Source organism: Labrus bergylta, chromosome 5, assembly GCF_963930695.1.
Source record: "Labrus bergylta chromosome 5, fLabBer1.1, whole genome shotgun sequence".
NCBI classification, from domain to species: domain Eukaryota; kingdom Metazoa; phylum Chordata; class Actinopteri; order Labriformes; family Labridae; genus Labrus; species Labrus bergylta.
Genome location: NC_089199.1, coordinates 27429563 through 27490510, shown reverse-complemented (window position 1 = coordinate 27490510; position 60948 = coordinate 27429563). Strand labels below are relative to the sequence as shown.

Below are 60948 nucleotides of genomic sequence, written 5' to 3'. Positions count from 1 at the left end.
ACCATTTTAGCATTTGGTTTGCCATTTCAGTGCTTCAAAATACTGACATAAACCCTACAAATGCAAAAACCAGCCCAACCCCATCAGTGGCTGGTTCAAGGATTGCTCAGATGAGCCGGAGTCACATTGAATCTTGTACCACCTTATTCTGACACATTCAGATTGATCAAAGACACAGATCTCAGAGGTCACCTAAATGTTAAGTCAAAGTCTTGCAATTAACCCTGACAAAGAGACACCTTCAAGACAAATTCTCATTAATTTTGAGGGCAGGAAAAGCCCTTTGATCTCGAGTCATTTAAAATTTTTAATGAAATTACCTTTGTAGAAGAGACTCCGTTATATGAAGTCTTGGCCGTAACAATCGCTTCTCAGATCAGGAGTTGATACTATAATCGGTTCTATGTTTTCTCTAAAGATCAGATTTATATATGACAGGTATCAAAACAATGAGAAAGACGGCCAACAGTATTGCATATATCCGGATGATGGATGGCATAAACAACCCTACTCTTCATTAAATACATTTCACATTCAGCTCTGGAACTGAATCATATCCAGACCTCACATTATGCTAAGTCTGCCAATAACTGCTGACTTAGTTTAAACACCTGGGCACATTAATATATGATCATCGAATTTCCATATAGCTTACATTGCACCTCCATTCAGCAGGCTTGGACCGTTTATTCTCAAAGCAAAGCTGAGAGCTCACAGTGTCACTTGTTGCTCAGTAATGGACTTTTTAACAATGTTATTAGGGATCTTTAGGCTGTGTTTGTTGGGAGGGAATATTTGGCCCCCAGAACTCATAACCAGAAGAACTCTAGAATATATTAAGTTATAAATAAAACAAGGTAAACACGGAATGCATCAAGACTACAAGTATCCTCTGAAGATCTGTTGTCCGATTGGGTTACAAGGATGGATCATAGACTGCTGTGAACAAAAAAGAAAACTTCAGCTAAGTTGCTCTGTCTAAAATTCCCCGACTCCACTTCTTTCATTGTGGCCATCCAATCTTAAAAGAGCAATTTAGCCTTTCACCTGCACGATGCTGGGGGGACTAATAGGATGCGGACTGAAGCATGACGAATGACAGCCTTACTCCAAATGATTTTTCAAGCGATTTCACTCTCCCAGATACATTTTGAATGTCAGAATCAAAAAATTTAACGTCTTGGCAAACTCCTGAACTTTCATCTTACTATGTCAGATGGTTTTAAACGTCAGTTAGAGCTGTGTTAATGGTGTCAGTTACTTGAGGTAATATTGCCATAAAACCTTTTCACTATTGTCATAATGGCTTTGCTTTCAGTTTGCTCATTTCAACATTGGTCGGTGTTCTCACCCTTGCACTAAAGATGAAGCAGCAAACCAAAGAAGATGGTTTCAATGGAGGGGACTTGAGATAGTTGGAAGTTGCTCGCTGTTAGGACTGCTGAAATCAAGCAGTGAGAGGTGTTTGTAGGGCTTGACGTGAACCTTTTTGCTCAGCAGCCTCTGTCCATAGTGGTTTTCCAAAGTTACTAACCATTCAGCATTTTTATTAGCCACAAATGTGTCCATTATGCATTTATTACCATTACTACGTTCACACATTTTAATTAGTAATGGCTGCCGTGTTAATCGTCTGCTTGTCTGTCTGAAGAGACTGCAAAAATGTATTTTGGGTGATCATGTTATGGCACACTTATTCATATTAGCACCTGTGATCATATAAAGAAACGCACAGTGTCATGAATCAACTTTCTTCTCATTACTTCGGGGTCTATCTTCTTACCCTCACTGCTGTTTTGGAACCATCAGAAGAGACCGAGTTGATTTGTTCCTGCAAGGATATTAATGCTCTGACATTTCTCCTGATGTCATGGAGTGCATAGAGAGTGAGAGTCAGGCCAGATAGAGCGAGAGTGAGTGAGAGAGAGAGATTGAATCAAGCAGAGCTGAGGGAGAGGAAATAGGAAGATAATCGGGAGATATTAGCAATCAGGAGTACAGTGGGAGAAAGGGTTCAAATTAGGGACTCCCACTCAAACTGCAAGAGTTTGCAGGCCTGCAGATGCCTTTTAGAAATCCAGCCCAAACCAAAAACTTTTAGAATTCAGGTTTTAAGTTGTTTAAATGACAGAAATCTGTTCAGATGAGATCTTAATGAGTGCAAAACGAAAGCATGTATTAGCCAATAAAAGAAAACAGTGTTTTTATTAGGAGTCGAGTGTATCTGTACACTTGGCTGTGGATCTCTGTGGATCTGTGTCTCTACATGTGTTGTTGTGCCTGCTACTGAGCGTATCTGCACACCGGCTGTCTTGTTAGCCTCAAGGGGGGTGGGGCGGATCCTGACCCCGAAACGGACTGTGGGCCGAGTCAGGCCCGGGCTTGATCAGAGAATCTAACCTTTGAATCCTTTTGAGATTAATACAATTAAAAATATAAATATAAAATTTTACCCGAACAAAAGTGGCCAGTGGAAGTGACCTACACGGCACTGCTGAAATCCACCTGCCAAATGTCCAGCCCTGTTTGTAGGGAGGAGGAAAACTGTGCTAGTGGTCTTGTAGTTACTAAGACTAATAGGCTCCAGCAGCCACTAGCTGTGTTGTAGTCATGGAAATAGTAACAGTGCAAGATAAAACAACCTGAATGTTTTTAACATGTTTTTCATTCAATACCAAATTCCTGTCTTCTAAAAGGTTTCCACATTTCTTTTTTTATTCTTCTCATGTTTTTTTCGCCATGAGAGACAAAAACCCTTGTTCATCCCAGTGTTTACCTACCCTAAACCTGCCTGGTTGAAGTGTGATGCTAATTCTGGGCGCTTTATATTTCACTTTGGTGGGTTCGTCTGGAGAGGTGAAAACATGTCAATCGAAGCCGGCCAGACAGAAAAACACTCGACAGTCTCGGCCTCTGTCCAGCTGAGCCCTGAAGCGGTTCATTTGAGGTAAGACCGCAGCGAGGAGCCAGGCACACAGCCAGGGAATCATGTTTAATGAAGCTTAGTGCAAGGTTTCTTTGTCTCCCCAGCACAAAATGATGTTGTCATGATTTGAGTTTTCTTAATCTGTCTGTCTGTCCGTGGGTGGACACAATCTGTAAAAAAAATACAAGTATTTCTACTTTATTCTTCCATCATGGAGGTTGTATTACATCCCAGGGCTCCTATTAATAACGTCTAGGAAACACTTTAATACAGAACATGTGTTGTAATAAAACATGCACTAATACATATAATCTGTTATTAATGACTTCATCAGTATAAATTGTTCTCTGGCATATATCTGGGTGATTACCGAAGAGCGAAAGTCGACTAAAGTCATTCCTGGTTTAAGCTTCTAACCCAGTTTATTACATGTGTTCAAAAGCATCTTTTCAACTAAGCCTCATGTGTTCGGTTGATGAGATGATCTACTAAACTTACAGCGACGCATGTCTTTCATTCGAAACTAAGAATTTAGATTTCAGTCAGGTTTTTTTAAATCTGGCTTGGTCCTCTTGTTCCATGTCAGACGATTTTTCAACTTTATTACCTTTTCAATTAGCATTTGGAGAGCTTCTAAAAGATTCACCCAAGTTTTAGTAGTATTCTGCACTTCACTATGCTCGTGGAAAAAACATAATTGACACAGAAAGCTGGCATTAAACAGTCAGAATTCAAAGTTTTCAAATGGTAAATGGACTGTACTTATGTAGAGCTTTTCTAGTCTGATCACTCAAAGTGCTTTTAGATTAATGTCATGTTTACCCATTCAATTACAACTGGCAGAGAATGCTATGTTAATTATCAATCATTAACTCATCCCATTCACACCCATTCAAACCTGCTGGATATACCATTTAGGACGATTTGGGGTTCAGTGTCTTGCCCACTGACAATGTGAGATTGGATCTCAGACCTCAAAAACCAAACGAAATTGGGGCCGTCTCAAGACAAAGGTAGGCAGAGTGCTGCCTTTCACCCTGAATGTTCTGAATGTAGCCCCTCAGATGATGTTAAATAAATAAAGTATACTGCCACATTGTCAACATCCCTGCTCTGCCCCGCTCACAAATACTACTCCCTCTCTCCCCCACTCTCTCACTCCGCTTTGCCCGACCCTGATAACACCAGGTGAGGTGACGGAGCGCTCAGGTCGGCTACAGGGGGAGCTCTAACTATGGATAAAAAGGAGGGTCAGAAAGACTCCTCATTAAAAGTTGTTTATAACAGGACGTAGCCTACATTTCTCTTCACCAAGATCGTTGCTTCCACTGTTTAATTAACGTGCAAATACCCGTGTGATGACTTCATTCCTATATGTTATACAGACAGACAGGAACAAAGTGTGTGATGGAGGAAAATCACTCACAGGAGAGTGGTCAATTGGTATCTGGTATATTCATTCATTTTATTTACTCACCCTTTTCCTTTTGTTTTGTTTTGTCTGTTTGTTTTTGTCTAAATCTAAAAAAAATTGTTCCCCTCTTGTTTGTATCTCTTTTTTTTTTATTGTGTGAGTGTGTGTATTCACATTTTGGTGAATAAAAGTAAAAAAATATATATATAAAAAAAATTGGTATGTGGTAAAATATTTCATCATGTCTGTTACTAATGTGGATTGGGTTTAAGAGAGGCCGCATGAACTTCATTAAAAGGTTTAAATATGTTTTGATTTTTTAGGGGTAGCATCCTGGCAAAAATGGTTCTTTTGATGGAAAAGGTTGCCAAACCCCATTCCAGGCAAACAGATAGTTAAAACTGTAACAGCTATATGGGACAATGAGCTGTCAAAGGAAACGTGAAGCTGAATTACAAAGCAGTAAAAATAGTCATCAATGAGGGTTTTCCAAAAGGTATTGTAGTTTTTGTACGGAGAAGCAGAAGCAATTCAAAGATGTATCAATAAAAAAGACAAACAGTCCTTTTGGTTGTTAATGATTTATTCAAAATCATCATGAAAACATAGAAGTAGTTCTCAATATTAGTATAACAAAACAAAGTACAGTACAGCTGTGCAGGCTTCAGGATTATTTTGGCACACAACATTCAATCAGCTACATGTGAGTATAACGCTGGCTGACACAGAAATGGGGCTGATGAGCTGCGATCTCATCACTATGAAGTAGAGACTGTCTCACAATAAGTGGTAAACTCTAAGTCCTAATTAAAGGTAGGCTGCGCCAAACCTTCAGCCGTGTTTAAAAGCAGCCAGATCGAAAAAGCTTGAGCTAATTAAGGCTGCCATTATTAATATGGCCCCGCGTTTCACAGTTTCATTAAGAGTGCGTCCAAACAGCTTCCTGGATGAGCCCCAGAACACGGCGTTTCATGTTGTTCAAAGATCCCTTTAACACATCATGAGTCTGTACTCACCTCCTCACTCATCCACTTCTTTTTCCTGAAGAATGAAGCCAGAGCAGTGGGATATAATGAGCGTGAAAAAGTAGTTTTTTTTTTTAAAACATTACAAAGTCAAAGCAGCAGCACCTGCCAGCTGCCACTTCAGGTCCACTCAGCCGCAGAACATGTATAACGCAATGGCTGACACCAGAGTCCACAGAGGATGTGGTTGTATAATTAAAAGTTCTCTTTAGCCACATTCACAGCAACATTAACTTCTCTTTTCATTTGGTCAACAGCTTTGCTGTGTCTTAACTTTTTCTCCCTGAGCTTTCTTAACACTTCACCACACACTAGAGGATGCACACTATCACATCTGTCACGTCCACATTCCACAATGGATTTCACAACGGAGCTAATGAGCTTTTAGGAATCAGAATTTTCTAAAGCTCATCCACTCATCCACTTCAGCAGTGTTTGAATTTGTGTGTTGCCACAGGTTGGATCTACATATTTCAGTTTGGCCATCATTTCTACCTTAAGGCATATTCACCATTATCATTGCTGAATCCTAGAAACATGGTCAAGTCAGAAGTTTAAGTTTAAATTGAAAAGGATGTTTGCAACCCATAAACTGCATCCTAAATTATTTGCACATGTATTTGTCCTTTAAATGAAATTTGGCATCCCTGTTTTTTTTCATCCAGCTTGATAATAAGACTTGATTCATAGTTTTCAGTCACGTGACTGACGCCGAGGCCTGTGGGGCAAAGACAGCTTCAGAAAGTGGCGGAAAACATTGAAGACTCTGCTGAGCTGCAGCATGGGCTTGTATCTTTTCCATCTCTTCTAAAAAAAAAATGCATGTTTACATCACCTGACAACCCCAAAAGGTAAGATAAACTGCAAGTTTTGTGCTCTTGCTATAATCAACAAGAACTTCACTCCGGTGTTGTTCATATATAACTAGTGTTGAGAATGAGCGCCAGAATGAAAGCCAATGAAAGTCAACCGAGATCAAACTGGCAAAAAAACATCAGACGCTGAGCGCTGAATGGCATTGGTTTTGTACTAGGATTGACGCTGCCTGTGCAAAAAACAGACTGTTTTCCTTCTCAGATGGAAATCTGTGGAAGTTAAACCAGGGCTGGTCTTCTCGTCATTTAAAACATCCAATTAAACAACTGTCGTCCCTTTAAAAAAATGCTGCATGCATCATGAAGCAGGAGGACGAATCCCTCGCCTGCCAGGTGGGCGGTGCAGTAAGTGTGTGACGTCACATGAAAAGTATGAATTGTTCGTTTGTGTCATTCACTCAGCCTGTAATCTGACTGCAGCAGGGATTCAGAGAACTTCTTTATGACCATGGTAGCATGTTAGTGGGTCTCAGCAAAGTTCTTGGTTTCACAGTTGAGTAAAGAATACAAAGCCAGAAGCTGTAAATGATCTTAAAGTTGTGCCTTGAACATTCAGAGTAAACTTTTGAACTTTACATGGCTTAAAGGGGCAGAAGAACCCGAACACAGACATCAACACGCCCAGTGAATGTGTCAGTGATTTTTGGAAGTTGCTGCATGAATCACATTGATCCAAAATATCTAATTTGTCTGCACTAATAAAACCACTGAGAATGTAAACCTCATTAAGGAGGTCTCTATAGTACACGACTGCAAACCTCTCAGAACTAAAAAACCCAGGAAAAGCACCTCTCTCACATTTAAACAGTTTACATTAATGAAGGTTTGATCTACAGACCACAGACAAACTACGACAAGAACATTGATTTTTAGGAGACTGGGAGTGTTAACGTACTATCACAATACACCAGTAAAAGTGCAAATTTGTTCACAATTAGGCTGGTTTCACATTCGGGACCCGGGCCCAGATCTGAGCACACTTGACCCCAAAGTTCTTTCGTCGAGCATGGTATAAAATAATCGTGCCTTATGTGAAAACGCCCTCAAAAAGCCATTTTTAGTACCAACAATAAAACCATACAAGTGGTCATGTAAACGTGAACTGCACAGATACAGTCAATTAGAAGGGTAAGTATTAATCCCAATGGCACATTTTGATCAATGGAACACAATTAACTGTTCAATTATTAAAAATATATTCAAGTGCAAACATCAGAATTAAACTCATAAACTAAATGTTAACAAGTAATAAAGAAGACTTCTCATGTTTAAGAAGGTTAAACATCACCGTTAGATTATGTTCCGCTTTCATGTGGAGTTATCTTGTGTTTCATCTCCAGAACCATTTAATAGAGGGTTATTCATTTACTGTTAGAATATCAAACCTCTTAACTCATTCATGAACTACTAATACATCAAATCGCCCACAAATGACATAATTACATTTCCTGAGATGAAAGAATACCTCTCTAAAACGCCGCCCGAAATAATGCATTAAACATAAAAACCATTATTCTCCATCGAATGAATATTTAAACAAATCCATTTGTAGTTTCTGAAAGCTTCTGAAATTGACTGCAGTCAGGAGAATTTGATTGTTTCAGGACTCTTTTTTTTGTTTCTCCTTCAGATATTCCGTCTACATCTAAAATGAAAAATCTAAAAAAAATAAAAATAAAAAAAAAAGCTTATTTTTTGTTGCTTATGTGCAAACTAGCATCGGTCAACCACCTGTTTCCTTCATATTAAAGAAGCACATTTCAGCAGTAACCTTGGAGTTTCATGGTCAGTGTGCAATAAAAAGTTACTGTAGTGCCTTTAAACACCTCTCAAGTGGATGACACACCTGCAGGTGAGAACTCCTCCAGGACTCTCGTGCCTCACACAGCCGTGAATCTGGAGCCCACAGATCCAGAGCTGCACATCATGCTGGTCACCAGTGATGACGATCCCTCTGCCTCCAGAGCCTCTGCTCCTATCAGGCCCTGCTGGTGCAAGTTCAGTATGGAGTCGGCGATGATGCGCGCTGTTTTCTTCTGGTATCCCCCGGATGTCACCATAAGTATCGGGATGCCTCGTCGCCTCGCGGCCCTGAACACGATCTCATCTCTCTTTACAATTCCCTGGGAGGGCGAGAGGAGAGAAAAGCGTGAGTTTATCCAAAGCCCATAATGGTTGTAATGTCTCTGAATTCTGTCGAGCTACAGGCTAACATTCCTATCTACGCTCCCTTCCTCCCCCCTGAGAATGATGGAGGTCTTAAGGCGGCCATATCTCACGACTCCACTGTGCAGCACCAGGTCCTTTGGGGTGACACACATGGGAGAAGAGACACACACACACGCACGCACGCACGCACGCACGCAGGCAGGCACGCACGCACGCACGCACGCACGCACGCACGCACACGCACAACTGTTTGCCTTGGGATCAGGAGGGGGGAACAGCTTGCGTAAAAACTCTAATTTATTATGGAGCAATTTGTAACACAAGGACTGGTTTTAATCTTTATTAGCCATGACAGGAACACATGTTCCAACAGAACTTTAAATAACAATAATTAAAGCTGGACTAACTGAGCATTTCTTTGCTTTTGGGTTTAAATTCAATTAAACTCCACTCAAAACTATCTCTGCACCAAATCAGTGCACAGTCCTCACTAACAGATTCACCTTATTTGCAGTAATCACTTTCAGGGATTTGTCGGATCACTGGCAGGACTTCTCTGCACACAGGAAGTCATAAATCCTAGTTTGGCTCATCAGATCAGCTCTCAGTAGGATTCCAAATCTCCTGACAAATACGTTTCATGTAGTTTTCAGATGAACCCAGCTTTGTCATCCTACTTTGCCACTTCTAGCTTTTTACATATTAAAAGAGTAAAGGAGGATGTAAAGTTATCAGTATATTGTAACACTCACGCTGCTTCAGGTCGGGGTCTGTTGTATCGCCGTGCCAGCTGTGAGCCAGACGTTCAACCTTTTTCAGCTGAATACTCTCTTACTATTTAATGCTCATAAGACTCACACTTCAGATCTCAGATTGAGCTGGGACGCCCTGAATCTGCCAGGATCAGTGGAGAGAAGCTAATTTTCAGCCAAGTGAGACTGCTATATTTAGTTTTTTAACAAGTAAAAGTTATCTTCATTTTAAGTTTTATCAGCCTTATAATGTGAGATACACTTTAGTGTGAAATGTTGACCTGCAGCAGCAGAGGGCACCTTGCTTGAACTTTTATCATCAAATAATAATAATTATGTTTGCAATAAAAAATAGTTAATTCTGTCTTGTAAAGAACATGATCATTTCTAAGTATGTGACTTCTGGGGCTTCTGGTGCCAGCCTCAAGCAGACCCATGATGAACTGCAGGACTTTGCTCTTCTGCATTGGCTTTATTTTTCAGCACTGGATGTTGCCGCTTGGCCTAGACTCTATTTTGCCTTGAAGAAGATCCTGTGTGGTCAAAACCTGTCAGGGTTTTTTCTTGTTAGTTAATGTTTTTACCTTGATTTATTAAAGGCATTTGAACTACATCCTTTGCTCTAGTGAGAGTTAAAGATTGCCCTGTGGCTTCCCACCTACTTTAGATAACATCGACAGTATAAGAAAGTCTGACGCAGCAGGTACAGCACCTGTGGAGATATGGAGAGTCCTCCAAGCGGGTCCCCATCCAAGATGTCTGTCCCAGCGTTGTAGACGATGATGTCAGGTCGTACCTCATTCAGCGCTCCCTCTGAGTGAAGTTCCACTTTCTGAAGGTACTCGGAGTCTTCAGTGCCCCAGTCCAGCTCCACCTTCCTCTTTATGGCTCCTGAAGAAAAGGAAAGAACAGAGACAGGAGGGATGCATCATGGACGGACCGAAACACAAAGCTCAAGAATGTTGCCATCAATAAAACAACCAGTACATAATAGTAGAGTATAAATAGTATTACAGCAAATGGGGGGCTGAATTCAGGGAACAGATATATACTGTATGCAGGTTAGTACTTACTACAATGAATGAATTCCAATCAATGTTCAGGAATGTAACAAAGTGCTTCTCTTTAGAATACTCTGACGTGTATATCAACTGCAGTGCTTAATTAATTAGCATGTACATTTCCAATAATTAATGCAAATGATGAAAAAAGGTTAATTTGGAGGCCATTCATGTTAAAAAATTCAAAGAGAATGAAGCTACAGAAGCGAGAAAGAACAGGTTGTCAACTGCTGCTGGTTTTTTCAAGTCTTGTTTGGCTTCTTTCTAAAGACTTGATAGCAAAAAAAAAAGTGTCCAAATATGGGATTTTTTTTTGTCTTTGAAGGTACAATAAAATAAAGGTGTCTTGGAGGAAAAACATGAGGTAGAAGTGGACTGTTTTATCTAAAACAAGCCAGAATGTGCGTTTACTTCATGTTCTTAAGGCCGGATGATTACAAAATGTTTTCAGTTCAATTAATTGCAGTAAAGAAGACGACAACCAAAGGATAGAGATAATTTTAAAGGTCACATATTATCCTCCTTTTAAACAGGTTTAAATAAGTCTCAGAGGTCCCCTAATCATGTCTGTGAAGTTTCTTGTTATAAATCCTCTCTGACCCTGTATTTGATAATGCCTATAACCCCCTCTATTTCAGCCCTGCTCAGAACAGGCTGTTTCTGTGTCTGTACCTTTAAATGCAAATGAGCTGTGTCTGACCACGCCCCCTCTCTGGAAGGACTTGGGTGTCTTGGGCACCATGCCTCATTGTTTTCAGTAAGAAGGCAGACTCAGAGGGCAGAACAAACACCTAGCTGTGGGAGTGTCACCCACCTGTGGGAGGGGTTACTGCCCTTTGTATGTCACAAAGGGAAAATCTCCAAACATCCTGTTTGAACACACGTTTTCTGAAAAGTGGAGCAGGCAAACAACAGAGAGGATGGACTTTTCTCATAATTGAGGCTTTACAGACAGCCTAGGGACACATATTAGTGTTGGAAAAACAGGTTTTATGCCTGATATGTGACCTTTAAAGACAGGACTGTAACATTTCAACTCCAGAGGGAAGGTTAGAAGTGGGGTTACAACGTGTGTGGTTGCTGTCAGATGAGCGTTAACGTATTGGCATATTCATTTGTGTAAAAGCTTTGATTATTGCGTTGCATAGATTGCTGCATGACGGATCTCCTGCTGAATGCCAACAGAGTGAGTGGTCGTGGATTGGTGGAGCAGCGGGACGAACAGCAGAATCAAAAGGCAATGTCATCAACCGAGCCCGACCTCCAGCCGAGCATCAGGAGCAGGAGTTTACCATCGATACTGCTTTCCACTCACTTTTGGCAAACGTGTCCCCGGGATAAATGTATCGGTTATACATATCCATGATGAACACTCTCTTGTCCTCCAAGAAGTCTCGCTCATGTCCATTTCCCTACAACAGAGCAGATTTATTACAAACGTTATAAGCAAGCCCTTTGGCGCCGTCTCTGCTTCTTAAAAAGTAATCCAACTATGACAAACTGGATTAAGGAATTGGTTTTTCACCCTTCATGTATCCTCATTTATGTGTTATACAAAAGCAGTTCATAACTCACAGCAGTTTGACACTCGACTACATATTACATGACAGAGCCAAGGCCGCACAAGTGTCACTCAGACACACTTGTTCACCTGAGATACACTAACATGAGTGACAGCAGCAGGTCAGGGATAAACAGTCTTGTCGCCTTCATGCATTTAATGGTGAAAACACTTCTAAAGAGTCATTGCTACGCCATCATTTTTCATTTTCCTGCCCTCCTTTTGTCACCCGAAGAGTCGGGCTGCTGTCAGGAGGAGATTAGGCTCCGTGCCAAGTTTAGTATTACTTGATGAAAAGGACGATCTATGGACATGTAGAACGATTTGGTGTCGGCTGTACATCATCCCCCCTGAGACTGTGTAAATCCATTGTTAAAGCACATAGTTTCTAATGTGCTGCTTCTCTTACAAACCTAAGTACAGATCAAGTTGCTAAGCTGTGCATCTTTATAAAATGAGATACAAAAAACTTTTGGGACCTTTAGGCATCCGTGTCCAACAAGCGTTTTTTTTTTCCAGGGCAAAAAAAAAAAAGCGCTGGCTGTGCGCTCGGGAGCGCTAGCAGGAAGCATTTGTGAGCTGAGAAGAATAGTGCTCCACGCCGTCCTGTCAAGGGCCGCAGTATGACAGACACCGTTACTTTTTACAGTATTTTTTTTGACTTAAGATCATTTATTCTTGATCAGACACGGAGCAAAGAGGGTGTGGGTCCAAGACATGTTTCGTCAACAGCGTCTTTCTGAAAAGTTGAAAGATTTTCAACTTCAACGCTCGGAGCGGCTGCACCAACAAGGTGGATCGCTGGGCGCTGAGCTTTCCTCTAGACGTTTTCTGCAAAGCTATCTCCTCATTGGAAACATGGGAACTTAAATCTACCTGAGCTCAACAAAGCAGACTTTCATTAATACCACATAGCAAAATCTGACTTGAAAAATGCACAAGGTCAAATATTGAATTCTGGCATCATTGGTCATTTATAATTGGATGAGCCTGAAATGCATTAGTCTAATAAAGTTGATCTACATACTACAAGTGTTGCTGCAGCTTTCTGACCTCTTAAAGCCTTCTTGCACTCTCCATGCACCTGGTAGTTGGTGAAGTTGTACCAGAAAATCCCAATCTGCTTCTTCAATGGCATAATTTGTAAAGAATAATCTGAAAAGAAGGATGCTGATTTTTTTACAAATCCCATCCTGTCTGAAGGTCCTATTTTTATTGTGCTGGCATAAAAAGAAATAGGGCTTGTCACCAAGCACACCTGAGAGCTGGGTGAAGGGGGTTAAGTGGAGTACAAGTCAAAGGTCTCACAGGTCTCATTTTGATTAAAACAGACGAGCCAATCACAGTGACACATGACGACAACAGATTAACAAATGGAAGGAGGCTTCTCCAGGAAATCACATTGTTATCTGGATGGAGGAGAGGAATATCATGAGGACACAGAGCACCAGAGGGGATTTCCTTCAGTAATTAGTGAGTAAAATAACAACATAAATAAATAACTTGACAGAATCATTTAAAGGTCTGCTTTTTCTGGTTTTATATGCCCTTTAGTGTGTTTTCCAAGTGTCCTGTGCATGTTTAGGAACATCTATGTGCAAAAATTCAAGCATTAGCCGCATGTAACGCTCGGTTCTAGCCCCCCTCGATAAAAATCTGTCAGTGCGACATCATTGTCAGTGTGAGATCACTGATCTAAGCCCATTGGCTCGTTGTGGCAAGCCCAGCAGCTCATGTTGAAATTTCCAAGAAGCGTGCTGAGCAACTGACCAATAACGACAGAGCGGATCGGCAGACCAATCAGAGCAGACTTGGCCCACGTGGGGTCTAACAGTGTGGGCTCAACAGAGTGTAGCTGACAGACTCAGAGCGTAGAGGGAGCAAGGAGGAGCAGTACATGAAAACAGACACTTTTTTCTGACTTTATCTATTGTGAACGTACAAAAGTATCTACATAGATTAAATGTACAAACCCAAAAAGGGCAGAATATGGGCTCTTTAACACAGATTTTGATATGAATGCCCTGAATGTTAACTATACTGTTTCTGGATGTTAATAGAGTTAAATAATATCTTCAGAGGTGTCAGGCAACACTTTCTTTGAAATGCTTTTGATACACAGCTGAATTTATCTTTTAAAAAAGTGTGAAGGGGATCAAACATGCAGCATACTGAGTTAAAGTAAACCCTTTTCATGTGCTTGATTATTCTGTAGCAGCCTGCTGTCATTAACACATGATTTATTGACGGTAAACACGGTGAGAAGATTGTGGGGTAATGGCACTGATCTATGACACAGTGCCTCTCCACTCCCGAGGCTGCAGATTTATCAAGACATGTGTCCTACAGCCTGCAAAGGCCTGCAGGGATTTAAATACGCTGAAGAAGTTTTCATTCCTCAGAAGCAGCTGGGAGATACTGATAATGTTAGAAATGCTTATTTTCATTCACAGACAAATGCACAAACATTAACCAGAATTTCTGCTTTATTTACATTTTGTTGCCAATTTAAACACATCCACTGGCTTGAATCTTTATGAAAGTAGTTTATTTAAATATAACCCGTCAGAGAAAATGTTCAAATTATGGAAACACTGCTTGTGCTGCTTCTTGTGCTGTAATGAAAATAGGGCCACGGAATTGGTGCTTAGATTTTCTTACTTCCTGTATCAATCAATAAGCTAGTTTCATTATTATCTTTCTAGTTTAACCACAGGCCCATACTGTAGAAACATGGTGTAGAAAAAAAAGGGCAAAATCAACAACAAACCTTTTTTATCTCAGTGGTGGTACAGGCCAAATTATTTTTGTTCTGTACCACAGTGTCAGAGAAGCACATCGATGGAGCAACTGACTATAGCATTAACACACTCATCTATTAGTGTACTGCTCGTTTAGTAAAGGGGGGGGAAAGGATTTCAATGGGCATTTAACAACTCATTAATTTTTGTTAAAAAAATGTTTACAGGTTTATTTTTGGGCTTTTTATGCCTTTATTATAGACAGATCAGTGGATTGAGTCAGAGACCAGAGAGAGAGACAGAAGTTGACATGCAGGAAAGGAGCCACAAGTTAGATTCAAACCCGGGTCGCTCGCTTGGAGGATATAACCTCTGGGGATACCTAACCCTCGACCTTCCGGTTGAGAGACGACCGATACTAGCAACTGAGCCACAGCCCATGGAGCTGGATTCCTGATCGACATCTATCAAATCCCAACACACACGATCTGTTTGTGCTAGAGGGCAACAAGATTATCATTTACCTCCCTTTAATAGCATGTCCTTTATTTAGAGTTGCAACAAGGTCACATCACAGTACACAGGTCGTCAAGTCACCGGTTACTAAAATAAACCTAAAAACTAAAGAAGAACATGGCATTTTTTTTTAGGTTGAATAAAAGCAGCGGTTTACTGTATACAGTTTAAAACAGTTGGTTGGAACTACTTGAAAATGCTTCACCGCTGAAGGCTGAGACCGGTGGTACATCTCCAGTGTATATAAAGGGGTAACATTAAGTTTGTACTCTGTGGATTAACCAGAGAACTCATACTGCACTGAAGGCGAATACAAGCTTCCTTGAGACAATGACTAAATCAACATGTGAGTGAATACTGTGCTCCACCGTGCCTTTAAAAGACAGCCTGAGAATATAAATCAGCTCATATGCTGCCTAACCTCCGGCTGCCGGCAGTCTTATTAGTCTTATCCTCTCCCCCACATACTTTACAATAAAAGATTGCTGTTTCAAACCATTTGTTATTGTCAGCCAAAAGCCTGACTTCTGCCTTCGAACAGCGTTTCCTTTTTTTTCTCTGCTCCCTTACCAAGTTCAAACATCTGCACTGAATTTTTGATCCATCCTATTTCTACTTAAAACAGAATCAAACGGGCAGGGGATCTGTAACAGAGTAAGAGGAGGAATGTTTGTAGAAAATGTAAGTGATCATTAATGGCTGTTATCTAAATGTTAAACATAGAGAACATTTCATTAATAGTGATAATAACACATTTCTAAATCAATGTGTAACGGTGCTCGACAAAGAGACACATCTATGACTGACTGATGGGTTTGACAGTTCAGTATATCAGCTTGCAAATCTTCAGAGACAGTGTGGTCTCACAGAAACCTGCAGGATGAGTAAACATTTTCTGACACCTTTTTAAATGTGGGTGGTCAGTAATCTCTGTGTTCTGATAAACAATGTGAACAAAGTCGCATAAACAAAGCCCATGCAAACTAAATTGACAAGGAGGATTTTTTTATGGGATGGACACAAAAATGTGTGTGAATGGAATTAGTTAATACTGATGGTCACTTTACAGAGCATCCTCCGTCATCAGTGTGTGAATGTGTAGGTGTGACTTGTGCTGTAAAAGTGCTTTGAGTAGTCAGAAGACTAGAAAGGTACTATACAAGCTCAAGTCCATTTACCATTTATCCAAAAATGTTCCAGAAAGTCAGGTACTGTCGTATAAAGAGAGATAAAGCTTCCTCAGTTTAGCTTATATCACGTTTTCTAGTCTTCGGACTACTCACAATGTGTTTACACCATATGTCTCACCTACACATTCACACCATATGTCACACCTACACATTCACACCATATGTCTCACCTACACATTCACACCATATGTCTCACCTACACATTCACACCATATGTCACACCTACACATTCACACCATATGTCACACCTACACATTCACACCCTCATTGCAGAGGCTGATATGTGAAGTGGCCATCAGTATTAGCTAATCCCATTCACACACATTCATACACCGCCGATGATAAAGCAGCGATAGCAACGTGGGGCTATTGCACAAGGACACATCGAACATGTGGCTGCGGCGGTGGGGATTGAACCCTCGACCTTCTGGTTGAGAGACGACTGACTCTATGAACTGAGCCAGGGAAGTGGATGGTCCACACACACACACACACACACACACACACACACACACACACACACACACACACACACACACACACACACACACACACACACACACACACACACACACACACACACACACACACACACACACACACACACACACACACACACACACAGCTAGGAGTAAGCCTCCACAGCAGGGCTCAGTCAAGCTTGTTACAAACTCAACCTCAAATTGATCATTAGTGTTTTGTTGTAGAGCAACACAGCTGTCTAAGCCATCATCTCAATTGATGTGAGGACAAAAGCACTTCAAGTGTCATGTTTCAGGGCTGTAATTAGGACCTAGTGCATATCACCAATACTTCCCTCAGCCTAATTATCTGCTGAGTCGGGTTCTTGAGGCCCATCTCCATGCATTCATGCAGAGCTGCTCTTTTGCTCTTCTTCATGAATTATTTACTCGGCATGTGTATTGATCCCCGGTTTATGTCAACAGGTAAAAGCGCATCATTACCGTTGAGCCATAGCTCAAAAAGTAAAAGCTTTACTTCTGGATTATAGCCATGGACCTCAGGAACCTTGAAACATCATCAGTTTTAAAACAGTTCTCAGGGCTAATTGGAGGGGGATACAAGTCATGATGCTTAAAACCCAAAGTTAGAATAAAATATGATAATCAGACATCCAAAAATGTTGAGTCATTATTCTTCAAAGCCAGGGTGAGCTCAGTCCACCGACATTTAGCTGATAAATCAGAATCAGGGTTTTGGACTGCCAAGTAGACCCTCTCAGATAGGGAATTTGCCTCGGTATATTGGTGCATAAAAATACAGCTAGTAAGAGGTTGTGTTCGGGGGAAACACTGAGTGCATTGTATGGACAAACTGGTATGCACTCAGCTGTTTGCCAGTGGAGATGTTTTTTAGATATACTCAACAGAATATGACAGTGAGGACCAATTGAAGCCACAGAGAGCCTCACTGATTGGTGTCAGCCTCTTAGCTCTGATGCTCATCGACACCGAGAGATGTAATGGTGTGGCCTCACCTGATGAGCATCCAGATCGATGATGGTAGCCTTGGAGACGCCCTCCACTCTCTCAAACAGAAACTGGAAAATAAACGTTAAAAAAACATTTGATTTATCTTTGGAATCCCAGAACAATAATGTGAATATGTCATCCTTTAAGATAAACCTGTAATATCGTGGTGAATTTAATTTGTGCATCCAGAAGCAAATACATTTGCATAATCAGCTTTTCAATACTTACTTTTTAGGGTGGAAGTAGTTATCAATCTTACTTAAACAGGTTACAGCTTCATGTTGACATTTCACTCTTTCTTTACCATAAAACTCTGACTTTTAAGATTGTTTACAAACCAGAACATCCAGAAGATTATTGGTAATTTGCAGCAGCTGTTTATAACTATCAACAGGTACGATGCTCTGTTCACAGCAACCTAACTACAAGATCCTATGTTTGCATTTTCCCAGGCGACATTTACTTGGTAGTATTCCCTTTTCCAGATAAAATCAAGCAGGAGGATATCTTTCAGAGACAACTTGGTAAGAACAGGCAGTGTCATGAATGGGAAAGTATAGAAGGACATTTAAGGATCAAATGTTAGCCTAGGTTTGCCGCTCTTTCCCATAAACAGATCATTTGTCTAAGTTTTTAGTGACACCATTCACTCAGGTACAACATTTACACAGAGATAAACCAATGGGGATAACCTTAAGTAGATTCAATGTATTTTATGAAATACATAGCACAATTTATTAAGCCAAAGGAAATAAGGCAGTATAACGTAGTTCTTTTGGAGTTTGTGTGTTGATGACTCTGTAATATCCCTTTTACACAAACTATTCAAGATGGGACTGTATTTGTATGTGAAGGTCCCTGTTTATCGACATGTAGCTCCTCTTTTGCCTATGCAAAACGCCAGAACCCTGTGTGTGTGATTTTACTAACCGACAGCACGCTTATGTTCATTGTAAATGTATAAAGGCAGAATAACGGCAGAGTTAGTTCCTGTGCTGTCGCTGACTCTCTGTGTAAAGGAGCTACAGATTGTTTTGGTTGGCTCATTGGTCAGGAATCTATTCAGGCTTTTTTTTTTTCTTCAACTTTCCATGCCAATGCCATTTTGGTAGTTTTAGCACGTTTCCTGTCGTTAACAACCATCAGATTATTACAGAATGAGGCATCAATCGATCCGGGAAACATCTTCTCATATCTTTGATCTGAATGTGTTGTATTTGGCCTGTTACAGAAAAACAACTTAAATAACAGACTTCTAGCTTTTCTGATACATGTTTCGGCTGACTTTATATCTTTGGACCATTTAATTTTTGTTTCCAATTCCAACGAAGCAGCAGTTAACTGTTTGAGTGACTGTTTCTACATTGTGCTTGACCTCTGGCTTACCTTGATGGCCAGAGTGATGTCGGCGTAGGCGCAGAAGCCCCCTCCCTTGTCCCCGGAGCAGTGGTGGAAGCCTCCTCCTGGGAAACAGAAAACCTACTGGCTCAGTGTAAGGGCCATTAGACACGCAGAGCAGGTCCGATCACACGATTATTCTAAACGGCCATAACGGGCAACTTAAAATAGGCTGTTATTGAGTTTATTGCAGTTTATAAAAATGTCTGCTGTTCCCCTGTGGTACAACAATGGCTGTGCTGACACCAGAATTGGCCCATTCAGTGGCTCCTTAAATGCTTGGAGAGCGATGTACAGCGATGGAGGGAACGACTGTGAGGAGACTTTTTTTTTTATTTAAATAGGGATGATAACCATTAATTCAGGTTAAGAGTTATTGTCCCCTCTGCCCCGCTTTGCTCATGTTCATTAAACTATAGTGTAGAGTAGAATATTAATAAAGGCCAGAAAGGAAACCGGTGAAATATGATTATCATTTATTGCCTGGCTTGCAAAAAACACCCTTTCCAAAGCCTCAGCGTCCTCGCTGTGCGGAGACACACAGTATGCAGATGTCACAAGCATTTGAATAGCCTTTATATCTATATTAAAATCATGTTTATTGATGCAGAACAATCTGTCCCACAGATTCTACAACATGCCGTGTGAGGAAGCTGAGTAAGCAGAAAGGTACAAAGTAAAAAGTCTGATGCAGCGTTTTTTTTTTTGTTTCCTGCTTGGCACTAGCTGGAGGTGTGAAGGATGACCCTGGCTTTTCAGCCTAAGACCCTAATGTTCTCTCAGTCTTATCACTGATGGCGGAAAGTCAGAAGGAGATGTATCATTTTTCTCAGGATAAGGATCTCATTGGGGAAGGACAAAATATTGTAAGCCCAGACTCTGTAAGTATAGGCGTTACCCTCGAAGAGCTGTCACTACCGGGGTTTATCAACAAAAGCTTGATGCAAATCCCCGAAATAATAAGTAATAGATGGTATGTTCATAAGTCTTCAGTTCAGTTTTGTGGAGATGCAGGTCGTTTCAGACGGTTGGTCGGTCGTTGTGTAGAACTAAAAAGACTGAAGTGAGAATGTTTTCTTGTAGGACGAAACAGTTCTGGATTTAGTTTGATTTTCTGGACATAATATGCAGTTAAAAAAGTTAAATCTCAATATATTGTATCGTAATTCTCAGCAAATCGCTTAATGTTTTAAGCGATCTGACTGACACACTAACAGTAACAGGTAACTCATGTTTTCCAATAGAGTGGAGAGGGATTGTTTTTGTGTTTTTTTTATCATTTATGGGTATCTGTACTACGTAGGAACTCACCTACATTTATGGCCCATCCTTTATCAACAGCCAGTTTTCCTGCCTGTGAAAGACAAAACATTACAGTTCATTTTTCAACACCAACATAGAAATGTATGAATATGACCTTTTCTGAACGAAATATAATCCCAAATCTAAAAAAAAAGGTAAATGACCTTTTCCAAATAAACACAAAAATGCAGAAAAATAATGATCCAGCAGCTTTTGTCACATTAGAAATCTGTCTCCAGGCAATGACTTCAATTACAGCTTTTCAGTGCAGGGCCCATATCACGATATAATTCTCTATATGCTGAATGTAACAACCTACGCTACTGTTAGATTTTCCCATTAGTAAATCTGACCTTAAACCATGGTGTGTGAGTTTAAAGCCTTTAAATTTACATACTAACATTTAGAGACATTAAAGGATTCCTCCCGGTGATCTTGGGTTGATTCTGTGAAACAGCTGTTTAGTTAAAACATTAACATTTGAGTGTATTCCCTGATCTATAGGTAAAGAAACGCTTACTCCCAAGCTGAGCTCAAACCAGTGGTTTATAATTAAAAGGTCATGGCTGTCAAATTACAGCCAATGTGTTGCTTTACAAGTCGTGTCAAAGTGTCACAGGAGAAGACAAATGAACCCATACAACCCCTATATTACTAAGAGTCAATGAAATGCTACAAGGTAGACGGTAAAGGGCATAGCACGTTTCTAGTCTTCTAACTACTCAAAGCGCTTTTACACCGCAGGTCACACCTACACATTCAGACTCACACTGATGGCAGAGGCTGTTATGTTAAGTGTCCGTTGGTATTAACTGATCCCGTCGCTGATGAACCTGCGGGAGCAACGTGGGGTTAAGTGTCTTGCCTAAGGACACATCGAACATGCGGCTGCAGGAGCTGGGGATCAAATCCCCAATCATCCGCTTGTCACACCTCTGACTCTACCAACCGAGCCACAGCCGCCTCGTAGTGGCATATTCCCTGCTCATACAAACATAATCCCTCTCAATCATCTCCTATGATTAATGTTGAGTCAAATTCCTTTCAGATTTGATTGGTTATAAAAAAGACAGATGAAAAAATGTATTGTTTAATTCTAAGCAAAGAAGCTTTTGAATCCCCCCCAAAATTCAATTAATATCACCTTTGGAATCACCATTTACTTTGTGGTAAGATGTAGAAATCTACAAAGGTTGGTTCTTCTTATTTTGCCGTGTTTACTTTTTGAATCTGGGATGTGCCATGAACCCCCCCATCCCCCGATATCAATATCAGCAACCAGAGGCTGAGCAGTTTAAATCAAAAAAGCAGGGAACATATTACAAATCTGTCAGCTAGTACTGTAAAACATGCACAGCTGTAAATGGCTGATAGGTAAACTGCTGTTAATCAAGACATTATGTAACTCTACACAGAACACAGATTTCTTTCACCCATCAGAGAAGCAAGACATTTTGCTATTCCAATGCCACCAATGAACAAATCTGTTTAAATGTAAACGTGTCTGGAGCAGAAAACTCACCTATGCATTGAGCGTGTGTGGTTGTAGACATTCTGACTTTACCTCAAGGAATCATTCAGTTCACATATATATGCTAAACCTACTCCTGAGAGCATTATTACTGAGAAAACAGAGACGTGCAGGGTTTGTCTCACACGATGATCAACTTCATCTTGTGCATGGCCACGCATGAGGAGGATGTTATTTGAGGCTGGCCACTCCACTGGCTCATCCTCTATAGAAACCACTGAGGGCTTACCTAGGTAGTAGTTATCTTGGGATAAAATCTCAAAATATTGTAAGTGCTTCACAGCTCCAAAAGACTGTAACATACTTTTTTTTTTTTACACTGCGTAGAAAGTGAAAGGCACAGCGGTATGGCGCCTCTTTCCGAGGCAGGTCAAGATTTTCTTTCAAGGGTGAAAACGGAGGCTTCACTGTGTTCTACTCCTGGAGCTAAGCTTGTAGGACTCCTGATGTGAGGAGAGATATGAGAATGGAAGATTGTGTGCAAATGCCAATATGGCTCTCTGATGGATGAGTAATAACACATTAGCATGTGTGCACACACTCGGGCCAGGGCTCTAACACTCTTCTCTGTGTCTGGAAAACAAGCACTTAAGAGTAAGCAGTGAGAGTGCCAGGGACATTCTACTATAGCCCTCTAATTGGATCTCCTCGACTCCATCAAACCATCAGACTCAGAGTAAAAAGACCGTTTTGTAAGACGCTAGCTCTAACATTGTTAGTATTTGGATCAAATAGATGGAGAGCAAACACCACACTGTGACATTTTCCGTTTGCCACTGCATGAGCTTTCTGTTGATCGCTTATGCCTCTTTTTCTGTTTTCTACAACAATTTAAGCAAAAGTGGCTCTCAGTTTCTCCTCATGTTCATCTGAAAATGAAGTAAACTGCTTTACAGGAGTACAAATTGAAACAAGAGATTTTGTAGGAGGAAGCTCACAAACTTTTCCTCAATCCAGACGTTACATGTAAGAGATGTAGATTAAGTCAACTAAAATTTGTATTGTTTTCTAAATGAGATAAGAGAAATGTGCTGTGCCTCTTACATAAAGAATTTAAACGTATTTGAAAGAAAAATGTGCAAAAAAAAACAATATATCTACTAAGGTATTCAAAATGTTCAATACTTCGACCTTGAAATTTGTATTTATTGATTTATAAAAGACATATATTGTATATTAAAATATATTGAGCAAAGTCATCCGTTGTGCAGAAATGTCAAAAGCCTAAATGTGGTCTAAACTGGATGTTTACTTGCAACACAGTAGAGAAACTATGACATGATGGAAAACAAATTGATTTTAGCAAAAAGCTGTGTGTGTTTTGGATGTCCGGGGTCGCCAGGGTTTTGTGAAGTAAAAGTGCCAGTGTCACGAGTTGGGAACCACTTGTCTAAAGTTATCAAATGTATTGGCAATGTTTTAAAACACCAATGTACATTGGTGGTACATTTTGCAGTTTAGACATTGTGCAGAAATGTTCTGTAATTCAAACCAAGAAATTACCAAACATAGCGTGTTTAGGACTAGTTGTTGCCATGGTATAAAAACAGGTATGCAAATTGTTAGATTTTTACTAGTTTCAAATAAAAGTTTATGATCTGTACGTCTTACAGCAAAGTACAGCTAGTGGATTACACTGTGAGCAGCCCCCCCCCCCCCCACAAATTCTCTTTACTGTTTTACTGTGGCTAAAAAGGAAGATTGATCATTTCATTGGACGACTGGTGGTTCAATCCTTGTTTGTTGTTTCCGCTGGGAAGTTTTAGAAGGAAAGACTCACAACACACAAGTTGTAGTGTCCTTGTACCTTTGTTCAGGATAGAGTAAAAACTGTACATAGCTGTGTAGGGTTTCATCCTTTTAAGTCTTTAAAGTACTAGAAAACTTGTTTAAAAGGAGGCACAGCACACTTTCTCCTGTAGAGAGGTACATTCAGTTGTGTTCACTTGTTCACCTTATCTGGGCAAACATGTTGGAGTGTGTGTATGAGTACCACAACAGTACATGATGAGCCATTGGTGAATGAAGGTGTGTTTGAATAGCATATAGTGTTGAGAGCGTTGAGAGAGTGAAAGACTTTAAAGGTGCTATAAGCGGAGTCCTATTACCCTTCACTCCAGGGCTCAGTACTGGGCCCTCTAATGTTCTTTCTTTAGTATTTTCTCTTGACTCAGCCATTGTACATGGACTCTCATTCTTCTGCTGACACAATTTCAGCTAGGAAGGGTTTAGCTCTCTAACTTCAACCTGTATCACAATGTCACGTTAGTTCTGGCGGCTCTTTGCGCCTGAGAATTACACTCTACAAGAGTACCTCTATTCAGTGTACTTCCACCTGCCCCATCCTGTGTCTGATCCTTTGTCAATTTGTATTTCACATGACTTATCATCAGTGTTGGATGTAGTGCGTTACAAACTAACATATTACTGTAGCTCCACTACTATTTGCATAACTAGTAGTGCATTACTTTTCAAAATTCTATAATGCTGCTAAAGTATAGACATTCATAATGACTTGTTACTACACAGGATTAAAATGCATTAACGACATGTTTGGACTAAAACAGTTGCCAGAGAGCCCGGTGCTGCAAACACTGGTGAAGGAGGGGCGGATCATTTTAGCTCAGCAGACCAAAATAGGAGCCACTCTATCCAAAAAAGCCAAGGCTTGATTTTAAATCCCCACCATAGCTCCACAATCTGTAAGCTTTGACTAAAAAGACTGATTGTCAGAAATGTTGTTGAAGAGGGGCGCTGGTGGCACAGTGGTTAGTAGTTTAGATTCTGTTCCTGAATGGTTTGTTTTTGTTTTGACCAGAGAAGTAAGCGGCACCCCCACACGGCCGTTTTGCCCCGTGCCCCTTTAATTTTCCTGGCAAACACCAAACTAACAGGTGTTGCAGCGAGAGATTGCCTCCCATGATTCCTCGCCAGCCTCAATGTCATCTTCTGTTATTGTTTTGATTGAGAGAAAATATAGGCTTACAAATGGATAATGGAAGTGCAACAGGAAAGGTTGAGAGTATGACACTGAGATAGTAAATCTGTTTTTCTTGAAAATCTTTTAAAGTTCTGTATAAATGATAAATCATTCATGTTTTTTTATGCTGCTGAGGTTCTGCATGTGTGATCTGTGATGCACCACCATGGTATTATCTGATAAAGGTTACAGAGACAGTAGTCGATCACTCCATTATTTGATAGTACTACACTGCAGATCATTATCTGGATTTCTCTCCTTTGACAAACGATGCTACATAGCAAGAAGATGGGTAAAATATGTTAATATTATCAGCTACAGGCAAACACATAAAAAAAAAAAAAAAAAAAGGAAATGAAGCTCGGGAGATTTCCTACCATTATTGTTCCTCCAGTCTGTGTCCGCAACGGCCTCAACACTCTCCGCTGCACCAGGAAATTAGGCAGCAACATGAGGGGTGGGATTTCTGTGATGGTTGCCACCACAAAAGACCACTAAAGTGAAAAAGAGAGCGATTAGACCCAGCGTGTAGAGGCCTTTTCTGTGAGCTTGTAGGGCAAACAAAAATCACAGAGGGAAACCCACACAGGTAAGAGAAACATTTTAACATGCACCCAGCAGAGTTTGGATGTTAAGACGTTAAAGAGGTGACTAAAGAAAGAGATAACCACGCTGTCAGTGGGCAGGCTTGAGCCTCTAGTCTCATGCAATTTAACTGCACAGAATAATTCAAATACACAACAGAGAACTGGGAGACTTCTCCAGGGCCCTCTGACAAATAGCTCTGTATGCAGTAGAGCAAAGAGAGAATAAATAAGCTGCAGAGTCTAAGAACATGATGTTAAAGACTGTTATCAGTTCATCGCTTTCTGCAACACTCCCTTTATGAGACATTTCAACAACGTCTCACTTTTTGTTCAAATCACCGAGGTTATAAAATATGCTGATGTCAGAGTGAGCTGGTGCCTGGAACTAGTGTCGTAGTCAAGACCACACTAAACCAGTCCAAGACACACCCGAGACCAGTGTGCTCAGAGACCAACATTTAGGGGTTGAGACCGAGTCAAGACCAAGACCAAGGCAGGGCTAGAAAGAGTAGACCAAGACCATATCACTGACGAATCATCATCTTGTGTGCAGGGTGCGTGTCACTCACTTAGACTGTGACACCAGGGAGGTTGCAGATCGTAATCGGGGGGTAAAACAAATCAAACTATGTATGACTTTAAGTTATTTGCTCTTTAAGAAAGAGGCGTTTGCCTTCTGATCACAGTGATGATGTGGAAAAATAGCCTGCCAGTCGTGGTTCTTGATCTGGTCTTGATTTAAAATCTGGAGTCCGCCCAGTCCGAGACCGAAAAAAGACTGACGCAAAATACTTTTGATCCCGAGACGGGATCGAGACCTTCAAAAGGGGTTGTGCCCACGAGTTCTACTTTGAAGGGTAGGAATAAAAAAAAGTAATAAACTCAACTTAAAAGGCAAATAAGCTCTTAGCGACTGAAATTAAAGAGCTGCTGTCTTCTGAATATGGTCAACATGATTGATTTGAATGAGGGTCTAATTCCCCCGATGGATAAACCCCCGCATTTCAATGAGAACTCTATACTGTTGTTTATCATCAGGCTCCTCGGGTGCTCTGTGACCTTGGTGGTTCTACTTGCAGTATCAGGTTTTGTAACACACGGAGCATCTATGCCCTTTCTTAAATCTTCACTCGGACAAACAGTCTTTGTTGTTCAGGGGATCAAAATGTGGAACGTCTGACCTGCAGAGGGAAACTCAAACTCAAACCGTTTTTAAAGAGGACTCAGTCTGTAGTCATGCATGATCTTGTGCTTCATGTTTGACTTTGTTTTATAGTAGGATATGTTGCATCCTGTTCTGACTTTTGATTTATGAACTTGTTGATTTTTGAGTATTTTCAAGGCCCATTTAGGGAAAGGCATTACAAACTAGCTTAGGCTATATACATGCTGTAGTGTGTCGCATTAGTTTTCTTTTTCTTATGTCCTTATACAAATAAAAGTTACACTGATTGATACATAAATAAACAATGCCATAGCAGGCAAATGCCAAATTCAAAAATTATTTACCCGTTTGGATTGAATTCCAAGTAACATTTCATCATAATAATAAATCAATCAGTCCTGATGGATTTCTCTCCGCCTGAGTACTACGGAGTGATGCATAGAAAACAAAGAGACGGTGAAGAAACAGGAAAGACCTGTCATGAATGGCATGCTATCTTAACAAGCGATGAAGTAAAGGTTGGCAGTGTAAAGAGAAAACAAAGAGACCTTTAATCTGCTGAGGTAGCCTTTGGTGTGAGCCACCAGCAGGTCCTCTTCTGTAGCTTCACGCGCTTCCACCAGGTTCCCGTCAGTGATGAACTCCTCCTCTGAAAGAGAGGCAGTGTGTGTGATGACAGTCACAATCATTCCTGTGAAGACTGATGATGAGCTTACATGGAAACCCTCAATTTCTGGAAAATAAACCTTGATACACAGAAAATGTGGAAGGTAAAAGAAGAGTTACATTCAAACATCCAGGTAGGATTTATTTTTCAACAGTATCAGCGACTGTGTCTCGTGGAGTTTAACTTAAGCAGAACATGTTCTCTGTTTGCACGTAGTTGGTTCTGTTCACTCGAATTCTGCCGCCGAATCAAGTAGCCATCAGCAACAAACTCACTGGCATGAATGTCCAAAAAAGAGAAACTCTGTCTGAAGTTGCGCTTGACCAACACATTCAAATTGTATTTATTTGTAATAATATCTGTAATTTAGGATATAGGACTTTGCAGGACAGAAATGAAGGCTACATGTCTCTGTTACATTGTTTAACCAGCAGGGGGCACTGACAAGTTCACTTTTTAACAATTAAATGACAGAACTGTCAGCGCCACTTTCTTAAAATTATCAACAGTCAAATTTAAGGGCACTTTTTTCAGACTGTGAATGATATAATTGTAGATAAGTATTTAACTAGCCTCCATTAATAATAATAATTAGGAATTTGTCTTCATCAGACCTGACGTTTGTTTTGAGTATCATCGCCTTATTCAGTCCTCTATTTACACATTTGTGTAATGACAGAATTCTCTTTTGTTTTTTCATTCCAAGTCTAAATTATGGATAACTTGGTATAAAAATAATCTGTCAGAAAATACAGCAACACATTCATTAGAACAGAGTGTTTTCTGGTAAATTTGATATTTACAGGTGTATTTAAAAGGTAAGAAATATCAAAGTCACTCATATCAATCACACCCCTTTGTAACAGTGTATGGAATATCAGAGTATATTGTGCTCCTGTTAAAAATGTGATACATTGATATATTGCAATACGTTTTCTATTATCATCAACATATATAACCAGGCCAATGGCCATTCAAACCCCTGCACTATGCGTGGACATCACAGGGTAGATCATGATAGGATACCACATGTGGTGCATGGCCAATAACAACAACGACATCCTGAAACAGCGATTCTGCGTTTACTGATACATTCCAAGTCACTAATAAAACTGAAAATTAAAACGATGTTTAACTGTTCATGTTAGCCTCATTCATGTCAGAAGCACCACAGTAAGGGAGTCATGAAGTAGTGACACGGTGACTCACTAATGCGCCTTAAACGATAGTTGCCACCCAACATTAAAGAGAAGAAGAAAAAGACGACCAACAGCCAATCATGTAGCAGGGATATGGGACGAAATGAGAAGCTGAGCGATAACAAAAGGCCGCTGAACTTCCGGAGTTTGGAGATATTTTAGCTATTTACAGTCCAATAAAAAAAAGGAACGTACACTTTGAACAACACTGACATTTATCGTGATAATTATCTACATATCAAATTATATGAAATTTCATGAAGTCATACCGCTCAGGTCTAATTGCCCTATCGATATTTTGTCCCACCCCTACCCTGCACTATACACTATAATTGGCACCTCATTGCATTAAATTGCAGTAAAAAATGTGACCCTGCTATGAGACTTTGTCAGCCCTGAACTTTCCAAGTTGCATTTAAGGTAGCGTTCAGCATAACAACTTTGTTTTAACATGCTGTAAATAAGTTTAAATGTCAGAATCACAAAAAGTTAATTATTACTTTAAGTAGATGCCCATGTTTTTTTCTTGGACCACAGAAAGTTAGAAAGTCTGATTTTTCAGTTCAATCACTCAGACTGCGGATTCAAAAAACTGCCTCTGACTTGAACAAAGGACAAAGTAAAATCTGAAAATCAACTTCCTTTGGAGGATTTTCCAAATATGCTGGCTACATATGCTATACAATCCACTGTCACAGCATTTTCTGCTAGTGTAAATAAAAATAAATCAAAAGTTTTTTCTCTGTCAGCAGGAACTCAGTTCTTCTTTTGCACTCTGAACTTCTCAAAGTTTGTGAATTCATTAAGCTGTGCAGGGAACTTTTAATGCAAAGACAATCAACGATGCAATTTGACAACAACTTCATGTGAAGTGGTGCCAGTTAGCAAGTCACTGTTTTCCCTTGGCCTTGGAACCTGTGCTTGGCCTCATCTCCTGTACCTGAAAAGACTCCCACAGGGAGTTTTCTCTAATTATCTGTGCTCTATTGCTCTGAATTTCCCCTCTTCAGCTTCTGTTTCTCACCTCTCTACCTCTCTCATCTCTACCTCTCTTTGCCTCTTTGATGCACCCTGAGTGATTCCATATACATCAGCTCGGGGAAATGTCCTCCCTATCTACCACTCTGTTTTCTCATTCTCTTACCTTTCAAGAAGTGAATGACTTTCCCCCACTTCCCTGCATCAAATGGATGGAGCTTTTCAAGGCCCATGAAGGTGATGTTGTAGTCAGGGTGGTACACAATGGGCAGACATGTTCCAGGGATGCTGGTGTACAATTCAGTGCGGTGAGGGCTGAAGGAAGACGGTCAAAGAGGTGTTAAATCGAATGCTGCTGCATTACATTTACATGAAATGATTTCCCAGTGGCTTATACTCTATGGTATTGTTGGAACTGTCTTGGTTTTTATTGGTTCGGCTTACCTCTTTTTGCCTTCATTATCTTCTTTGTGAGACATGTTTTTCAGGCATTCCTTTTTTCATCTGGGGGGAAAAGTGAAGAATATTAACTAATATTTCAATGAATTCACTTGCAGTTAATGTTTACAGTTAGTCTAAAATGATCAAACACATGACACAGAATAAGATATCTATTTAATACTTTTAACCTGGTGTACCAAAATCTAATTTAATAAATGTCTTTACAGAAGCAAAGATGGAGGCTTAGGCAGATATTCCACTGAATTCCACTTCTAATGGTAAATGGACTTGAGCTTGTATAGCGCTTTTCTAGTCTTCTGACTACTCAAAGCACTTTTACACCACAGGTCACAACTGCACATTCACACACTGATGGCAGAGGCTGCTCTGTAGTGGGACCATCAGAAATAACTAATCCCATTCATACACAGCTGACGACGAAGCAGCGGGAGCAACTTGGGGTTAAGTGTCGTGTCACACCCAACATGTGGCTGCAGAAGCTGGGGATCGAACCCCCCCCCTACTTTCCAGTTGACAGACGACCGACTCGACCACTGATCCACAGCCACCCCTCTGCAGATGGGACGTATTTTCTCTGCTCTCAACGCAGCTTCAAACCACACACAGAGTAACCAGTTCAACTCTTTTCTCAATTATTGCTGATTTGATTAATTTACGTGAACTTGTACGTTTACTAAAACTGTTGAAAGTTGACTTTGTGTGGTTCTATAGAGCAGGCAAAGAGGGCCATATTCTAAATGGTAAATGGACGGTTGATCTCATGTTGCAGTGTCTTTTGCTAGACAATGAAGCTCCAATATCTCAAGTAGGCATAGCCATCATTGATAAGCTAATGTAAGTTGGACTGGCATGTTGCATAGCGGCCTCTGCCACTCAGTTTATAAAAGAGTCTGAAAAAATAATGCATCATAAAGAGCACATGCTTAATCCACTTAATATTTGCAGTCTGCAAAAGGCTATTTCTGCACCTGACTTCCTGCTCGCTCAACTGCTATGTGCAACTTTACACAGGCATAAAGAGTAGAAGCAAAGTGATATTGGAGCATAGCAAAGAGCAGCAGTTTCTCTGGTAAAATCTCATGCATTATGTGGAGTGCTGTAGGTATTTAGTTTTGAATGTTGCAGCCTTGTCTGAAGTCTTCAACCAGAAGACACAGCGACTTTTTAGAGATTAGGTCTGGATTAAAGACAGCTGCGGATCAACCCTGTAGACAATGTGATTTGTTTGACTCTGAATTCCATGATGTATGACTTTGTTTGCTCAAAGCATTCTCAGCGACATCACTGCCATTTCCTACCACGGTGAAAAACAGATGACTTATTAAAATGTATCACTAAAAAAAGTTTAATATTTGACTCCAATCAACCATCTTGTTAAAAAAAAATACATTAGAATGTATATGTCATAAAAACAAAGATTAATCTTTCTGACCTTTCCTGAGTAGTTCCTGAGTTTAAACCTGATAAATACAAAATAAAAAAAAGGTGTTTAGAATTCACCAAAATCCTGATTTAAACAAAAAAAAGAACCACAAGATCAATAAATAGAGAAGCAAATATATATGTTGTTTGTTAAACAGGTAGGCCTCGTAAAGTAGGCAACAGAAAGGCTTTGCAAATGTTAAGTGTATTCTTCTTTTACTTTTAATGGAGCGTACAAATGTGCATTCACAAACTCCATCACAAGTCTCCACAGCTGACAAAGCCGAATGACAGCTGACCCAGATGTGATCAGCTGCTGCCTTCAAGCAACGTAACCCACGTCGCTTCGCATAAAGCCATTCCTGTGTCATTCCTGCAAAAAAAAAAAAAAAAAAAAAACACGGTACCTGCTTATCTTTCGGTTGCATTTCTACTCTACAAGACTCCCTGTTGAAATAAACAGACCCAAGTGCAAAACAAAAAAATTCACGCATGTGAGAGAATCAGATGCAATGTTAAGAGACTTTGGAACGCTGCACACTTCCGCGCATGCGCAGTGACATGTAAACATTTCCAAAGACGCAACGGCATAAAGTGCTGTTTCCGTGGAGTCATACAGCCTCCTTGCACTGTCTGTGGATGCTGTTCACAATCTTACTCAGCTAATTTCAGGGTTAAAGACACAAAGGTTCTCATGAGAGCTGTATCAGCCTGTTTTAAAGGACAGAAGCCAGACAAAGTCGATGTGACTCACCTGCTACTGTATGTGCAATAACGCTGGTCACAGAAAAACTGCTGGAAATAAAACAAATGACTGGAAAATATCACCGCGTTTCCCTCCACACAGGATTACGCTTAGGTTATTTGTCAGTATCAAGCCGATATACTATAAACAACGTTATTTTGACAGTGTTATCTCTACAGTGTCTTTATTTTCTTCCTGCTCCTTTCTTACGTAGATGACGCGTAAACCCCGTGTGATGCGTTCACAGCGCGCACGGAAATGTAAAGTACAAGAACCAGTCAATCTCATCAATCAATCTTTATTTGAATAGCGTAATAACAAAGTTTATCTCAAGACCCTTTACAAAAAAACAGATAAAAGATCATACTCATTGATATATTATATTAGAAAAGAGCAGGAGAAAAACCTTACTTGTTGCTGCGTTACAAAAGAGCAGATTGAAAGACAGTACTCATTATTATGTGGATACAGACAAATCAGTTTGTGTTTAGATTAGTTTTATTTTTATTTTCAATTTGTCAACATTTGTTGTATTGCCTACTCTTAAAACTTTGGAGCAGTTCACAAAGTAGGCAAAAAAAAATCTGTGGAGGTCAATGCCTGAAAAAGTTACTCCACTATTTTATTGATTATTTGTATTTTGTTTTTCATGAAGGTAGCTACAGCTTGTATTCAAGGTCTGCTCAAACAATGTGGGCAAGGCTTTTACAACAAAAATGTCATGACTCAGAACAGCAGCTGTAATACTTTCAAGTGACACGGTAAGAAAGGTAACCAGTCACGCTGGTCTGAATGAGAAAAGTAGGTACTAATTATTTTTAATGTTTCATATTAAATTTGTCTTATGTTTGTGCTTTCTGATCTTTAAATCACTTTAATGTTCTGTCCTCTGTATACCGTCATTCACTAAGGGATTTGATTGCAAATGTTTTTGTGAATAAGGCACAAAGCATAAATATTCCTACATGACTGAAACTTAAATTAGTTCCAGTGATGAAGTATTAATGCTTACAGTTATATATATATATATATATATATATATATATATATATATACACACACACACACACACATACACACACACACACACACACACACACACACACACACACACACACACACATATATATTCTGTTGAGTACTTACATCACCTCAAATATTTCCAACAGTTATCAAAGCCAGAGAAATTATTAATTTAGTAGTAAACCGGACGTGTCTAGCCGTGTCGGTCACCGACACAGCAGTCGTGATGAACACGTCATGTTTATTGTTGCCATGCAACATCAGATGTTACTTCAAAGAACGCTATAAGGAAGCAGGAATTGCTACTGAAAGCTGTTAAATCATTCTTTACAACAACGTGGAGCTTGTTTACAATGGGGGAGGGGGGGGGGACTAGCAGAGAGAACTCCTATGATTCCTCATGGCCTGTATTAGAAAACAATTCAAGTGCTGCTTGTAATTGTGAATATCCTAATCGACTGACTTCATAACATGACTTTCACCCATGCACATTGTCATTTTTCACAGAAGGATGGCATGAAAAGAGAATAAAAGGGAAATATTACTTTTAGTGCATCGCTTCAAATGTTCTCTGGGATCAATAAAGTTTAATCTATTGTGGATCTCCCACAGAGAATTCCCCTGAATGCTTTAGATATGTCTCTCAGCTCTCACATATCAAAATGAATCCACACATCCACACTGCAATGCAGCCACTGACAGGCGAGACGTTACCTGTAATTCCTGTGAATTGGGTGACTCTGTAATCCTGCCCATGAGCAGCCGCAGAGTAAGATGTCTATAAATAGCAATATGTTAAAGCCTGAGCATGGTAATAGAGATGGTCTGACTCTGAGGTATTACCTCTCCACTGGGCTGGAAACTAAGAAAAATAACTGGCTGTAGAACTTTTCAGTGACCTTATGATCAGTGATGTATTTTTAGCTCATGTTCATTCTCTATACTTTTTTAAGACCACTTCATACAGTATAATTTAATCCTTTGATGTCTTATCTATCTTATCAAACTGTAGCTTTCACAAGCCTAGTATCACCAAGACTGGGGGATATTAAGAGAATCGAAATACTTAAAGGAAGAACGTGCAACTTTTTCATCCAGTAGAAGTCTCCCTTGAGCCCCAGTATGAAACCAAAACAAACTGCTCTTTGGTCACACCTGAGGCTTTTGGCGAGGCCGTCCACTCTCCTCCAGCCACACACCTCCAGCCCCCCTCCCCTCACCTTCGCACCAAGGAGTTATAATAATAATAATAATAATAATAACTTTATTTATATAGCACCTTTTAAAAACACAGGTTTACAAAGTGCTTTGACAAACAGCAAGAACAAAGCAAACTAAACCAAACACAGAAAAACATTAACAACAGTAAGAATATAACAGATGCAAAATACCAAAAATAATTAAAAACAATTCAACAGAAAAGAACCCAAAGTGCACGATACACAACCAGACATATATAACCCAACCATCATAAGAACCATCATAAGAACCCAGGAACACAAGAACCCAACAACATGAGCTGAGACCAAGAGGACCAAAGATTTAAAAAGATGTAAGAAACTAAGAGATAAAAGCAAATAAAAAGCAATGAGAAGGTAAGCGCAGTAAAAGAAATAAAATGGACTGCACCATGATTACGCACCATTAAGTGCACTGGCGGTCAAATTGTCCTCGGCTCTAGCTGCACTTGCCTGTGGCCTGCATTGTTGTGTTAGCGGGCTAATGTTAGCACACTTTAGTTAGCTCGTATCTTCACATTGCATGTAAATTGATACTGAATGACTGTGATCTAAATACTCCTATGTGACATCTAATAAACAGTGAGTATGTTATTCTTTCTTTCTCTGTTCCTTGACTAAAACAGTTTTTACACTCAAAGGGAGGAGCCGGCCGTCCCGTCCATGTAAACATGATGTAAGCACGGCTTCGACAACAACACAGCCGGAGGGACTCATGCTTCTCACTCATTGTAGACAGTCATGACTCAGAGAGACATTTACACAGGAGATACTTGATTTCTGATATATTTTAGTCTAAGTTGAGATCCATTCTTCCTTGAACTGTAGACCAGTAATAATGTGACCACAGCATATCTAAGTACTTTTAGTTTTAACCAGCTAAAGAAGTTTATTATGATGCAGGTGAGATAAAAAAATGTAGCAGAAATTTGGACATGTTATTTTTAATGGAATCATGTAAACAAATGCCAATGATACCTTGCTTACCCTTACAAAAAAAAACATGCACAACTACCCACATGGTGAAATGCCACTTTGCTGTCATCTATATGTGAACAGTGTGATTAATGTATGCTGACGATACAGTTGTTTTAACTCATAGTAGAACTGCAGACGAAGGGTAATTAAAGGTAACATCCTGGCTTTATCAAAAACTACCTAGAATTAAATCATATCAAAAACAGTCTGCATGTTTTTCACTAAAGGCTGCAGTGTGGATTTTAGGCAACACGTTATTTTCTCAGGACAGACATTACATCAAACATTACACAACATTGTGCCAGAATACAAATACTTTTTAGGTGTTCATATTGATTCATACCTTGGCTTCAAAAACCCACATCCAAAAAGTATGTGAAAAGTTCAGATCAGTTTGGCACATTTTTAATTTGTCCAAAACTCTCTATCAACCAATGCAGCTGAAATATACTGCACTTAATGATTCTCTCTCATATCACCTTTTGTCTGTTATGTTGGTCTAAACATACTCTACAGCACTTAAACCACTGGAATCAATACAAGCACTCAAAACTTCAGACAAACCATCATTCAGTTTTCATCAATGCCATATCCTTAAGTCCAACAGTGGTGTTGGGAAACCCTCATCAGATACAAAACTGTCTGCCTAGTTTACAGGATTCTTCCTGGTTTAGCTCCCCCTGCACTGATTGGCTTTATTAACTTCAAAATTGCCTCAAACAGGACAAGAGGTGCAGATACAAGGGACTGCACAATCCCACATTTAGCCAGGTTGTCTCTTCAGGGAATTTAATACTGCAATCAATTAGATTATCAACACCCTATTATACATTTAAATATAATGTTCAAAATGGTTTAATTGGGAACCAACAACACTTGAACTGGTTTACACTTGCACAAACGTATTCAACCTGCCACTTGTTATTTTTTATTTTTCTGTTTCACTGAGTGGATTGACACACCGAGGGCCAAACCTGACATGAATTAGATGGTCTGCTTGAGGCAATAAACACCTGACCAACAATACTGAGCATCTGTTACCATAGCAAGTGTGAAAGTATATATGACAGCCCAACATTCTGTTTAATATGAGCAAGAACAAATGAAACAGAGATCCTACTGCTGTAGGCCAGTTTGATATAAAAACACCATAAATAAAATCCCTGGGAAAAAAATACCATTAGAACATGATTTCATAAACACTCGTGTACTCGTGTAATGTTTGGATGTCTCCATATGGACCAAACAATCATGCCTTGCTGTTGATGAGAAATCGGCTTCCCACAAGTCTTCAGAGAAGTATATCCAGATCAAACAGTGTTTCCCATTTACACAGCTGAAGCCAGAAGGGGCAATTATCTTGTGCAGGGATTGAATATTTCTTAACAGTGATTCACAGGATTATTCCTCCGACAGAGGTGATTGTTTAAAGCAATCAACTGCCATGGACACATCCTTCAGGCTTTAGATAACACGTTCTACATTATTAGAGGAGAAAGGTAGGATTGATGGAATGGTTTGGATGGTCTTAAAGCTAGCTAAGAATAACCTCTCTTTAAAAATACTTAAGTTAATATATCCAGGTATCGCTGTTTGTTCAGTTTTGGTTGTTGGCTTATCAACACCATGAGGAGAAGTTCTTTGTGACGTCAACATTAAGGCTTAAGGGATTGCACTGTTGGTCTGCTATTTCCACCACCCCCTCCTCCATAGAGTCGATGTTTATGCAGGTTGCCATGTTGCAGACACAGAAGCTTCAGTGTTTAGCCAGCTCTGCATCGGTCTTGAAACCTTCATAGCACCTCCAATATTGATCCTAGTTTTACCACGTTTCTGCATTTGGAGATTTTTAGAAAATGTGGATGTTTTTTGGGACGGGTAGAATCAGTTATATATGAACCAATTTGCTAGCCTGCTTCATTCGCTTCAACACCTGTTGGTTTGCTGTTTGTCTGGCAAAACATCCAAAATTGCATGCATTGGGGGGCCTTAGAACCGCCTACCTTCTCTAGTTGAAACAAAAACAAACCATTCAGCACAGGAATAGGAAACTAGCCAGCACTTCCACAGAGCATGTTCCCTTTATGTCTGATCATATAGTAAGGTCATTTCATGATTGTGTTTCAGTAATTATCTTACATATTTTTCCTTTAACAATTGTAAATGGACTGATAAATGGACTTGGACTTGTATATTGTAGCACTTTTATGTTCTTCTGACTACATCCCTCGCTTTTACACTACACTATGTCACAGTCATACACTGATGGCAGAAGCTGCTACGCAATGCCTAACCGTCCAATAGTACTAATCCATTCACACATTTCATGCAATGCAAGGATTGCAGCAGGAGCAGATCAGGGTTCAGGGTCTTGCCCAAGGACACTTTTCAACATGGAGACTCCTGAGCTAAGGGGTCGAAACCCCCACCTTCTGGTTGAGAGAAACTTACACCAATGAGCCACTGGTGCCCTTTAAACAATATAGTGTACAAAATTAGTACATTCTACAGTGGCATCTTCTGTTGACAGGCAGTCTATTGCCTTAAGTCATCTGTTTTTGCTTTGTCTTTCAAGGTGCAAACAGTTTACTCACAAGTCAGCAGAGACCAGAGGGAGCAGTAGTGCTTCCCTGTAGTCTTTCTGATGAACCCACTATGACTTATGGAAGCCACTTGTGAATAACCCTGCAAATACGAGGACTTTTTTTACTCATTCAGCAAAACACAGTGGTATAACAGGCATATATTCAACTGAAAAGCACTAAGAACGCAACTTTAATGTACAGCTAAAGTACCGCTTTTGAGCCTTTATTCGACAGGTGACAGGACAGATGTGAGGAGGAAACCATAAACCACTGTGACATGTTATTCTTTGACCTCGGATTAATTTAGATCAGGTCTGCTTCTGCATGTGGAGGCACAGCAAAACCTCTCACTCACATTTTGAGTTGTAAAGCAGATATAGTGCTCGCTATGCTTGCATTATTTTGAATGTCAATGAGACCGCCAGCTCTCTGTGCGAGTCTTTTGGGGGCTTCACGTTTTTGGACTGCTGGCTGGAAGACTCAGGAGAGACACACTACATTTTATTTCCAGTCAAACAATGCCTCTCAGTTTTCACTCTGCTCGGGCTGATGCAAACAACATCTGATTTCCCGAGCCAGGCAGTGATCTCATGAAACGCTGCCTTTATGGTTGTTTGCCTTACCATTCTGCATCTAGCTGCCAGCCCTCTGTTGTGGTTTCCTTTAGAAGCCAAACCTGACCTCATGCAGTAAACGGCTCACCAGTGGATGAGAGCCAATGTCCTAACCAGCCTCTATTTACCTCTTTGATTGCCAAGTATTTTTTTTTTCTTCTTCACTAAATGGCTTTAAATGTTCCCCAAAAATGCTATCATAACATCCTGCAGAGGCAATAAATCATAATATTCTTATATTAACAGAGGGTCATTTGAGCATCTTTCAGCTTAATGTTTTGTTTTTATGGCCTGAATATAGTTTGTTCAGTCTCAACCAGCTGATGGATATATTTGTATTCAGGATTTGTCACACCTCCATTCCCTACTCCCTTCTCCCTACTTCGGTCGTATCCAATAGTGGACGATATAGTAAACTCATCACCTCTAGAAAAAAAACGATTTCAGCCACTTTGAGCTGACTCAACGGCCCCCAATAATGACATCATTGCTTTTGCAAAAACTAAAACGTGCAGCACCACTCCAATAAGTGCTGTGTTAATTTCAACGTAATGTTCAAATGAATGAAAACTTAATTCATGGCAGTAACAGTGCTAAGATCTTTGATTTCATATGTTCATTCAGGGTTCATTTAGAGGACTAGATTGGACAATAAATGTCTTCGTTCCATGGTGCACACATTCAGCTGTAGAAACAACTGAGCTCCACTTTCAAGCTGTAATTAAAAACATGTTTTACAGAGACTCACACTATGCCGTCCAGTATGGCACTGACTCAAAATCCTGAGGTGTAAATTGTGTTCCCAGAATGCCACCGTGCCTCCTGTGGGAGCCTCGGCCACTGCCACTCACAGCACAATGGTCCTGACAGAGAATATGCTGCAGAGCCGCGGCGGGCAGCGGCAGGCCCACAGCATGGACATCAACGTGCTGTCATAGCCGGCATCCAACTCCTCTTATCCTGCCGCCCATCTGACAGCTGCTCCCATGTCACCACTGCACACTGACGGGCATGTGTAGAAGTAGACTTCCAAAAAAATTTAAAAAAAGAGACACCATTCTGCAGCCTTTCTGTGAAGAGGAGGTCGTGAAGTGCGTCAGGATTATTACAGACCTGAAATGCATTATGCTGTGATCAACAGAAGAAATACTCAAACAATCGCTGTCGGGTTTCACATACGACTGAACGATGAGGACAGCTGTTTCCTCTCCTCTTGAAATAGTCACACAGAGGGATCAGGTATTATTATCACTTTACATCCTCTGCCATCAGTGTGTGAATTTGGTGTGGATGGCTGAATGTGAAAGTGCTATACAAGTCAAAGTCTATTAACAAATGTCAACTTTAATGGCTAGAGGTGATGTCATGAAATCTGAGCTGTCATTAGGATACATTTTTCTGAAATCATGTATTGCTTTAACTAGTCAGAGAATATAGAAGCCCTATACAAGTCCATGTAAGAGAATACAGTCGCTTAAATCAAGCCCTCAAGGAGTTGAGCTATTGTTAATGTTACAGTTTCAACAACAACAGTGCTCTTCCTTCCATGAAAAGTGCCAGGGAGCCCATATTACACAACCATCTTCCAATGTTACCTTGCTTACCCTTACTAAAATGATAAAAACCATTTCTGCATGCACGCCTGTAAAATGCTACGATAAATAGCATGTACAAATATTTCCAAAGTGGTTTTGGAGTTCAGGTGGGTGAAATGCCACTTTGCTGCCTTCTATGAACTGATCTATGTGAACAGTGTGATATTGTAATGTATGCTGATGATACAGTTGTTTTAACGAATGTAAGAACTGCAGGAGAGGTTGAACTTTAGCGAACTAATGAAATGTTAAAGGTAACATCCTGGCTTTATCAAAAACTGCCTAGAATTAAATCAAATCAAAGTAATGCATGTTTTTCACTAATGGCCGCAGTGTTATGTTAAGCATTTCATAATAACTCATACCTTGGCTTCAAAAACCCACATCCACAAATTCTGTTGAAAAGTTCAGTGTGGCTTTTGATTTGTCAAAAACTCCCCATCAACCAATGCAGCTAAAATATACTGCACTCATGTTTATAATCAAGGACTTTAAACAATATGAAACAAATATAAAACTGCAAATGTGCATCATTTCTAGAAGTGTCAAGTTGGAGGAGGAACATAGAAACACACAAGACAAAGAAGGACAGAGAGAGAGAGACAGAGAGGGAGGGAGAGAGAGAGAGAGATCCAGCAGCTAAAGACGTGGGAGGGAGAGATGTCCCTTAGTTTGTTGTTATTCTTGCCTGATTTATTTTGTTAACTGTTTCCGCACCAAAACACCAAGTCAAATACCTTGTATGCAAATGTACTTGGCATTAAAAAACGATCTGATTAATGATAGTTTTGCAACAAGAAAAGTCAGAAATTAAGCAATTTAATGTAAAAAATGTTGTGTAGGGTTGCTCATTTCTCTTATACTAAATAAGGTTCACATGCAGGATGACATGCACCACAGAAATGCTTCAGGCTTTCAGATACACGTATTTGAAATGTCTTTCATGTAATTCCATTCATGGTAATGATATCAGATCAAAAACCCTGTAGGCCATTTCAGGTGTTTTAGTTCTTTATCTTCGGTAATTTAGTTCTACAGGATTCCTTTAGGTTAAATCTGCACCAAAAGCTAAATTCAATAAAAGCAAATCCTTTGAAATGTATGATGAAAACTGTTACAGCCAAGTGGTCGTCTGTGATCAGTGAGTCATGCTGTTTGGCCTCACGTCGGCTCAGTGGGGGAGCGGTAATGAAAAGGGATATTTGCTGTTTGATTTCACGTGTGTGATCCGAGCAGGGTCAGAGAGGATTTGTGTTTTGCTGGAGTGTATGTAGGCCTATTGGGAATGAACTGAAACACAGAGCCTCACTGTATGACACGCACCTAAGGGACACCTCACAGTAAGAATCAAACTCAAACAATAATCAACACGGCTGAAGCTCTCCACCGCGCCGAGGTGTTTCGTGTTGTTCAAAATAATCCATAAAATGTCTCGGCTCCCTGCCTGCAGGCCCCCTCCTTCATTTATCACTCACTGACCATTTTGCACAGGAGCGTGCCATGATTGATTGTGTTTATGTTGCAGCCTGCTGTTTGACTGATGAAGTGAAGTGTGTGTGTGTGTGTGCGACTCAGAGAAAGAGTGTTGTGTTCACTTTATGCACGCTGGCGTCCGGCGCTGCTCGCAGACTGAGCTGTGCAGGTGGAACTGCTCGGAGTCAGAGTTTCAGATGAACTTAAAGTGTTTGTTCAGCTAAATCACAATAAGATGAATTACTCATTTGACTTGAATTAAAACACTTCAAATAGAGCTGATAACCCCATTTCATCCTTTCTGGAGGGGCTTAGTGTTACCAAGGAGGAGCAGAAGTAAGATTAAGATTGACAGAGCACTGCCTTATTCTTTTTCCCTTTGATACAACACATTTAAAGGCATAGCTCTGTATTTAGACACTTGAAGGAAAAGAGTAAAACAACGTTTTTTTCAATGAAACCGCAGTTTAAAATACCCACCTACGTGTGGACTAGGCCTTAGAGGGAGACTTGTCAGCATATGTTCCCTCTCATGTCTTTGCTATAAAGCAAACCATACAGAACTAGGTGGTAGACATTTTTATGCTTTACCCGCACGCTACAAAAAAACAATCAACCATGAAAAGTACTGTGGTGCGATTATAATGTGGTCAGATGTGTCTAAGCAGTCCTGCAACTTGTTTAAAGTTGTTAAGTTGTACTGTTGCAGCAGCCTTTGGTCTTTAAACCAAATGAAACATGAGACTAGAGCTACAAAACCGACGTCCAAATTATTTTTGTTTCACTTCTATGCAAGGGAGAGTAAGAAACTGACAGGGTTTAAGAATGTGAGTTTGAAAGTTGCTGTATGTGTGATGGCCCTTAAGAGATGAGATGAGATGAGATTCAACTTTATTGTCATTACACATATACAAGTATAGAGTAACGAAATGAGGTTTGGCATCTCACCAGAAGTGCAAATAAGCAGAAAGTGCAAGAGTCTGTGCTATGTACAGTAATTACAAAATTTACAGATGTAGACTAAAAAAAGTGAATTATTAGGTATATATGGATGGCTGGATTAATGGGATGCTATAAATATAAATAAATGCTATAAATATAAGTGTATTCTTAGGATTATAATATACAGATTAAGGTGCAGTGAGCATGCTATACTAGTTTACAGGAGCACACATAGTTTAAGAGCACACATCTACACACAAACAGAATGCAGAAGTGAATCTTTCTAAATGTTGTATAACATCAGCTTCAATTAAAAGTACCATCCATTATCTTCACTTTCCCCGTTCTGGGTTGTGGGGGGGTGGAGGCGATCCCGGCTGTCATCGGGGTACACCCTGGATTGGTCGCCAGTCAATTACAAGGCTGACTTACAGAGACAGAAAAGCAGCCAAACTTACATTCACACCTACGGGCAATTTAAAGTCACCAATTAGACTAACGAGTAAGTCTCTGGACTGAGAGAGGAAGCCAGAGTACGCGTAGGGAACCCATGCATGCATGTGAAAAATATGCAAGCTCCACACAGAGAGGCCCCCGCCCAGCAAAGGATCTGAACCAGGCAACTTCTTTCTGTGAGGCAACAGTGCTAACCACTGCCCCACCATGCAGCCCTTCAAAGTAATAGGCCCTGCTTAAATGATTAATTGCATGAGTCATGCCAGTGCTGTTCCCACTCCAAGCATATGAGACAACATACACACACACAAACACACAAAGTAATGTCTAAGTGCAGCAACAACATCTAGAGTGCCCCCTTCAGGGTCGATGTGGGACTTTTTAATTACTATGTTTGAGTGCTCATATGCAGTTTAAAAGCTGGATGTGTGAAAATGTGTTAATCCGTTGAACATTTAATTCCCTTTGTTTTCAAAAGCTCCGTTACTTTCTTCCCGTTGCTGCCTTAGCATGTTTTTTTTCAGTGCTCAACTCACTGACTTATTCAGACTCTGTGGGAGAGATTTGATTTGGTCACTGAGTTTTTCCTCAACAGGCTGTAACTTGATTAAGATCCAATCTAACTCGTTTGGTGGAGTCCAGAAGCAGATGGTCCACCGGTTTGAGGTCTGTCAGCCAAAAGTCTACTCAGCAGGGATACTTCACAAAACTATTTAGATCACTGACACCAGTCCAGAGACAACATGGGCAAAACAAATGAACAAAGGACAAGTGAGACGTTAGATATCCATGAAAATTATCAGGACTCACTCAGGTAATCTCTGTTGGGAAAACTTAAATGGGAATTCTCAAAATGATGAATGAGTCATTATAAAGTTATCTGGACAAAGAAGCAAATTACATAAAGAATTCTGATGGTTACTGCATTTCATATAACCCCTAGAATAAATTAAAAATGTTATCTCAGTGAGACGAACGGCACTAATTAATCTGTATCTTAATTCCAGTGCTGCACACTCTTGTAGCTCCCCATATAGAATCAACAACACAAAAAAATCAATCCACAAGTAAAGACAGAAATACATAAACATTACAAACATACAGTAAATTGATTCTTATCTAAAAACCTGCTGCTAACTAAAAAGTCAACTACTGACTGCCATCAGAAACAGTGAATGAGTCAACAAGAGTGATTTTAAATACATCCATGGGCCCACAGGATCTCAGATGGCGACAGAGGTGTAAAGCATCTATGATAAGCAGGAGTTAATGAGGTTTACATTGAGAAACTGTAGTTGCCTCTGAAGCCACACCTGTGTAACTGTGTAAATGGTAAATGGACTTGTGCGTATAGCGCTTTTTCTACTCACAGCGATTTTACTCCGCATGCCTCACCTTCCCATTCACACACTGGTGGCAGAGGCTGCTGTGTAAAGTGACCATCAGAAGTAACTAATCCCATTCATACACATGCATACACTGCGGACAAAGTAGCGCAAGCAATTCAGGGTTAAGTTTCCTTCTTGCCCAAGGACACATCTGACATGCTGATGCAGGCGCTGGGGATTGAACCCTCGATCCTTCCAATTGAGAGACGACCAATACGAACTGATCCACAGCCACACAGCCACAGTCTCTCTCCCTTTATGTTCATCCATACGGCACATAAGTTTGCTGCCTCCTGATTGTTTTCCAGCATTGAACAATAAAGTACAAGCAAGGAGAACAATTTCAGACATTAAAGTGTTTACATTCTTCTTTAAACAATGATTCATTGTGGTTTATTCTCTCCACTTACCGCATTATTTAACCAACCAAGCAGAGCAGAGCACGTACTGCCACAAATATCACATAAAAACGATGCAGCTCGAGGTCTTAGTGAGGTGTGCAGCCTTTGTGAACACATGTACAGTGACAGAGTCTAACAATGGAATGCTAATGAGGAGCCACCAACTCCATCTTAATTAATTCATTGTGCTCTTTGCGAACAGGAATATTGAATGTTGCGCCTCTCCTACAGGCGTTTAATTGCCGGATGTGGCTGCAGTTTAAATTTAAAGCAGGGTTCACACTGTCTCTCAGAGCTCATTATCATGAAGTCAGCAAGTCTGTTGATAGACCTTAACACATAGAGAAGGGTCTATTTTTACTGGTGGTAAAGAGACGTTTTCTTTTGAACAGTTTAAGATTAGTCGAAGCTTTTCCCATACCTCACCTGTTTGCTTCAGCTCAACTCTAGACCATTTTCCTCATTGATATCAGTTCGACACCTAAGCTGCTCACATTACAGTAACTGCTGATGATGAAAGATGATACCAAAATCTGTCTTCTTAACTGGTAACATTTCAGTCTGCATGACGTCTTGTTCACGCTGCTCTTTTTTGAAACCTTAACAGAAGTGTGATTCCCAAATGGACCAAAGTTGTTCAGTCAGACTGAATCAAATTGACTTGTTTTGTTCAGCTTAAAGTTGGACTGCATGATTTGGATTTTTCAGCAAATTTTTCAACATGGTTCATACCCACCATTTACCTCGTGATATCTTTTTAGTATTTACTGAAAACCTTGATGTTTTAATGTGATCTAGCTCTCAGAATTTGATTCTCTGAAATCTGCCATTTGGTAAAACCTCTTCCCTTTGTGTTTCATTGTCTGTATCAGATTGTTGAGTTAAACTATTCACTGTTTAGCATGTAAATGCCTCCAGCATATATATTTTTTTTATCGTCTATTGTCTGAGTTGTTTCTTTCAAACTAAATGTTATATCTGGAGCCATTTCATGGAAGTGAAAAGCCTCTTGTCCCAGTTTAATGACAACTGAATGACCCAACTTAATGTCATTAAATGCTGGAGGCGTACTGTGTGACTCAGAGTGCTCGTGTATTATCCACAAGAGGCCCTCCGTCTCAGCAGCGGATCCTCACACTCGCTCTGTTTACAGCACACTCTGAAGCTTGCTTTTGTACCAGAGCCACATACATGGCACATACATACGTGTTTAAAATCCCTTGGGGCGGTCCTATAGATGTTCAATAATGGTGCATGACACAAACAGGTCCTGCAGACACATAGGCCTATGTAAGAGTATGGGTTTGATTTCTTTCTTCATACACGGTAAGCATTAGGCTCTTTGGTTTGTTGATTTTTTTATATTATTTTTACTTGTTTACTTATCCTTTGTTTTTTGTCACCTTGATGCACGGTCGTAATTAGACTTTAAAGAAAAAAATTCAGTTCAATATAAAGCTGGATATTACCCAAAAGTCCAACTCAAACCTTAAACTCCCAACAAAATAAATGTTAACATATCCAAAGAATCTCAGCATGTAAAAAAGCAAAGAATGACGACAGATACAAAAAGTATTTCTTAAATCTCATTTGTCATTATCTTTTAAAGCTGGGAGTGCAGGCGGGAGGGAAGGAGGAAAAGGAAGGCAATAACAGTCAAAGCAGGGATATAAAAGTATTTATTTTCCATTTCATTTCAAATGCTGCACGGGGGTTGCAGCGGTTAACGCAGCGAGGAGGCTCCTGGTTACCTGAGTAGAGTTTGCATGTTCATCCCTGCGCATGTGTGGGTTTCTGGGTACTCTGACTTCTTCCAAAAGTCCAAAGACATGCTCGTTAGGTCGATTGGTGACTCTATATCGCCCGTAGGTGTGAATGTGAGTGTGGCTGGTTGTCTGTCTCTATATGTCAGCCCTGTTATTGACTACTGGAAAAGTCCAGGGTGTACCCCACCTCTCGCCCAATGACAGTTGGGATCAGCTCCAGCCCCCTTGTGACCCCAAACTTGAAAAGCAGTAAAGCAGGTATAATGTCCAACAGAAGAAGAAAAAACACAAACAAGCACATAACAATGAGTCACACAGAAAACAAGTACCATCTGGCAACTAAACAAAGGAAGTAGTCTAGTATAGATGGAGTGAGGCTGTCGATGAGAGAAACCTCAATGATTGCTGAGGCTTAAATAAATGTCCATGATGATGATGACTATATAGAGACAGGTGGGCAGGTGGGTGGGGAAGGTCAGGTGACTGCAGGGCTGGTTATGTTAAGGGGGAGGTGTGTTGATTGGGGAACAGATAGAAAGTCTCAGGCCATCTGTTAAAGAAGTGAAGAATGGCAGAATGAGCAGAAGGAATGTGTCCCGTGAGAAGTGAGCAGGGGCTGGAGATGGGAAGTGTTAGCTGTAATAACATGATGTTGAGTCAAAACCAAAGATCAACTGTTCAATTATTGCTTTTAGAAAGACTTCATGGCTGTTAAGTGGAGGGTTCCACTACAAGAAATATTTACAAGGGACATTTAATGTCTCATATTACAGATTTATGTTATAACACTCTGTTTGCATCACTTACCTGTGCAATGAAAACCTCAATTTTAGAAAAACAAAACAGAACTTTGTGGATTGTACACCTAGCTCTAACGCAGTATTTTTGAATTACTCTGCACTGACAGGTGAACGGGTATTCAACAGTATAGGCTTTGCAGGAAAAAAACAGATCATTCTGTCCTGTAAATGCCCGGGAATTTCCACGATTTCTGTAGTTCATGTCAGTTTGTCCACAAAGTTTTCTTGTGTGTGTAATTGTTGGGAAGGAACTTACAGGGTGTGAGCCTGACTACCAACCAGGCTTTAGGCTTCAGGACTTAGTGTCACATGTTGGTCTGACAGACACCATGTTCCCTTTTAGTTTACAGTACTTTTGTTTCAATATGTAGACTTCATTTGGTTTATTTTTGGTTTTGCCTTGGCTCTCACAGTGGCCCCCTCAAAGCTGATTGACAGGCTGTTGACCTCTGGCTGACTCGCCATCTGTAGTGAGGACCAGCAGACATAGCAGCAGGTAAACATGGCAGTGAAAGTCACGATTATGTTTAAAGCGTTATTTTAGAGAGCCACGTAAGTGAATTAGAAACAGTCTTTTTTTTATCTTTATCTAACTTTTAACACTTAGTCCTACACCATGATGAAGTACAGAGGGTAAACTGATGAAAATAATCTAAACTAATGGATTTAGCAAATTCAGTCAAAGACAGGACATGGATCATAAGCTGCTGGCTAAGTGCGCACTCACTCCAGTCAAACTGGGCCGTGTCCGAGCAGAGCACGTTTAACCCCCAAAGTCCAGTTTGTTTGACCAGTGGAAGTGCTCCATGCTGTTCTCAAGCACGGTACACTATGTTGACCCTGGCATGGTTAGGAGAGCAAAAGCACAAGAATACAACGTGTACATGACGTAAAGCCTAATTGATGTGAGTGTTCCTTTTGACAATCATTTTAAACCATCTGGTATTACGACGTGATGACGTATGTACAAGAGGTAACTGTGATAGGCCCAGTAGGTGCAATGTGAATGCAGGCCACCAGGGGATTGGGGAGGGGTGGATTTGGCACAGTAAGGGGCAACTGGACCTAGTTTTAGTTTACGACATACTGAATCATCACTCATTCTCACTGTTGTTTTCCAGAAAGTTTCTTCTCATATCTGTCTGCTCATTGGTTCTGAACAAAAGGGATGTTCAACAAATTCTTTGAAAGAAAAAAACAAAGTTGTAATTTTACACCAAAACAGTTTAATTGTGGGCTGAAACCTGTTTTCTTTTTGTTTCTGTATGGCTGACATGAACTGCACGTTTCATGATACTTCTCTGTCTGTTAATCACTCTGAGCTACATGTTCACAATTTTATTTTTTCTGAATATGTGGACAATACAACACAACGTATTCAAGGGAGGAGTGCAAGAGGAACGTTTCAAAAAAGATTTCTTGAATGACCTTGTCAACAGGGCCAATTCTCGAGTCTGTCGGGGCCCTAAGCAAAAATGTATTTATCAGCGTTTATCAGCATTGTGTCTGCCAGTTTCCTGACGCTTACTTGTTTTCCCCTTTTTCCCTCATTCTTTTTTCACAACCACACAGATAATTCCTCTTCATTTTCTTTCGCATGACTTTCATTGACAAATTTTGGTTTACACAGAGAAAAATGCACGACATGCTTAGTAACGATTAACTGTCCACTTAAGTTCTTCGATACAGCTAGTGATGATGTAAAATTGTATTTATAATTATATGTGTTGAAAATCACAGCTGTATTATGTTTAACCTGGATATATAATGACCAATCAGAACAAAGGTTTCCTGGACTTTGCCTGTGCCTCATGGCCCTCTAGTATAAAATTGCTGCCTGAGTACAGCCTGCCTCCTGGAAGTGCTGCTGAGACAAAAAATGCTTAATTCACTTGGTTGCCGCCCTAATAGGCACAGAAACAGCAAGTCATTGAGGTTGTATGTTTTCTGGATTTCCGTTCGATTCTTGAGTCATGAGTTTTTTAAATAGGGGAATAAGAGTTTTTTTTATTCTCATGGAGATTTTCTAAACTAAATTATAGCCGTACATTTTTTTTTTTTTGTTGGTGCCACAGTTAATTCAGCAACAACAGAACTGCTGTCCCTTTCTCTACACGCTCCTTACCATGATAGTGTTTTGGAAGAACATTATTTTTAGATCGTCATTAGTTTCTTGAGTCTTCTCATAAGTAGGAGAGGGATGTCAGCTGTTCTCAGTAAAATCAATAGGCCAGCGAGTGAAATTAGAACTCAAACCTTACCCTGCCGGCAAGAGCAGCCTGCTATGCATGCTCATTCCTAATTGATTGTATTGCTTTGTGGCGGCTCACAGCTCATCAGAGGCCTAATGTGCTGTAGATATGTGCGCGGGGGACAGGGTGACAGCGGGAGGTCAGTCAGGAGCGGGGAGCCTCTGCAGGACAGCAGCAGGTCGGCCACAGCACAATGAGACACAAGCTGAGAGATGACTGCACACTGAAACTGCACTGTGCATGTGGTGACCGAGGGGGGGGTCTCTGTGTGCAGCCAACAGGACAGCTAATCACAGTTTATATCCTTTAACACCCTGCTCTATAAATGGACACAGGAAAGCAGAATGAAGAACATTGGTTTGGGCCCTGAAAAAAAAGCATGCACCTTTAAATCTAACAGCAAGAGTGAAACAAACTGTAACGTTGACCTTTAAGGAAATAGGACAAGCAAAACACACTACTGGCAATATAGAACTGGAGTCACAATAGTGATTGGCTTACACCTGCTTAATAAAATCTGGCGTAGAAGAACCATAGAAAATTAAAACATGAGTGACAGCGCCCTATGACACATCTGAAAAGGGACATTGGCAACATTCAATTCCACACCTAGCCATTTATGACAGCTGGGAGCACCTGTGGAGTGGTGTTGCGGCACACAGGCATGCAGCGGGCAACCAAATAATATAATTGTGAAAAAGTGGATTTGAGCCATGCAAGGTATAGCTCTTGCTGTTGCTTTGCTCCCACACAATGAGGGGGAAAAATGTGAAGGGAACGCCTCCTAATGGATTTGATTGGCTGAAAGCGACATTGACGAGCACTGTGACTTGTCTTGAGCTGAAAAGTTGAACATTTTTTCAGCTTTAATGCGTGCCCAAATGTGCAGTTTTAATTTTTTGGGTGGAAGCAGAGATGAGCGCCCGTCAACCTGGAGCTCATATCTGATTTATAGATGCATGTATAGTGTGGACTCGGGACTCTGGAGTTTCTGATAGTATAGCGTGTAACAAGGTAAACATTTGCTGGCTCAATAAGAAAAGTTTGACTTGGATATGTAGTGGTTTTGTTACTGTCATACAACCTGAATGCCACACTGGTAGAACATCTCCTCTGTGCGCAAACATTAGAGGACGACATGCTGCTTTAGCCATTAGCTTTCTACACATTATTCCATGCTTCAGTTCAACGCCATTAAACAACACCACACTGTTTACAAATGCAGAGTAAGACTGTGTTCTGTGTTGAGGCTGGAGCACTGAATTAAATGTGAGTGTGAGTGTGTGTGCGTGCGTGTGTGTGTGTGTGTGTTGCGATGAGATGGGTGAAATAACCGCAAATCAGAACAACTCTCATTCTGCTCTCCCCTGGAGCTCACTGTTGACTTTCAGCTTTATTGGATCACACAGACTTTAATAGTGTCCCCTAATGTGTCTCTTAGAATACTAATTGCTCCTTACAAACACACAATTTATTCTTTGAACATAACATGTGTGGACACCAAGTGTAACACCAACCTTTGCCTTCCTCGGCAGCCATTTTTTCGAGGTGCTTTGGGCGAGGAGACTAATCTAGTTCACTGTGAGAACTTTTCAGTGGATCAGTGTAGGCCTACATTTTCCTATTTTTTTCTCAACTGCAAAACTTTATCTGGAGATTCGCATTCGTGGGTTACAGTTAGATTATCTGTTTTCCAAATGGTAACTAGAACATAATATTTGAGTCATCCGAGGGGTTTAAATAAGTTACTGCACATGTTGAATAAGCACATTATGAGAGAAAGTTATTCGGTTTCTACAGAATGTAATCAACAAGCTGTTCTCGCTGATGTCTCCATATGGTGATGTTTCCGTGCTGCTTCTGCCTCGAGGCATGTGAATCCGACATATTAAGGTAGTCTGTTATTTTAGATCTCAAATCTGAGAGCTCATGCATTTTTTATCACACAAAGCCTCATAGAATCAGTTGACTTGGGGAAATGGAGCCGTACAAAGAAAAAAAAAGACTCAAAAGAATACATCATACGCTGGATTCTCCAGTTCAGCAGTTAAACCGGCACGCTGCAGAGATGACAGCGGAAGATGCAAATAGAAAGCACATACCATCTCTATCTGCTTCTCCCTCATCAAACCTCATTCTTCTCTGTTCGCCTCTTTCTTTGACTCAGGAGTTTGAATCAGGGCCAGCCTTGTGCAGAAAGTCCCCGCACAAAATTGTGTGATTTCCTCTTATCAGCTTCTCATCAAATCCCACGACCCCCTGGTGCGGCCTGAACAAAAAAAAAAAACGTTCTTAAAGGATCTCAACAATAGTATTAATTAGCTGTGATTTCAGCACTTCAACATTTCCAAGAAGGCTTAAATAGTTCTTTATGAGATTAATTCACAGCCCTTCCTCTCTGGTGAATGGGAAACTCAATTGATTTTAGAAACTGTGTGCATGCTCCATGGGTCTCTGGAAGGAATAGAGGACTGTGATGTCATGTTTCTAAAAGCTTCCCAGTTCAAACAGGATGGCCCATATGAGTCAAGATCATTCTTGTAATTTGGTTTATCCAGGTTTACCATGCTCCACATTGTCTAACTTTTGATCTGGAGGGGTGGAGAAGGTCGGGGGAAAGTAATACCTTTTTCTCTTTTTGTTGCATTGTGCATCTTTTCTTTCAGCAGGGAGAAACATCACGTTGTAACACATGCAAAGCTTCAACATTTTCATTTCCTGTTTGAAAATCATACCGATTCATATTTTTTCCAAGATTTCTTTTTATCTCTTCCAAATGTATGGCATGATAAGGAAATGAAGACTATAAATGAAATACCTGAAACTATGAAAAGTTTGCTGCAAGCATATTATCAAGCAGCACAAATGAGAAACATTACAATGTGGATTTAAGCGTGGAGAAAGATGGAATGAGGAGATATTCCATGAAGCGTCTTGATTTCTTGAAATAAAAAACGACCAAACATTGAAAATAGACAGAAGAGATGGGTAGCTGCTACACTCAAAGTCTGGAGGGGAGTTAGCCGGAATCAGAACATTAATGAAAACTTCATTCTCTTAAGATAAAGCAACCGACTTCCAGACCTTTGGAAAGTGGGAATTGAAAGGTCTCTGTAAATATGGAAAAATGTTCTATGCTTTCACCAACTCTCATTTATTTCGATTCTTCAAAGTGAGAAGTTTCTTTTTTGATGTTTTAAAAAAAGATTGATTCAAGATATCTCCACATACGTCTACACTGTTAATGATAAAAATGTATGACTGCGGGTTTGACAATAACTCATAACTAACTAGGAAAGTTAAAATAAATAAATCTAACCATCATGAAAAACCAATTGGAGTCAAGGTAATAAATAAATTGGCAGAATGGATTCTTATGCAATGGTATTAACATGAAACATTGTTTGATGAAACACTATATTTATGTGACATGGTGGATTTGGAAGGTGATTCAACATTCGGGATTGTCACAGACCATGAGTAATAAATAGAAAAGAATAAAATGACTTTATTATCATTGTACACTCCGTAGTTCAACCACATTTTTTGTGCTTGCCTTAACCAAAGAAGAATAATATTGATAATATGCAGCGACGCACACATCCACAAAAGTTTAAAAAAGTTATGTACAGAGGCAGATAAAGAACAAGTTTGAAGAACATCTAGTGCCTTCAGCTCAGCTCACAGTGTTATTGAATCTGTGTATAATAATGCAGATGCATAACTTGTGTAAACCAGTGAAGTTCTTCCAACTGTAGAAGAAGTTCGATCGACAGACGTGCAAAAGAAAGTTAAGAAAGAGAAAGAATAGCAGAAAAAGCATAGACCGTAAATAATACTGGACAAAGCTTCTTGACAAACAATACATGGCTCGTTACATCAATCAGGGGATAATGAGACACAGGTGAAGGTAATCAGGGCGGGGCTGACACACAAGGCGGGAACATGAGGAGCAGGATATGAAATGACGGAGACAAAGGTGAGTAAAAAACATCAAAATGAAACAAGAATGAAAGAAAATATAGAAAATATATATATAATACCTGGAGTGCTAAGAAAAGTCATTTATATAATGCTTATTTATATAAATTTGTATTTTGTTAATTCATTTGAATGTTCAGGATTATATATACTACACTATATAGAGTGTCAGCAGCAGTTCATAAAGATTTTGAACATTTTACAGACTACAAACTTTATACCCAAAGTCCGACCAGGTGCGGCCTATAACCGGTGTGTAGTTTATAATTCACAGCAGCAGTGAGGATGCATTCATGTTATACAGGAGACGAGAGGATTAATGGATACCTTGGAACTGTTAGTATAAGACAGCATCAGTGTGCAACTGTGGTGTAGTGGTGCCTGAAGAAGTGAGCATACTTCACCAAGTGTCCCGTCCAGCGGAGGGTAAACGGCCTCTGCTAATAGTGACATAAGACTTAGTGTGTGCTAGCCAATTAGAGACAGAGTAGGAAGGGTCATCCCTACTAGGGGGAGCTTTAGAAGTAAATACTCTATGGAGGACTGAAAAGTAAGTGGGTATACTCTGTAAACCTGCCTATACTCTGCACCACACGACTGGTCATGCGACCCGGTATGATGCCAGAGCGTGTAATAAAGACATTGGTCCACTAGAGGGTGTGTGTCAGTGACATGCACGGCCTCGCTTGAGCGTTAAATGTACACAACCTGTGTGGCGTGCCGTACCAGCAGGGGGCGATCATTTACTCAATGCCAACACAGTCTGTTAATAGAGGCTGCAGTCTGCGGTGTTGTTCACACACTTCACTAATAAACTGAGTAACATCGGGAGAGATGATTAAACAAACTCACTCACTCTCGCTCATTCATAGAAGCTCTCTCTCCCTCACTCTCTCTCAGAAGTTCTTTAAAGTTATAAAAGTTGATAATTAAAAAGTATATCAGACAGGATCTCATGTGAAATAACACTCTGTGCATAAAATCAAAAAAGGATAAAGGTAGCCGTTTGTATTTTTTTTAATTGTTTTGCTGCTCAATCAAAACGGTTGCATTTCAGTTACTGCTTGTGTAATGAACACTGTACAGTCTGTGGTAATATATGCCGTTTGTTGGCAATTATAGTTGTATTTTAGGATCTAGCCCTTAATTGCGTGCTAGCATGTGAGTACTTGAGGTAATGTGTGTATTAAAGAGAGCGCTCATTAGAGTAAGTGTGCATGATGGAGAGCTTGGTCAAAAAAACGACTCTCAAACTCCAAATTGCAGAGAAACATGTTGTTGTGCTGCTCTGTCTGACACAATGACCTCACATCTTTGATGACTTTGATTATGTGACAAACTGTTCTGAATGACCTTCATGCGTGAGCAACATGCTGTGATGTGTGTTGATCTGCAGGGACTTACAATCAAGTATTGCAAGATTGCTTCTCTCTCAAGAAAATGCTTTATTTTTTTGCAGTTGGCAAGTTTGTTCATGATATATTTTAAATATGTAAATACAAAATTGTATCAATCCTTTACATTTTCTTAAACCTATAAGCTAATCCACTGCTATCATCGATTGATCAGGTCTGTGCCCTGCTGGGCTAATGTTTCTTACTCCTGGTCACTCCAGGGACACAAAAGGTTCAACCTTGCACCACATATATGACATTTGGGAAGCAATACTATTTAAGTAATTTTTTATTCAGCAGAGATGCCCGGGAAGTTCTACAATTAGATTCAAATGGAGCAAAGTGACACTGGTTGAGTGGACTAGAACAATATACTAAACACTGAATTCATTTTTTATAGCCTGAAAAGATAAATGTGATTAACTGAGGTTCATTCTCTAAGCAGCAAAATGTCTCCATCATTATTGTCTGGTTTTATTTCCCATCTAGAACATTTGTCAGGTCACAATAAGAATTTGACGAATGCATTTTTTTATTGCAAAAACTGAAGAAATTCCCATCAGCCTGAGCTGCGCTTTGTATCAGTACAAATATTCACAGCATGCTAACAAGCTATGTTGAGATGGCTGACAGGGGGGAACATTATACATACCAAATGAGCCTGTTAACACAGTCATTATGAGCATGTTACTGCATCACAGACATGCTGGTCCTGTTGTGTCAGAAACAGGGCACAGGGGAATTTATTTAGAGACTCGATGTATGGTGTTGCAAAAATACATGCATTTTATTTCCATTATAATTGGACTTAAAGAAAGGGGTCTCTGACCTTTAGCGTCTGATATTATCCTTTGGGAGGGATGCATTTGAAATCTGAATATTTACAGCTATTTGCATACGGCCCCTCCCCTTTCTGTGTGATTTTCTCGTCTTTGTTTGTGTTTTATTTCTTCTTTTGTTGTCTCCTATTACTGCCCCCCTTCTTACTTATGTAAATAGTCCTTGGGTTTCTTGAAAGGCGCTATATAAATCAAAGCTATTATTATCATTATTATTACATGTATTTTGCTACATAAAGGCCTGTGTTCACAGACAGCTTCTTGTTTTTGCATTGAAAGGATTCGTTATCAACACCAAACCCAAATGTAGTTCAGCGTTTTCAGCGCTCACGTTGCCCTCGACATCAGTTGTCGAATTTCATCATTTAGAACAGCGCCACGCTTAAAATGTCACTTCTCCATCACCGACAAATCAAAATCAATGTCAGCTTTGTCAGCAACAATGGCGGAGGAGACTCTGAGGCGTCTTTTCAATGGTACAGTTTCCAGGTTTAGAACATAGACTGTAAAGTTTTAATGGACTAAGCCTGAGTGAATCTGTTCCTGCAGGGGGCTCCGGAGGCTCATCGGCAGCAGCTGCCATGCTGGAAATCCTGTCTCTGCCTAACTTTCAGACAACCTATTGACAGGCTGAGAGCTGGAGCTGAGGCGGGTCTCTTGACAAAAAGTTACATTGCCTGTGAATTCAGTCAGCTAACTGGATAAAACATATCGTTCAATCAATCAACACGGATGCATTGTAAAAAATGCACCCCCCCCTAAAGTGTGTGGCCATGATGACAATAACTGATCAAACCAATATCCTTTTTTGTAACAGGCTGTAACTATGTTCATTTCTGCACTAGAAACAAGTTTCTTTTGCCAGTTGTGTGTTTGTGACTTCCTGTGTTCCTGGAGTCAGCCTCAAGCAGACACTTCATGAACTGCATTTTGCACTTTGGCTTTACATGACTCCTTTACATTGTTTTCATGTTTTCTTTGGGATAGTTCCTTGAATCAAAGCAAATATTAAGCAAGATGAGCTTTCTAAAACACACTTAAGGACATTACTGGAGGAAGCAGAGGTAAACTTTTCGTAACCTAGCAACAATGAGCACTGGTGAGTAGCGCTCTGAAAAGGAGGTTGTGGGCGCTGCCGGCATATAACTTGTGTAAACCAGTGAACTTCTAGTGATGAAAGATACAACAGAAAACTCAAAGTATAACTTGGTCTTTTTTTTTGATGCTCTAGTTTTTTTTAACATTTTCAAAATCCAAAATAGAAAACACAAACCAGAATTTACATTTTTAGACTCTTCAAATCCATCATCACCCCTTTACCTTTTCTTAAGATTATTTCCTTTTTCATAAAGATGAAAATGGAAATAACAGGAGCAAAACGTAATGTTTCATACTGAAGCATTTAGAAGTGACACAAAATACAGAAACCGGTATTCCCAGGTTAAAGAGCAATAAAAAAGGAGACGAGACATTATAGGAGAGCGTTGCTCGGCAGGATCACTCTCCAGACTCGGTGAAAAGCTCATCTGTGAAAAGCTCATGAAATCTCACCTTAAACAGTTGACATCCAACAGCATGGTGGAAGTGTGGCTTCAAGTGGCTTTTAATGCTGTTTTCCTCTATTGCTGGTTGTTGTTTTCATGCAGTGAGTTTATGTTGACCTTGTTTTTGTAATACCATTATGATAATGGCGGCTGCTAATGTATCTCTTTCTGTTGAATAACAGGCTGCTGTCAGGTCTCACCTTTCATACTCAGCCACCCGAGACTTCTCCAGCATTTCAGTGGAATAAAACCCTGGGTTATGTTTGCTATCATAGCTAGTTCAGTGCACACAGTCAGTACAGCAATTATTATGCGATGTGTCTCTTGACCTTTTCTGTGGGCTGATGGACGCCGTGTTCAAAATGCCTCAGAGGAAAATGTTATGTCGTCAAAAAATATTTGGATTAAGAAAATAATAGCAACATCTGCTAGAAAATAAAATATGTTAGTTTGGTTTTAGGGTGATTAGCCACCCTAAAGGGGACTACTAAAGCAAATGTATTTTAGAAGAGCAGCTGTCTGAAGTGCAGTACCACTGCTGGCCACTAGATGGATTCAGGAAATGAGCTGAATTAGAAAGTTATCTTCTTCCATCAACTTTTTTCTCTACTATTTTTAATATCGTATTTTTAATGCCTTTCAATGTTGTTTAAGATGTTGGAAAAAAAATACTTATTTTCTCATTTCACAATTAGATGAGAGCAATTTAATGTCTCAAGTAGAAGCTTAGCATCAGGACTAGCCTCTCCCCCTGGTTCCAGTCTTTATGCTAAGCTAACTAACTCTGATCTAAATGCTCAAAACACATCAATCTTCTCTTTAATTCTCAGCAAAAATAAATAAATATATATCCCAAAATGTGCACATCTCCACACATCTGACTTACGTGTTGGTCATTGATCCTTTGTTCTGATCATCACAAATACACAGCATTTATGCTAATTGCGGTTATGTTAAGAAGATTTCAGAGGGGAGATGCTTGCTAATTCATAGCTTTCAATCACATGACTTGCGTGAAAGGCTGTGAAGAAGAGCTTAGGATGGTATAGGCCACCATTGAAAACACAGTGGAGCTGCAGCTCAGGCGTGTTCATGTTTCGTCTCTTCAAAAACGACGCATGTTTGAAACAAATTTAGATTTTAAGATTGTCATCAAGTATGGGGCACTTCCGACCTTCATACAGCATCGGGGACACTATTTCAATCAAGTCCTAACCAGAACTTCACTTTGCCGATGTTTACATATCCAGTAGAGAATCCTTTCCCCTACACAGCCAACAGAATGAAAGTCTACAAAAGTACGGACAGCTTTATGTATTTTCGATGCGTCTGGGTAAATAATGATGCCGTTTGGGAAGTGAAAGGCATGAACTTCACTATTAAAGCATATGTGAGGGCTAAAAAGCTAACATTTGCTAGTTAATCTTACCTAACGACAGTATCAGTATCCCTGTCAGTGTCACTTTCAGTCAGTGTCCTGGGGGAGTAATGTTAGATAAAAGGCAGTCATATTTTTCAGGCAGGATTAGGAGATTCCTGTTCTTTTATTCCCTCAATGAGACAGCAAAGCATCTAATAGCATTGATCCAAAATTTATGCACACTCTCTGGGTTTTATTTCTCAGATTGGATTCTGTAAAAGCTAAATAAAGCTGGTTAAAACTTTTAGGTGGCAACTGAGATGGATAATTTCTCCTTAGCGTGCAGCAGTAGGAAGCCTTTCTTTCCCGCCCGGTTGGCGGTTCCATTTTGTGTTTGAAGTAACTTGAAAACTATGAATAGAAGGGAATGTGATGTTATTTTGTGCGTCTGTGTCATCAACATTGTGGCAGAAGAGTCCCACCTTGAACAGACTGTTTTGATTTGTACCTTTAAGCCCACACTGAAACGGTGGATGCTAAACATCTCAACCTGACATTTTTAAATTACCAGACCAGCGGAGGAATCAAGAGGATGTGCTAAGTGAAGCTGACAGACTACCTTCTGTTTAGCCTGGCATTCAGGTGTCCCTTGTGTCCTGATGAGTGAAGATGCTAATGTAACACAGGTCAGTGGGGGTCGCAATTGATGGCAAACTGCGCTCAAAAATGGATAAGAAGCTTTGGACAAACATGCAATGACACTTTTGATAATAATTACTACCAATCATCTGATTATTTATGCACTGTGAGATCTCTGAAGCTCAGTGGAAAGTGTGTGTTGTTAAAGATATAACATGCAACAATCTGAAAATGTCTAGCTACGTTTCTAGCTAAACGGCATGGCTCACATTTATTTTCCTTTTGACGGACAAGGGAATGTGTACTTTCTTGACTTTCTTGGTTCAAGTCCTTTCTTGGAAAAACAAACTCCTTCCCTTATAGAGAGGGCAGTATTTAAAAACATCAACAGATAAGTAAAAAGTGTGGGTGTGTAATGTTCTCTGTATGATTCACAGAGGCCATCTGATTCATGAGCTGCATGTTTGGAGGCCTGTTGGCCTGAGGCCTTTTGCACCAGCTGGTCCAGCTTGATATCTGAACCAACTCCACAATCAACAACTCATGTTGGAGCAACAAACCCTGCAGATGGAGCAACACTCAGTGCTCTTTTATTGGCATTAAAGGTGACACTCGTTTTGATCATATGTATCAGACAAATATGAAAGTTAAGAAGTAAATGGACATGATATGCTAATGTTGTGTGTATGTGTGTTTGTGTGTGTGCGTGCGAGTGTGTGTGTGTGAGAGAGAGAGAGGGAGAGAGAGAGTTAACAACCATCAGGTTTGAAAGATGTATAGATGAGACGTAGAATCAACATTTCCATGAGCTCTGTTTACCAAATCAAATCTTTCCAGCGACTGACACTAAGCTGAGCTTGACAGAGACTGATACATGTTGTGTTACTATGACAACCAACATTTGTCAAATCATCTGCATAAGCATACTAAACAAAGTTTTTTTTTTTTATAGATGTATTCATTCTTTCTTTAACTGAAAAGTCTTTGGAAATGCAGCTGAAAGCATCATGTATATGTAATTTACATGTTTATATTAAAATGTGATGATACCTTTTTACTTTTTTTAAGACGTACAGTGACTGAACAGCTGTGGTGGATACAGTATCTGAAAGCCTTGAGTAAAAGTTCAGAAACCACATCAGAAAATGACTCAAAAAGAAGTGACTTAAGTTAAAGTCTTTAAGTAGCTCATATTTGTGTACTTAAGTAGCAAAAGTATTTTTGGGACTTCAATCGTACCTAAAGAAGTGATATGTAACTCTGACACCTCGTGATTTCAATTGGTACTGAAATCCAAATTGGATAGAGCCGGGTTCAAGTCTGAGTGCAAAATACTCAAGGAAAGTACAGATACTTTCTTAAAATACTAAAGTAGGGTACTGTAATCATGTACTTCTACTTTGTTACTTTACAACACTGCTGTACAGTGATGTCACATTTGGCCTAATACAGCCCTACATGCTCCTTCATGTTTGATATGTCGGGTAATGGAAACATGCACAGAAGCTGCTGAAAGGAATA

General features: G+C 40.0%; 1 protein-coding gene and 1 long non-coding RNA gene across 3 annotated transcripts in view; one reads left to right on the top strand and one right to left on the bottom strand.

Annotated features, from left to right (window-relative positions):
* Positions 1 to 4905: 4905 nt before the first annotated feature.
* On the bottom strand, positions 4906 to 32380 carry hdac11 (histone deacetylase 11). 2 transcript variants are annotated; one of them, XM_020632741.3, is made up of 11 exons: positions 32169 to 32380; positions 29975 to 30034; positions 29697 to 29845; positions 27235 to 27335; positions 25312 to 25428; positions 20433 to 20475; positions 19110 to 19186; positions 17729 to 17791; positions 11538 to 11634; positions 9874 to 10052; positions 4906 to 8363 (listed from the first exon to the last, which is right to left on the bottom strand). In XM_020632741.3, the coding sequence occupies exons 2-11, from the start codon at positions 30007 to 30009 to the stop codon at positions 8121 to 8123; spliced, it is 1104 nt and encodes a 367-aa protein (XP_020488397.2). In that variant the 5' UTR covers positions 30010 to 30034; positions 32169 to 32380; the 3' UTR covers positions 4906 to 8120. The 2 variants fall into 2 exon arrangements, with proteins under 2 accessions (XP_020488397.2, XP_029132940.2); XM_029277107.2 differs by lacking the exon at positions 32169 to 32380 and adding an exon at positions 31822 to 31931.
* Positions 32381 to 39467: 7087 nt separating this feature from the next.
* LOC136179276 (uncharacterized) overlaps positions 39468 to 60948 on the top strand; it is a 22634-nt gene continuing 1153 nt past the window's right edge. Inside the window, exons 1-2 of the long non-coding RNA XR_010666451.1 lie at positions 39468 to 39836; positions 59865 to 60032. This is a non-coding gene — a long non-coding RNA (uncharacterized lncRNA). The remainder of the gene's footprint in view (positions 39837 to 59864; positions 60033 to 60948) is intronic.

What these genes read in the sequence shown, in the direction of transcription:
- hdac11 (XM_020632741.3), bottom strand. Translation starts at nt 30,009, where the DNA reads ATGTCTCACAAAGAAGATAATGAAGGCAAAAAGAG. An exon ending in GATAATGAAGGCAAAAAGAG is followed by an intron (nt 29,846 to 29,974) that starts GTAAGCCGAACC and finishes GTCTTCCTTCAG; the next exon opens with CCCTCACCGCACTGAATTGT. An exon ending in AGGATGGGCCATAAATGTAG is followed by an intron (nt 19,187 to 20,432) that starts GTGAGTTCCTAC and finishes TCTGTTTCCCAG; the next exon opens with GAGGAGGCTTCCACCACTGC.